The 70570-nt window shown below is 43.5% G+C and overlaps 5 protein-coding genes and 1 long non-coding RNA gene across 9 annotated transcripts in view; 5 read left to right on the forward strand and 1 right to left on the reverse strand.

Annotated features, from left to right (window-relative positions):
• The window catches only part of LOC309327532 (serine/threonine-protein kinase SBK2-like), a 15171-nt gene extending 13406 nt beyond the window's left edge, over positions 1-1765 (forward strand). Inside the window, exon 4 of the mRNA XM_081836831.1 lies at positions 1-1765. This exon is cut by the window's left edge and continues 1638 nt beyond it. The gene's annotated coding sequence lies outside the window, so the exon portion shown is untranslated.
• Positions 1766-4178: 2413 nt separating this feature from the next.
• LOC309327436 (uncharacterized protein) lies at positions 4179-36808 on the forward strand. 3 transcript variants are annotated; one of them, XM_081836698.1, is made up of 15 exons: positions 4179-4293; positions 18588-18656; positions 19909-20266; positions 21129-21359; positions 22916-22984; positions 23293-23520; positions 24205-24294; positions 24976-25065; positions 26140-26484; positions 27253-27363; positions 28808-29041; positions 29641-29685; positions 30464-30556; positions 32247-32900; positions 33650-36808. In XM_081836698.1, the coding sequence occupies exons 3-15, from the start codon at positions 19921-19923 to the stop codon at positions 35638-35640; spliced, it is 4527 nt and encodes a 1508-aa protein (XP_081692824.1). In that variant the 5' UTR covers positions 4179-4293; positions 18588-18656; positions 19909-19920; the 3' UTR covers positions 35641-36808. The 3 variants fall into 3 exon arrangements, with proteins under 3 accessions (XP_081692824.1, XP_081692826.1, XP_081692825.1); XM_081836700.1 differs by lacking the exons at positions 4179-4293; positions 18588-18656 and having other exon boundaries at positions 20136-20266; positions 21223-21359; XM_081836699.1 differs by lacking the exons at positions 4179-4293; positions 18588-18656; positions 19909-20266 and adding an exon at positions 20310-20674.
• Positions 12177-18596, reverse strand: LOC309327576. Its single transcript, XR_014150577.1, has 2 exons — positions 18342-18596; positions 12177-12611 (listed from the first exon to the last, which is right to left on the reverse strand). It is a non-coding gene; the product is annotated as an uncharacterized lncRNA (long non-coding RNA).
• Positions 36809-39996: 3188 nt separating the features above from the next.
• Positions 39997-49343, forward strand: LOC309327087 (vomeronasal type-2 receptor 26-like). Of its 2 annotated transcripts, none has more exons than XM_081836156.1 (5): positions 39997-40055; positions 43482-43768; positions 45926-46153; positions 47419-47545; positions 48036-49343. In XM_081836156.1, the coding sequence occupies exons 2-5, from the start codon at positions 43607-43609 to the stop codon at positions 48935-48937; spliced, it is 1419 nt and encodes a 472-aa protein (XP_081692282.1). In that variant the 5' UTR covers positions 39997-40055; positions 43482-43606; the 3' UTR covers positions 48938-49343. The 2 variants fall into 2 exon arrangements, with proteins under 2 accessions (XP_081692282.1, XP_081692283.1); XM_081836157.1 differs by lacking the exons at positions 39997-40055; positions 45926-46153 and adding exons at positions 40189-40311; positions 44429-45304 and having other exon boundaries at positions 43477-43768.
• A 2248-nt stretch (positions 49344-51591) lies between these two features.
• Positions 51592-59345, forward strand: LOC309327089 (olfactory receptor 14I1-like). Its single transcript, XM_081836159.1, has 2 exons — positions 51592-51689; positions 56727-59345. Exon 2 carries the CDS (start codon positions 56738-56740, stop codon positions 57677-57679), a length of 942 nt encoding a protein of 313 aa, XP_081692285.1. The 5' UTR covers positions 51592-51689; positions 56727-56737; the 3' UTR covers positions 57680-59345.
• A 2126-nt stretch (positions 59346-61471) lies between these two features.
• LOC309327088 (olfactory receptor 14C36-like) lies at positions 61472-62578 on the forward strand (the record flags this gene model as incomplete). Its single annotated transcript, XM_081836158.1, has 1 exon — positions 61472-62578. The coding sequence occupies one exon, from the start codon at positions 61472-61474 to the stop codon at positions 62420-62422; it is 951 nt and encodes a 316-aa protein (XP_081692284.1). The 3' UTR covers positions 62423-62578.
• Positions 62579-70570: the final 7992 nt, after the last annotated feature.

The following is a 70570-nucleotide window of genomic DNA, read 5'->3' on the forward strand; positions in this document are numbered from 1 at the left end:
ACTCAGTTGAACACACTTTTCTCAAGCTACTGGTTCTAATGTTCCTTGCCCTACTTCTTTTAAAGATTCCTTACAATTAGTGTTACAGAATGTTTTTTCCAGTAAATAGTCATAGTAAGCTATGCGGCCTGCATTTAAGGCAGTGGTGCCCTGTCTTGATTCGTGCTCTATATTTCACACTGCAGTTAGTACCTCATAAAAGAGGTACTAATTTTACCACAATGTCCCTTACTGCTGCGAATGACCTTTAGGGAAATGTTTCGCAACCCTTTTCGTCTTTCCGTTTATCACAGATAGCATTTTTAAAGTTTGAAAGCAGAAGGCATCCACAAATTGACCAGTTGCTCAGGTACAGTACCTCATTTCCATTGCCTCCATCACCATCCACTGTCTGCCAACCTTATCCAACATTAAGTAGACATCTTCCCTGACTATTTTATAATCCCAGATATATATGTTCCCCATTTTGTATAAAGAGATTTGGATCACCTACTGTAGTTAGTGATGTGGATTCCATTTGTGTGAACTTTTCTATTTCTTTCTTTTTTAAAAAAATAATATATAAAATACCCAGCTCATTTGCGAGGAAGAAAGTCACAATTATGCAACATATAGAGAAAGAAAGACATGGTGTAAAATTTTAAAATAGACTATTGGGATGGAATCAAAAGGTGATGAGCAGTGCTTTTTTTCTATTAAAAAAAGGTTTCAGTACTCACCATGAAGTTGTTACAGTAAGTACCACACTTTTTAACAACAAAAAAAGAGGTGTTGGTACTGTGTCCCCTTGAGTGCCCCCTGGGGGAAAAAAGCACTGGTGATGATGCCGATTATGTTCCAGCATTCAGCTATTTTCTCATCAATAATGCACATTGAATGCATTCCTAGAAATATCAGCAAAATTCTTTGTCCCATCAATTTCTGTGCTGTGATAAAGTTCTGTTGTTCTAATGGAATAATCGCCATATTGCAAATCTTCACTCACTACTGTCCTTCCGCCGTTCCCCCACGGGTACATTTAAAATATTTTGTGCGCTCCTCAAATTATCTAATTTCTAGAGGGCAAATACATTTGTAAACACATTTATGGTGCAAACAGCAACGATAACCAAATGTATTTATTAAGACCAACTAAAAACCCAAAATAAAAAGAGTCTTGCAGGATCAGACCAAACACCTTTCTCACAGCATCCCATTTCTCACAGTGGGCAACTGGATGCCAATGGTGATGGTCCTTTACATTAGCAAAGCTGGGGATTAATTTTAGATGGGTGCTGGGAATTTAAGTGCCCGTCTAAAATGAATATCCATTGTATTTATTTATACCTTATAAGGGACTCTGCTAGAAACAGTGCTAGAAATAGATTAGAATAATTGTTGGCTTTTATTAAAGTGTTTTAAGACCTCTTTCACCCCAGCATGCCCTTCTGCATCTGAGATCTTACTTCTTCGGGCCCGCAAGGCTCATAGTCTGAGTACAGAAGGCTAGCTAGTTTAGATGTACTCTGTTTGGCAATTCACAGAAGCTAGAATTCATATCAGGCACCATCTAACATAATCAAATCTGTATGATGTATGTCCCCTGTATGCCCCCAACTACAACAATTACAGCATTGGGCTTCTCATATTGCCTAAATACATCTTCCCTCCTCTTGTTTTAAATTATTTTGCTTAACATGTATGCACAAGAAGAATTATGATGAACACAAAAGTTTGTACACTTCTTTGTGACTTCTTAGCTAGTCCTAATAAAAGTATGATGATACTGCTGCTGTTTGAATTTTTTCTAGTGGACTGACATGGCTGCCCACAAGTTAATTTGTTATATAGGTACTCCTGTCATGGAGCCCTGGTTGCTCAGGTAACCACAGGGAGTGTACAGGCAGGTGGAAGTCTAGCTCACATCAAGTCTTCAGTATGAACATGCAGAAAGGCAAGTGATGGAACACAGAATCTGAGCCCCACCCACTTGTCAACTCAGCACTCAATGGATACACACTCCTTGGCCAATGGTTGACCAGTTTTAATCCAAAAGGGCTGTCTTACTCATTTGTGACATTTCCAACATGGAAGCAGGAACTTTGGGATGAGACTTTGAATGGTGGAAGCTCAAAGTATGAGCTACCTTTAAATAGGTTGGCCCTATTGGGAGTTGGTCCAGAACCACTTTGAGCTGGATGTGACTCAGAATGTGGTTCACACTTGGCCTCTCCCCTCCCTGTCACTCCCCCCCCCCCACAAATAGCACCATGAGGGGAGCAGCAGGATAAGAGTTGGGGAAGGTCCTTTTAACACTGGAAGCATATCCTCCAACATTTCTCCAGTGAAAATAGGAGGAGGTCACTTCCAATTCTACAATTCCATGATTAATAACAATAATGTTATTATTTATACCCCACCCATCTGACTGGGTTGCCCCAGCCACTTCCAACATATATACAAACATATTAAACATCAAACATTAAAAACTTCCCTATTCAGGGCTGCCTTCAGATGTCTTCTAAAAGTTGTATAGTTACTTATCACCTTGGCTTGAGGGGGTATGTGGTTCACATAACTTTGTAACCTTCAACATCTCTCCAGTGAAAATAAAAGGTAAAGGTAAAGGTAAAGGTAAAGGTACCCTTGCCCGTACGGGCCAGTCTTGACAGACTCTAGGGTTGTGCGCTCATCTCACTCTAGAGGCTGGGAGCCAGCGCTGTCCGCAGACACTTCTGGGTCACATGGCCAGCGTGATGAAGCTGCTCTGGCGAACCGGCACCAGAGCAGCACACGGAAACGCCGTTTACCTTCCCGCTATAAAGCGGTACCTATTTATCTACTTGCACTTTAAGGGTGCTTTCAACCTGCTAGGTGGGCAGGAGCTGGGACCGAATGACGGGAGCTCACCCAGACGCAGGGATTCGAATCGCTGACCATGCGATCGGCAAGTCCTAGGCGCTGAAGTTTTACCCAGTGGAAATAGGAATGTCCTAAAGAAAAGTGGGACATTCTGGCATCAAATCAGAAACCGGGGCAGCTTCTGTAAATCCAGGACTGTCTCTGGGAAATAGGGGCACTTGGAGGGTCTGTGGAAATTCAAAAGAAGACTTATTTTTCCCTTTGGGGAAGATGATGGATACTGAGTATTCAATTGGACTGTTTGAGCAAACTGAAAGCTTGAAAACCCCATCAAGGTTTATCAGGTACTTGACTTGAGGACTCAAAGGCAGAATTCAGGCATAGGTTGTGTACACATTATCATTTACCCTGGTTGTAGGGCACTCCCACTGCTGGTGTTTGAAGCCGTTAGCCACAATCCACGTACTGTATATGCTGTAGTTTCTTTGATGTACTTTCCCTCAAAACAGCATCAATCCAAAAGCAAAATTTAAGCCACATTAGCTTTTTTTTTTTTTAAAGCCTCCCTTCCCCATGTGACCAAAGTAACTCCTGCTTCTATTAAAACCAACATTGACATGGTTTGAAATTAATGAGTTTAGGGCAATAGCAAGTTTGGCCCTCATCCAATTCCAAATAGGGCCAGCCTATTTGAAGGGGGGGTCATTCTTGGGCATTATTAGCCAAAGGTCAAATTCACACCATACATTTAAAGCACTATGGCACCACTTTAAACATCCATGGCTTCCTCTGAAGAATCTTGGGATGTGTAGTTTGTTAAGGGTACTGAGAGTTGTTAGGAGACCACTGCTCCACTCCCAGAGCTACAATTCCCAGTGTTCCCTGGGAAGAGGAAGTGCTTGTTAAAACATTCTGGGAATCTCTGGATGATTGATGACTTCATGAACTGAAACAACATGATACATATATTCACAATTTTGGGGAGTTGAGAACTGAAATTTTGTTAAAAAATGATTTTGGGGGAGGGTGCTTAAAAAACACAACTAAATTAAAAGGTGAAAAACTCAAAGGTAATAACCGAAAACTCGACAACTTATAACTCTCCCCTCTCTCTACCTAAACACACTAAATTCATCAATATCCTAAAATGTAAATAGATACTTTTAAAACAATAATCTTAAAAAAAATGTTGGATTATAAATGTGCAATTTTGCAATTGAAAATTTGAATTAGGGAAATCAGCATGTTAATTTCCTTCCTCTTCAACTTCAGTAGCATGTAGAAACTCCTTGCTTAGAATTATTCCTTTCTTAAAGGGAAAGTCGAGGTTAAGGCACATGCCTCCCTGCACAGGTGTTCCCCTGATCAGTAACACATCCATCAGCTCTGCCTTGTCTCTGTGTTCCTTGGGGACTGCTCAGCACTGACAATTGGACTGCTGAAACCAACACGGTAAGACCTGCTGAAATCCATTCACCAAAGAAGGGGAGCGGAAAATGTTGGTGGTTTGGCAGTGAATGTCAGGGGTCTAGAAATGGATCTTTCCACCCTTGTCACCCTGGCATAGTAGCAGCTGCTGTGGCTGCAAAGCAGAGCAGAGAGGTGTTTGTAAATATACCGATCTGTTCGCAGCCTTGCCGCCTGCAGGGTGGGAGGCCACTGGCCTTGTGCCTGGATCCGTGAAAGGGCAACACTTCGGCTAATGCAGTGGGGCGGATTCAGTTATGTCCTGAAAGAGGCATCGAGTGGCTGTTAAGGGGGAGGGAAGGGTCAGGAATCTGTGCCTCTTGAGGACAGAATAAAGAGATAACAAGGAGGGCGAAGCAGAAAGCAGGTGGGAACTCAAGCCTGGGTGAGAAGAGCTTTCTCTTTTTAATTTATTATTTCCATCTGTATGCCATTTTCCCAGCTCTGTAGTTCTCAAAGGGGTGCACCCCGACATTAAAAAAAGAAGCAAATGATTCTGACTGCACAATCTCAGCATATTCCTTTAAGGGGAAGAAGTTAGAAACAGGAAGCAAGTACCCAAGGGAGGGTGAAGTTTCTTCATAGTTCCTTTTTTTCACTTCCTAGTTCCCTATTTCATTCTAGCCCCCATCTGCCTTTTTTTAATGCTGCCTTTTCAACTGCATAGTGGTTTTGAAAGGAGAAATAAGTGGGTATCCCAGAGTCCCCACATCTTGTAACTAGTAGTTGTAGCATCAAGGGTGATACTACATATCATCTGAAGGCAAGTCCTGTTTTGAGCATGCAAAACGAGGTGCCTGCTTTCTTCATTGGCCTGGTTCACACATAACCCAAAAACATGGTTTATTAAACCATGGCTTAGTGCCATGTATGAACCCATCTCAGCAGGTTAACAAAGGTTTCTGAAAGGTTGCTCATTAACCAAGCTTTTTACTTGGTTTATAAAGCTTACCTAGTGTTGTAGCTAAGGCTGTGTATTCATTAGTGGCTTGAAATGCAAGGTTGTCTGCTGTTTCAAGCCACTTATGATTCATTATATGCACACTGCTGAACACACCAGAAATTGGGCGGGGATGTATTCACCTAAAGTGCTTTAACTGTTTGGTTTTGCTGTGTTTACAACCCCTGTGAACTCCAGTGAAGCTGTCATCTGCATATGTGCAATGGTTACTGTCAGGGAACTGCCATCAGTGCCGGAGGGAGAAAGCAAAATCTGGAGGGATTCCAGAGAGCGTCCCGGGATTGGGAGAGGCAGCCCATCTTCTGGGGAAGAGAATCAGTGTAGCACCAGTGGAGAAGGGGGGCAGATGGGGGAAGCGGCAAGGCGGTCCCATGACTCCTTGCTAGGGACCAGCGGGGAGAGTAGGGGTCCTCCGCTGCCTATGCCCTCCTTGTGCAGAAGGCTTTCGCGCAGAGAGAGTAGGAGGAGACTAGGCGTCAAAGAGCTTCTTTGCTGGAAGAAGTTTAAGAAATGCCCACTGACAGATTCTGCCAGCGATTGAGACAGCCACGGGTGAGTGGCTGTCCAGACAGAAAAGGTTCACTCAGGTAACCCAGCCAGGTGTTTGCACTGGCTTACGCACGAGCAACCCCTAGAACCATTACAGTTACCTCCAATGTAAACACCACAGCTTATGTTTTCAAATCAGGCAGAAGCTGCTTTGAGGGAAAACACATTAAATACAACAAACGGCACCGTTTCTCAAGAAACTACAGGATACACATGAATTGTGGCTAACATCATGCATATGCAGCTTCAAACACCAGCGAAGCCTGAGTAAACAGTAATGTGACACAACCTTAGTGTTACATGTGAGCCCAGATCTCCTTAACCAAGGTGAAGGAACTGTCACTACCTTAAAATTCAAACCACTCTTTTTATGTTGGCTAGTTTGTAAAAACTGTTAGGCCAAATCAGGAGAGATGGGTGAGGTGCTAAACAGGCTTTTGGAGTCAGGGATGGGCTGGATGTGGAAGTGGAAATCGAATCCTGAAAGACAGAAGTGTTACATGTTCCAGGTTCTTGAGACCAGGAGGTGTGAAGACAGCCTGTTCTGAGTGAGGTTGTGCGCTCCTGGAAGGAGCAGGTTCATAGTTTGGGAGTAGTCCTGGAGCCAACATTGTCACTTGAGGCCCAGGTGGCCTTGGTGCCTATTTCCAGCTAGAGTTGGTGTGTCAATTATGCCATTTTTGGATGGACATGGTCACAGTACAGCTCTGATAAGACAAGATTACTGCAATGCACTCTAGGCGGAGCTGCCTTTGATGCTGCTGGTGTCTTCAGAGATGGTCTTTGCTTTGTAATGGATCCTATTTCTCCCCTTTCAAAGTGCGTGTTACTGAAAGGCAGAACAGGCTATGGGCGTGCCTACGCTTATATGTAAACCTGACATAATTTATACCCTGGTTCCCTTCCACCAAGTAATCCTGGGAAACGTCATTTTGAAAGGAAGCAGTGACATCTGTGGTAAAACCCGAGCCCTTTACAGAACTACAATTCTGGAGTTCCCTGGGGAAAGCTACTGATGTTAATCTTTATAGCCCAATCCTACGCACAATTACTCAGAGGTGAGAGTCAGTATTTTCAATGGGGGATACTCCTAATGTTTGTAATGTGGGCCCCTCTCCCCACAGATGTAAAGGATCCTTTGTGTTTATGCTATTATAGTATTAGGGAGCTGTTGCATAGATGTGTAGACTATGTGTCATCTATTTATCTGAAAAAGGGGCTGTGAGGAAAGGAAAGTGAAAAAGAGCAAAAGGAGCAAGAGCTCTGGTAACTGAGCCCAATCCAGCCCATGTACAAACAAAGCTCCTACAGATGTTTAGGGAAACTCTTAGTTCCTTGTCCCATCCCTTCACCCTGCCCTCAAAAACCTCTGCTATTTTATCCTCTCCAGACTGACAGAAGAGGGAACTATATAGTGTCCGTGTGGCAAGTGAGAGCCAGTGAGGTGTGGTGCTTAGAGTGTCAGACTCGGACCTGGGAGACCAGGTTTCGATCCTCACTTGGCCACGAAGCTCACTGGGTGATGGTGGGCCCGTCACTCACTCTCAGCCTAACCAACCTCACAAGGTTGTTGTGAGGAGTAAATGAGGAGAGGGGGAACATGCAAACCACCTTGAGCTATAGAGAAAAAAATTAGGGTTACCATATTTCAAAAAGTGAAAAAAGGAAGTTGTTGAGCTACACTGCTTTAGACTGCAATATTCTGGGTATGTAAGGGAAATTCTGGATGTATGACAATCCTAGAAAAGGGTGGGGTATAAATGCAATAAGTAAATGTAAGTTTTGTTCAGTGAGCTGGGAATTCCTCAGTTCATATATTATCTCCGCCATGTGAATGTCCTAGAGGCCTTAGGCAAGTTAATGTATTTCCATTTCTAACGTGCAGTATGGGGACAATGATACTGGCCTACCTTATAGGCAGCTGAAAGGATGACTGAGATAATAAATGAGAAGTGCATTGAACACTCAGTATTTATTGCATATTTTAATTGTCTCATAACCCAAGTTCTCTATGAAATGAAAACTAAGCAATTTAAAACAAAAATGGCATGCTATGAAGCAGATAACATTGTAACATTAAATCAACAAACAGAACAAAAAGTGAATTTAATACTAGCCACCATGATATATCGGTACATCAATCAGCAATCAGGCCAAGAACACAAAAGGCAAAACACACCAATAATTTATATTTTAATGCCAAGGATTGTCGGCTGTCAGGATGTTTTCCCACCACTAGGCGACACTGCCAGTTCTATACCAGGGCCTCTCTGCTTGAGAGAGCAAAGATTCCACCCAGATTCATTTAATTATTTTAAGATTACTTTTATACTTTGGCTTTTCCCCGAGGAGTTCAAAAGGTGGCAAACACCCTTTTATCCATTTTGCCTTCTCGACAACCCTGTTAGGCTAAGAAATAGTGACTGATGCAGAATTACCCTGTGGGCTTCATGGTTGAGCAGGGATTTGAACCCTAGTCTCTCAGGTCCTAGTCCAACACACTCACCACTACACCACACTGGCTCTCATCTGATTAAGAACAAAGCATTGCCAATGTGCCCAGAGCCCCTTGCACTCTTAATCAGCCCAAAAGGATGTTCCTGTATAGAAAGAACTCAACCCCAGGGGAAAGACTGCTTCTCTGGCATTGATGGACTTGCCGGGAGATGTGCTGGGTGCCAGAGTTTATTTGCATGTTCTCATTGCACATAGTTAGCATTATTTCCATAAATGCAACAGATTCCAGGGGCCGCTGACAACTCCTGTTTCACTTAACCGAGACTACTAGTCTGCTAGGATGATCAAGCCCCTCAGTCTCTTTTAGTCACAAACGCGCTTGAAGTCATGGGATTTTGTCAGGATTTCTAGACCTTAGGGGATTGCAAACAAACCATTTGATTTGTCAGTAAACCAAAATGCAAAATAGAAACCGATTGCTGGATGTTTTCTGGATGTTTACTCTTTGGCTTCTGAGTTTCGCAAACTAGCCTTTGTACATATTAACATAAGAAGAGACCTGCTGGATCATGTCAAAGGTCAGTCCAACATTCACTTCCCACAATGGCTATGAGAAGCCTGTAAGCAGGATTTGACTGCAGTATCTTTCCCCCACTTGTGTTCCACAGCAACTGCTAGAATTGTTGATTTCCTGCACACCCACAGAACAGAAAATAATCTAAGGGTGGGGAACATTTTCAGTCTGGCATGCTTGAGTCTCACCTCTCCACACCCCAGCGAAAGCTCATGACACAAATTTGTTTGTTTTTAAGGTGTCACAGGTCTCTGTGTCATTTTCACTACAAGAGGCTAACATGGCTACACCTTTGGAAATTCATAAGGAAGATGGAACAGATAATTTTAATTGGATTTTTGTACCTTCCTCTGTATGGTGCTCTCTCTCTCTCTCTTTTAAAATGATTGACTCAATTACTGGAGAGGGAGCAATTTGCTTTGCCCACCCCAACACTGTATCTACTTTAAAGTATGGTTACAAAAGTTGGGTGACACCTTCACTATCTGTTGGATGGTAGCAAGATTCCAGGGGGTTCCAGGCACTCACCCAGGGACTGTGCTCCTTTGGAGAATGGAAGACATGGCAGAGACTGTCATAGCTTTAAGAAATATGTTTTATTCACATATTTACACCTTCTGTCTGTGTGGAAGGAGTATAGATCTTACAACATGGTCACTTCAAGAGGGGCTAGTTCCCCACAGCAGTACAGAACTGGAGTCAAAGGCAGGGGCACCAACTATAGGGGGCGATCACCCTCTGTGTTCCCCATCCTGGGTGGGGGCAGGATGCATAATGTGTCACTGGGCCCTCTTAATGTGGGGGGGGGGGGAGTTGGCAACCCTGGTCAAAGGCATCTCTCTCAACCAGCCTGCAGCCAGCCAGCCCAAGATGGATATGTGTGTCCTCCCCGTCCCTTCTTCCCAGCACACTTTGCTTTCCAGATTCTCTTTTCCTGACCCCTCAAACACTCCCCCAACAGAATGGCAACCTTCTGCCTGCCCAGGCTCAAGATTCCTCTCAGGTGGGCCACCAACACCTTTTGCCATGTTAACACCTGTATCCCAGGTGAGGCCCTGGCTTGGAAATGAAGCTTTGCCTGTAATTTTCCACTAGCCTGCAATCTTCCCTTCATTATTCCAAATAATAAAAATCCCATTTATTAATTTCTATGGTTTAGCCACCTGCCACCCCCAAACTCACAGCACTGAGTCTTGGAGGCCAGAAAAATTTGACATCTTGAACGGGGGGTTAGCTTTTCCTGGAAGATAACTCCCTTTGCAACGGACACTCCACAAATGATGGCATGTGCAGCACTGTGTGCAGAAGTGCTAAGAATGTTTGGTGGCAGCAGAAAAAGCTGCTGGGTTGAGAGCAAGTGGCCAGGGTGATAATTGTAGACAGCTGTAATGTGGATTGCTAGGGCAGTGTGGTAATGGCCCAGGACTGACAACAGAGGCCTCAACAGTCTAGAAACCTACAGTCATTGTCTGTACACACATTAAACCTGTGCACATCCAGCTTTATGTGCTTGGCCAAAAAATTAGAAATAAGATAGGGGGTGGGTGTCGGGGGGGGGGAGGGGACTTTGGCAATCCCAGCCCCAGTGAACCCAGTATGCTTTGACTATCTGTGATTTTGGCTTTCGGCACGGTCCCCGGAACATAACCCCCATGTAAGTTGTGGGCTTACTGCATTTCGAATCAATGTATGAATCTTGGCTCCATCTCATATTCTTAGCTTTCTTGACATCCAAGTAAATGGAGAGCCCCCTCCCCCATTCCTTAAGCATGCCCACATTTCATAGGATGCCAGAACTGGACACCCTCGCCATCTGTTCTGAAAAGAGGAGAAATGCAAAGAAGTTCTCTTTGTGAGTGGGCGTTGTGGTGGCTGATGCAGGTGCCTTTTTCCTCATGGAAAGAACTGTGATTAGGCACCAACTCCCAGGGGCTAAGGTCCCTTGGCCTCCCCTAAAATATTTGAGGGGACTAGCCCCCTGCGAGTTGATGGACATTGCCATTCAAATGGTGTGCATGTGCCACATCTTGTGATTGATTATGCAGGGCGTTGTTTACCCCCCCCCATTTTATTCAATTTGGCACACTCCTCTATCACTGCTCTTTCAGATGTGGCAGCCATATTATGACTGGCTCCTACAAGTTCCTTAAAATTCAAAATTTGCCCACTGGCCCCCATCGGTTGGCAAACCCTGAGTTAGGGTTTGGGACTTGGGCGACCATGTTTCAAATCCTCATTGTGATGGACTTGCAACTTGTGTGTAGTTACTTTTGGGGGTTTTTTTTTATTCCACAGAAAGCTGCCATCAGCTAGTCGATCTGTCCTACCCAGGATGCCAGCACCATGCTTTCCTGACCAGGTTAAACTGAAACAAGGATTCAGCAAGTCCTATACGTCTCATGCTCTCTTTATTTCCACCCCAAAATTTCCAATGGCTATTTCTGGACACTGATACTTGAGTGGTTGGCCGAAGGATAAGGGTACAGGCACACATCTTGAGACTTGACCATACAAGGCCAATGACAAATGCACAGCGAAGGCTCACGGTGGAAAGGCCACATAAACAGCAACCAATGTCCGGACAACCAGCAACTGGAACAAAGACCAACTTTATAAAGAAGCAAGTGAGGCCTGAGGGTAATAGAGAGAGGAATGCGACACATTGGCAGCTTCCACTAAGGAGCACCAGAAAACCCAGAGCCCCTGTAGATCAGGCAGTCCATGGGTATGTTTGAAAGGTTTCAAAACACCACAATATATATTCAGTCGTACCTTGGTTCTCGAATGCCTTGCGACTCAAATGTTTTGGCTCCCAAATGCTGCAAACTCGGATGTGAGTGTTCTGGTTTGCGAACATTCTTTGGAACCCAAATGTCCAACACGGCTTCCGATTGAGTGCAGGAAGCTCCTGCAGCTAATCAGAAGCCGCACCTTGGTTTTCAAACGTTTTCAGAAGTGAAACTGACTTCCAGAACGGATTTCGTTTGGGAACCAAGGCACAACTGTATCTCTCTCTGCCACCATGGTGTGCTTTATGGTTCTGACAGTAGTGGCAAAGGAACTTCCAGGTGTCCACAGAGATTGTGGGAGCTATTCTTCTCGTTCTCATCGGTCTGTAGAACACCCAAGCTCTGAACACCCAAGAGAGAGAGAATTCGACTTTCTAGCTCTTAAGATTTTCCTGGCATTACCCCACCTCATGTGTAGGTTGCTATCTTGCAGGCAGAGACTGTGTTCAACACTCGTCATATTTCCAAGACAACTTGGCCATCTGTGTCAAGGGTTGGGGGGTACAAGCTTGGAGAAAGAGACCGACAGCCCCAAAAGTGGTGACAGAAGGTGCTTTAATAATTACCATGACATATCCCAGGATCCAAAATAGCCCTGCAGCCGTGTTACCCACCTGGGTAGTGCTAAGCCTTCCCGGGGACATTGCAAGTCCATATCCTGAGGAGAGCTCTGACACCCGAGATGAGAGGCCACAGCAGTCTCTTCTTTCTTACCTCATCTCTACCACAGTATATACATGCTGCTTTTCTCGCTGAGCTTGGCTCTGCCACTCTCTCTCCAATTGGCTTTTCAGACTTTTCCTCGACCGTGTATTAACATGCACAGTTCTCTTTCCCCTTGTGGCCTGTTTCTCATAGGGTTGCCAACTGATCGGGAAAACAGCCTAGCCTTCTCTTGTGCCTTTTAATAGCAGCTCGATCTGCAGAAATTGGAAAGTGAAGCTTTAGATGCCATGGAGAGAAGCACAATCACCTGCTATAAAGCATGAAATTAGGCAAAAAAGTGTGTAATTTGTGGTCTGTAACTGAAGTAAATAGGCTTGTTAAAGTGTTTTCCCTGGATGATCCTGAATAATGGCCTATTTAAAGAGCAAATCCCCAGCATAATAAGGTTTGTTTCATTATATATATATTTAAAAATTGAGACCATTTCCATAAACACAACTTTATTCTGTTTCCACCACCAAGGGTTTCACGCTTAAGTTGAAACCTTTTCTCTCTCTTATGCTTAGCTGTATTTTTATATTGTATTGAAATTGCAGGCTGCCCAGAGAATATTATTGGGCAAGAATATAAAAGTTATAAAAAATTAATAATCAGTGCCCCCCAACTTTTCTCAAGAAATGCTTGTGTTTGTTTTTGGTATTCTTCAAAGGCGTATATTTGTTTTAACAGCAGGTGTCAGAAATGATTTGCAGCCCTGTAAACACCTGCCTGTCATACCAAAGCCCCATATACAAGACCATATAACCCTAGTGCAATTAACACCACAGACTATGAACTCTGGTTGATTTTATTATTTATGCCCTTTATCCTTTCTTATAAATAAATGGCAAGGAACTTGTTGCAGGTCTTAAATGAACCCATTCAGCGCAAGCTACTGAATGGCAACTCACAACGATAAGGCACAATTGCTAAATGGAAGCTCTGCGTTCAGGGTAAGTGTATCTCTGAGTCTCAGATGCGGGGGACAAAGAAGGGAAGGACTGATGCCTTCGTGAACTACGCTTGGTGTTTTTGGAGACATCTGGCTGCAAAAACGCTAGACTAGATGCTCCTAATCTGATCTGGTAGGGTTTTTCATAGGTTCTTAACTCATTAGGATCAATCTAATGGTATTATGCACCTATCCCACATTCACTGCTAAAAATAAATAAATGAGGGGTTTTTTTGGCTTTGGTTTTATTTCAAAAACCATTTTTTAATCAGAAAGGATTGTAAGACAAAAGGAAATGCACACAGGAAGCAGTACCTCTCTTAAACCATGCTCTTAAAAAGCATCTGTCCACCTCCTGCCTCAGCCGTGCTTAAATCACTGTAAATGGCGGTTGTGCAGTTTGTCTGAATATGTCTTCATACTGCAAGGAGCTGTGACTGACCACGCCAGAGTGAATCTCTGAAGGCTTCATTTACTCTGACATGTTAAATGCCAGTTGTCATCATGTTACTGCGAGTTTCCCTTTCAGAAATCAGAATACAGTTACTAAATCTAGGTACTCAATATCCTATTAGTATGCACAGCACTGCTGATTAACGTGATGATTCTGCTTTTGCCCTGCTCAGGCATACCCAGTCTGCACTATGCACTCTCTTGTCACTCAGTTCATTAAAAGGAAGGCAATTCTAATGGGAGGGAGAGCCTTGACTCCTAGCTAGCTGACAAGCTACTCCTCTATACACTCACAGAGTGCATAATATTCAGTTCTAGGCTGTGAAGTTTTACCTGCTAACACCTGCTTATTAACCATAACAATATAGCTATATAGGGGCCAGTTGAAGAATTGGCAAGCCTACCTATCCATGGGCCTTCTTCAGCCATTCCACCTCCTTTTTTGGCCAGAAGACGCAGCTCCTCCTGCCCTTAGGAAGGCTTCCTTGTTCTTTCCCTTTCTCAATATGATGCCCACTTTATTCTCTTGTCAAGCTTCCCCACAACAGCAGCTCCTGCAGTCCCTGTGCTCCTATAAGCCTCACCCCCACCTCCCCTGTCACTTGCTTCCTTGCACAGCAGCTGCACTTTGGGTCAAATATTCTGTGACCGGCTCTTTCCCCCCGAGCAGTAAAAGATAAGCATTCTATGACATCACAGCAATTCAGCCAATGTCTGGATACTGTGGCTTACAGATGAAATATAACAGCCCCTGCATGCTTATATATACTTCTACATACAAATGCATATGTCCAGGAGCCAGAGAGCTACATCAGGCATGCCTATTGGCTTTTTGTACGCCTGCTGGAATTTATGACCCTTACTTCATTTTTATTGCAGACCATGATGCACACCTGCTTTTAGAAATACTGTAACTCTTTCCTTCAGAATTGGTTAGGTGTATTGCATGGTGACAGATGGTGGGCACTGGATGCTATGTGCTGAATAACCAGATATAATGCTATCTTATAAGGGAATGCATAAAAGGTGCTTGCTTACACCCAAATGGAAACTAGCTGTTTAAGAAACAATTGGACTGAGGCAAGGAGCCTATAGTCCTCCAGATGCTGCTTACAACCCCTATTATCTCTGACCATTGGCCATGGTGGCTGGGTCTGATGGGAGCTGGAGTCCAGCAACATCTGTGGTGCCATGGGTCAGTGCATCTGGCTGTTAACCAGAAGGCTGGTGGTTCGAGCCCACCCAGGGATGGCTGTGAGCAGGATTCCTGCACTGCAGGAGGTTGGGCTAGATAACCCTTGGGGTCCCTTCCAACTCTGCAATCTGGAGGACCACAGGTTTACCACTATGTCAAAACAGAGGGTTATAAAATTTTCAGCTGTCTTCTAACAGTGGTTTGAGTTGCATCAATTGGCAGGTGATTACGGTCATTATTCCTCCATATCAAGTTGCTGTTAAGGGAAGGCTATAGAAGAAGCTGGATGAAAAGTTGGCAATCCTATCGAAGTCCTCTTGGACATGCAGAGTTTGGTGTGTGCTGCTTTTGATCTTTATAAATTCAAGAACAATTAAATTTATATGCCCAACTGTTGTTCATTAACTTAGCAATGCCAGGTTGATGGTGTTATAAATAGTCACTGTGCTTATTTCGCATACACTTAAACTTAAACTGAGATTTTCAGTGTGCACTTTCGGTGTTTCATTGTCATTATTTTTAGGACACAGTGGTATATAAATATTTCTATAAATAAATCAATAAAATAAACACTAGCCAAGGGAGGCTAAATAAAATTGTTAAGTCTTTATGGTACCCCAAGACTCTTTATTTATATAACCTTGTTTCTGATTTTCTATTTCAAAAGGCCCTCATACCTTAGGAGTAACTACTTCTAAACATTTTAAAATCAGTTTCAACAGATGTCATCATACACTATAAACCTCCTCTATGCAAAAGCAGGTTTTATTTCCATATAACTCTCTCTGCTGCCAGCCAGTGGACAACTGATGAAAAAGCAGTTATTTCAGTCTCATTTATTCACAGTAGCAATTTCTTCCCAAACCACCATTTTCTTAAGAAGTAAATGTGGGCTACCAGGGGTGGGGTTGCTTTTGCACTCTTAGCAGCCATCTCATATCAAGGAAATTGGATGGTGAAGCTTTTCTCATCACTTACCTCCATGCCAAATAAAAAGTTACTTGCTAAGAGAATGTGTTTCAGCTGGCTGCTCTTACAAGCCACAGAAGCAGAAACAATTAATTCCACCCTGATTTCAAATGGCCTCCTAAAATTCTCTACACTTTCTGTGCACAGCAACTTGGGAGCGTATTTTGCCAAATATTATAGGTGGTGTTTTTAAACAGACTTTTGGAACCAACTGGCTAAGAGAGGAAGACTGGAAGAAGTAGGAATAAAGTCCATTACTTCCTTCAAAAATATTAATTTTATAATTAAACAGTAATCATTATCATCATTTATTTATACCCTGTCCATCTGGCTGGGTATCCCCAGCTACTCTGGGTGGCTGCCAACAGATTAAAAACAGAATAAAACATCACACATTAAAAACTTCCCTGAACAGGACTGCCTTCAGATGTCTTCTAAAAGTCAGATAGTTGTTTATTTCCTTGACATCTGATGGAAGGGCATTCCACAGGGCAGGTGCCACCACCAAGAAGGCCCTCTGCCTGGTTCCTTGTAACCTCACATCTCACAGTGAGAGAACCGCCAGAAGGCCCTCAGAGCTGGACCTCAGTGTCCGGGCTGAACAACAGGGGTAGAGATGTTCCTTCAGATATACTGGGCCGAGGCCATTTAGGGCTTTAAAGGTCAGCACCAATGCTTTGAATTGTGTTCAGAAACGTACTGGGAGCCAATGTAGGTCGTTCAGGACCGGTATTAAAACTGGATCCATAAGTGTATCCAAAATTCAAATAACTGGTGATATTGTTTTGCTAAACATTCTTTGAAATTATTTGTGAGTTTTTGAAGATCTCAAAAAAGAAACTGAAAAATTTGTCAGGAAATTGTGTTTTATAGAATTTTCAGCTCAGGTCTAAATAAAATGGTGGCACCCCAAAGAGACTTGGGAGTTTTGATTCTCCTGATCTACCTGCTCCAGCTTAAAGGGAAGGGTAGAGTGAGTAGGTTAGATTAGCCAAGAAGCACTCAGTCAGTCAAATTCCCTTTCCTTGATCATCACTGATCTGGATAAGTTTCATTATTGGGATCTGAAGAATGGAAACCAAAACCCAAAGTTCAGCGTATCTCCCTATGCCATTCTCCAACCAGAAGAAGAAATCCTGATATGCAGGGCAAATTCCAACAAGTCAGTTGCCTTTGTGGCACCTCTGGTCTGAGCAGATAAGGAACTACTGTCCTCTGTGTGCCCTGGCGTGGTGGAAATAGAACTGCCATTTCTTGCACTATGAAATACTTGTCACGGAGGAGCCCTCAGTCATTTTAAAGAGGTGAGCATCCTGAATCTGAAGCCAGAGCTAGGCTTAGAATTTGTGGTGCTTGGATGCAAAAAGAAGTGGTGGTGGGGAAACCTGGGAATTATGAAACAACTGTCAGATCCTTTTGTCTACAGCAGATTTCTTCAAACCCGACCCTCCAGATGTTTTGAGACCACAATTCCCATCATCCCTGACCACTTGCCCTGCTAGCTAGGGATCATGGGAGTTGTAGGCCAAAAACACCTGGAGGGCCGAGTTTGAGGAAGCCTGGTCTACAGCAGTGTTTCCCAAACTTAGGTCTCCAGCTGGTGTGTTGTTGGTTTTCTTTTTTTGGGGGGGGGACTACAACTCCCACCATCCCTAACTAGCAGGACCAGTGGTCAGGAATGAACATGCAAAGCCTACCCACCACACATTTAAAGCACACGACTTTCCCCAGAGAATCCTGGGAATTGTAGCTCTGTGAGGGGTAAACTACAGTTCCCAGAATCCTTTGGAGGAAGTCATATGCTTTTTAAATGAATGTGCAGCCAAAGGGAGGCTTCTAAGCTTACTCAAGATCTGAAGAGCAGTCATATGCGAGGGGATGTTTGATGGCATTTGCATGCTTAAAGGTAAAGGTAAAGGGACCCCTGACCAGTCATGACTGACTCTGGGGTTGCGGCGCTCATCTCGCTTTATTGGCCGAGGGAGCCGGCGTGCAGCTTCCAGGTCATGTGGCCAGCATGACCAAGCCGCTTCTGGCAAACCAGAGCAGCGCATGGAAACGCTGTTTACCTTCCCGCTTGAGCGGTAACTATTTATCTACTTGCACTTGACGTGCTTTCGAACTGCTAGGTTGGCAGGAGCAGGGACCGAGCAACAGGTGCTCACCCCGTTGCGGGGATTCGAACCGCCAACCTTCTGATCGGCAAGTCCTAGGCTCTGTGGTTTAACCCAGAGCGCCACCCGTGTACCATTGCATGCTTAACCCTCCCCTTTTAAGTCCTCACCTCGAGCTACAATAAGGTTGTCATGCGAGCTGAAAGTTCAACCCACATCCGCAGGCATTCAGTTCCCACATCACAGCATGTGCTCAAATCACTTGCATCCCCCACATTTCCTCCCCCCCCCAAAGCAACTGGGGCTGAAACTTACTTTACCCGGGAGTAAAGCCCAGTGGTTTTGACTTCTGAGTAGACAATGTCTAGGCTTCTACTGTACTATAAAAACGAAATGAGACCTTGGGTCATAGAAAAGGGAGACGCCGGTCTCCCAAGGCATCTTTCTTACCCTCCCAAACTAGGGAGGATGCTGTGACTCAAATCCCATGCGGCAAGAGGCGCGATCATGTGACGAAGAGAAATAGAAACTAAAGCAGCCGCCTCTTATTGTTTCCTGCAGAGTTGCTGAACGCTTCCTGTTTCTGCCTCATTTCCCCAATTCAGCTGCAGGAGGAAGAACCCGATCTAGGTGAGGACTTAAACTCTGAATAAATGTCCTGTTCCTGGCGGGTGGGAGAGGGCTGTTGTCGCATTTTAACTCACGTGGGCTTTTGTCCCCCTCCCCCGCAGCCCCTCTCCACGCCCCCTCTTAATCAGCAGTTTGCTGCAGGGTTGCGATCAGCGCATTAGAGGTGCTCGGCTCTTCCCCTTACCGTGTAATTAAAACTAAAATATAAAAATGAAATCCGAAGCGATCTGTGGTAGTGCGTGCTCAGAATCGAATCCCCGTCGGCTCGATGGGTACACGAATTCCGTCTCAGCCCCAAGAAACATCGCATAGGACTGTTCACAGTGTTTACTAAGAAGTTACCACGACCGACTTGGGAGAGGCTTATCTTGAGTAAACGAAGGGTAGGCTGGGTGGTTAATCTGTGCCGGAACTGATAAGTTTAGCCCCAGATTCTGGCAGAAGCAGCTTACACTGCTCTGAGATCCCTCCTGCCCTGAGCAACAAAGTAAACTATGTTATTCCTACTCCATTCAGTAACCAAAGTTGGCTGGATCTAGGCTAAAGCTGCAATCCTAACCTCACTTGGAGGAAGGCCTTATTTAATTAAATGGGATTTAGACAGGGTTAGGGCTGCGATTTAAGGCTGCAGTACTGTATACTTGCCTGAGGGTAAGCCCCATTCACTTCCCCCTTGAAGCTCAAAGTAAGTAACAGCCAGTAGGGCTGTTGCATGTGAAAAGAGCTCCAACGTGCAACTGGAGTCCCTCCCCACACAGAGTTGGAAAGGACCATGATGATCATCTAGAGTCCAACTTCCGGAAATGGAGGACTCTTTCACCCAATGTGGGGCGTGAACCCACAACCCAGAGATTAAGAATCTCATGCTCTACCAACTGAGCTATCCCTCAGGTAATGGAGGAGCTGTAATCCTTTTCCATGCTGTCTGAACATGCACTGCAGGCAGGAAGAATGGCTGTGGTGTTTATTGTGGGGGGCAGGGATAGCCCAGGTCTCCTCCTCCCCCATTTTACTACAAAGAGTGTGCGAACCTCTCTTATATCAAAATAATGCCACCAAAAGCCAGTCTGGCCTAAAGCTCTTCAGGAAATGCCCAAGCTACAGTGTCTCTGAGTTTTTCCATCATGCAGATGAAGCACACCAATGGTGTCGTACCTCTTTCAGAGCCACAGAAAACAAATGATGTAAGGCAGGGAGGATCTCCAGGGAAGTGAATCACCTGGTACTATTTTTTCTTTGATGTTTCCACCAGACTTCAGGGCTCATGGCCTTGGAAGAGAGGGACCCCGATGCCCTGAAGCACAATGTGCTGCACCTACTGCTCAGAAACCCCCTGGGGCTCAGTTTTGGGGACTTCGCCGGGGCCTTTCACCGGCTGCATGGCTACCAGCTTCAAATCACTCGTCATGGGTACAGCTCGCTCAAGCAGTTTCTGGCTGAAATGAAGGACTTTGTGGTTGTGGAAGATGGTGACTCACAGGTCCCAGTCATAAAGCTAGCAAATGGATTCCATCTTGGTCACTGGGCTGAAGGAAGAGAGAATGGGGTGGACATCTCTGAAGGGCCAGCTTCGAGGTCAACAGATGAAGAAGACCCTGGAGGAGAAACAGGTAAATGTATACCTTACGTATTAAAGCCATTATTTATTAAGCTTATTAGTCACTTCTTTAACAACACAAAAGTAACTCAAAGCGGCTTACAGCAATAAATAGCATGCACATTAAAACCAGCTCCAAACAAAACAGAAAATCCAAGTCTGTGTTGTTGGAGACTGGCAGCCAAATTTAATTCTCCAATACAAATATTAGCTGTCTTTCTGAGTTAATAAGTAAATACAATTCTGGTTGGCCCTAGGACTCACATCTGCACTAAAACCCATCCATGGAGGAACATGGGAAGATCAGTATCATCCAAACTTGGGCTGTCCTGCAAAATATTCCATGAAAGATAGATTCAGACAACCAAATTCAGTACAACGTTGCTGGATGAGAATTGGCAATGTCCAGGAGGCTTTCAAGGTGGTGCTGAGGAGCCTTAATGCTGAGACTCATATAAGGATGTGGACAATCTGTTCTTAGCTTTCGGGATAGGGTTCCTGAGCCCAGGTACTGCCATAGCAGCATTCCAAGCATCAGGGAGGTGGCATAGAGGGGGAAGAGGGGGCTGGGGAGAAGCTTTCTGTCTAGCCTTTTTGCCAGTGGCAACAGTTACCACTTTCGTGAGGTAATGGAGTTTGGGGGATTATATGTGAATGGGTATGGAAGGGTGTAGCAGACAGGTAAGTGAATGGGAGGGGGGGTATGGAATAGTCTGGAGCCAGAGGGGGGAATGGTTATAGTGCTTAGCTCATTTTAAGGTTGAGCATTCTGGGTTCTTAAAGATGTCTTTCTAAAAATGAGTTGAGATCTGGATTGCTCTGTATCATATCACTGTCTCAAGGAATTTTGATTTGCAATCTGCATTGTTTGGCAGCTCTGGCAGGAGTCTTGGGGTTGCTCTTCAGTCTTCTAAAGAGGTATCACTCGGGTTTGAGGATTAAGAAACTACAGAAATTGTTTCTTGCTAGTTCTGGAATTGACCTAGAGAAGCTTAGCGTTCGTCGAGGCTATGTGGACACACTGGAATTTTTGGAACAGCGAATGCCGAATTTAAACATCACATACCAACAGAACAGACTCAGCTGCGTGGTTCAGCTTATTGAAGGTACAAGGCAAAGAAGCTGTATTTGAATTTTTTTTGGTGGGGAGAGATGGGGTTGTTTCTGATCTTCTCGATCATAATTATGTTAAAAAAGCAACTTGGGGGGTCGTAGTTGAAAGTTTTGACTGCCCACTTCATGTAAGATCCAGCCAGGTTCGACATTAGCAGCGCACCAGGCACATTTTGAGCCTAAATATTCTCTGTTTGCAAACAGCTCCAAAAGTCTGGGTAACATTTTTTGTGCTTGGCTGACACTCAAGGATTATTAAAATGTATGTGCTTTAAAGCCTTGGAAGTATTATGTTTAAAAAGACAATATGTTAACAATAAAGACTAGAGTGTTTTGAAAACTAAAGTATGGCACCAATATTGTAAACAGCAAATTAAACATGTACAGTATTAACAATTTATGCTAAAAATGTGATATTAACAATGTGCCACTTATGTGAATTGCGTATTAATTCATGCTTATCAAATTAATAAATAAAAAGTGTAGCCGACCCCCCCCCCCCCCGGTGGTGACTAGACATTCTGTTTCGGTCGCCCACAATCCAGGCCCCAGAAGCCATTTGGCTCCTAGCTTTTCTATCCCATTTTCTAACACTGGATCTAGCATAAGCTCAGTAAGCCAGGTTAAGGAAGCTGTGGCCCTCTAGATATGGTTGGACTTACAGCTCTCAGCAACCCAGCCAGCAGGACTGATAGCCATAAAATAATGAGAATTGTAGTCCAGCGACACCTGGAAGGCCACAGATTTTTCTACCCTCAATTTAGTATAATGTCCTGTTTCACATCTTGGCCTACCAGGTGTTTTTAGGAAGCCCATGAACAGGTTATGAAGGCAGTAGCCCTTTTCAGATGTTGACAGTTCCCCTCCCTCACCCACAACTGGTATTTAGAGGTATAGCACTTCTAAACCTTTAGGTTCGGTTTAGTTTTCATGGTTAATAGCTGTCGACTTGAATTTGTATTACCCTTTCCTTTGACTATCACCATCCTGCTTCCTTGAGAGCTTGTGTGTTAACCACAACACAGACAAACAATTTAAAATCTGAGGGGGCGGTTCCGGCTGTTGCTGTGTTGGATTTCCCCATCCATGTTGATGCAGAATTCATCCCCACTCCTAAGATTTATTAAGTGGAGTGAGGCCATATTATGAAGATTTGTTGCTGTTATTTGTAGACCAGTCAATGTACACTTTACAGAGATTCTTAAGCAATAATTACAGTTCCCTGTCCCAGAGAGTTCACAGGTTACATTTTTGTTAAGGACAAGAGACAAAGAGGGGTGGAGAGGGAAGAGGCCAGACTAACAGAGTGAAATGTGAAGGAAACGCAAAAGTAGAACTAAGGAGTCTTAGAACTGAGACGCTGAATACTAGGCCTTGACCGTTCAGCATGATTAAAAGAGTGCTCTGAGCATTATATTGAGTACTCTTTTCTCTACTGAGAACAAACTCCTGTGGCTCAAAATTTGCTTCCCCATATCCAGTTATTACGCAGATGCTGAGAAACTGATTCTGAAACTGCTTCCTGACTGATTTGATTTTTCTCCTATAGATCCCTCTGCACCTTTTTCTTCTGTCAGTACCGAGAACCTTGTGGAAGAACCAGCAAGCCAGACACCAGGTAAAACAGTGAGCTGCTTTGAGTAATGTTGCTGTGTGTGTAAGCGACAAATGACTTACACTTGGCAGGAGACTGGATCGTATGTCCTGTGCTTCCTAGGCCATGGCTTCAATCTCTGATTCTGCAGTAGTTCCGTCAAACTCCTTGCTAAAAGCAAGTTCCTGAACTCATTGTTGTTCATGGGGTATCCATTATCGGTTTCTTTCTAGCCATGCCTTTCTGCTTACCACACCTGCAGAATCCTGAGAGTGTCGTCATAGTGCAGGGTACAATAGACATGAGAAGTGAATCCACTGCTTTCATTTCAGATCTGTCAGCTGCCTTGGTGCCAATCCGGGCCGTCCTTGAATGCCATCCTAAGGGTCTGAAGGTGAAGAACCTGAAAAAGGCCCTGCTAGAGAATTGTGGATTTGACCTGGAGATGTTCCGCCGTGACCTGGGCTACAATGACACGGTGTCCTGCCTGCAGGATATTCCTGGTCTGATTCTCAGAAACAGCAATAGGAACCGGAATTGCGTCATCCAGCTCGAATCACGTAAGGCAAAGATCGAAATGTTATCACTTGTGAGTTCAACACCCCCCCCCCATTCTGTGACTGTTTTAGAGTGCCAGCCTCATTGTTGGCCTGGGCAAGGGTGTATGAATTGGCTTCAGGGAGAGTACGAGGGCAAGGCTGGGCTCGGTAAGATAGTCTTCAGAAGTAACAGCAATGAGGTAGGTTTTGTCACATGAGGCTCTCCAGTCTCCAGGTGTAGTGGTTAAGAGCGATAGACCTGTAATCTGGGGAACTGGGTTCGCGTCTCCGCTCCTCCACATGCAGCTGCTGGGTGACCTTGGGCTAGTCACACTTCTTTGAAGTCTCTCAGCCCCACTCACCTCACAGATTGTTTGTTGTGGGGGAGGAAGGGAAAGGAGAATGTTAGCCGCTTTGAGACTCCTTTGGGTAGTGATAAAGTGGGATATCAAATCCAAACTCTTCTTCTCTTCTTCAGTCTGCCTGGTATTTTGGCTGTCTCATATGCCTTCTTTTTCTTTCTGCAATTCCCATCTTTTAACCTGGCTCGCTGGTGATGTGCAAGCTGGATTTGTCTCTTGATAAGCAAAGAACTAGTAAAGCCTGCAAATAGTGTGCAGGCCATGACACGTGATTGGCTTATGTCATGTTACTCTGAGCACAGAAGGTATGTTTCATAACCTGTCTTTTTATATCACGTCCCAGGTCCTTCTAGCCCAGCTCCTTCCTTGGACTCGGATTTTTCTGTATGCAGCTCACATACCACAACTGATGGGCTAATGAGAAATAACTCCGGTAAGGCTGCCTAGGAATTCTGGATGCAGAGCTTTATCTACACTTGATCCATTAATTGCTCTGTGGGTACTAAAGCCCCATATGGGGCCAAAGATAGACTCTGGTGCCCTTCAAAAGCAGTTAGTTTGAAAGGACTGGGTTTGAATGGGGGAGGGGGGAGTCATGCAGCTGACCTATGCAGGGAGGATTCTCTCTTCTCCTCCCCCCTCATACACAAACACTCCTGATCTTTGCCTGAAGATTTTCCAAAAGCGGGATGCTAGATAGTTTGCCATAGATCGCATTAGTATATGGCAGCCTCAAGAAAATGTAACAGAAAAATGCCTGACCTGCAAAGTAGCCTAGTTCACCCCTGGGAGGTGGTTGGGGAACAATACTCAATGCTGCAGCACCCTGGCCTGACAGGAGTATCCCACCTTTTCAATGGCAAGAGTTGTTGTTGATGTGGCCCTTTCTGCCAAATGTGATCAGAGACTTCCTTTTCAGTCTGTCAGTTCAGTTAAGGTTTGCACAGTGGCTTACTGCTCATGGTTTATCAAGGGGAGCTAAACTGTAGGCCTACGTGTGACCACTTTTATCCTCACTCTGTCCCATGGCCTTCTGCTGTGTTTAAATCTGTTGGGTCCCTATTCTTTTCTTCAAGACCCACCTCAGCAATACCTTTGTTTTCTCCTCTGCTAGGTTCCCCTAGCCCTGTTCCCTCACTTGATGCTGGTTTCTCTGCCTGCAGCTTAAACTCTGTGCCCCAGACGCTGATGGGAAAGAAGTCTGGTAAGTTTTTGTTTTGAACCCTGAGGTTTTTTTGGTGCTGCAGGTAGCATCTGGAATGTGGTACATGGGTGGCTTGTCCTCTTCATTTTGAATTGTGACTCCACTCAACCCCAACCACCACCCCACCTATGCTTAATCTTATCCCCACTACTTCAATCCCAAGTCTGTTTAATGTAGATCTTAAGCACTCTAAGTGTGGATAGGTACTTTGCTTCTCTTCATGCAACTCCTAGTTTACAGAGGGAATTCCAGAAATTGCAGCAACCTGAAACATGGCGTCTCAAAATGGCCACCCTGTTGGGGGAAGACTTGGCACCAATAGTCAAGCACTTGGGAGTTTTTCTTATCAGAGGAGACATACAGATATACCCGCCTGGGGGTAAACACCTCCATGTTAGAGATGTAACAAGTCTCCCATTTCAGGTATGTCTCTAGGGCTCTGCCTTTTCTAGCCCATTGCAGCTTTCAGTCAAATTACCTCTCAGAGATGTGACTCTTAGCACATGACTCTGGGCCATTTTTGAAAACCCGAGGCAACAGATGAAGCACTTTCAGCAGTGGGGAACTCCACACTCTGATGGGTCTACAGTGCCTTTCCCACCCAGGCTACCTAACTAGGCTTCAGTTAGGGAGACAAAGTTGCCCGATCCATTCCACCTCCACCCCTGAAAAGCCCAAGTATCAGCCAGAGCTCCTCAAAAGCACTGACACTGCAGAGCAGGTAGCATAGAATAGGAAGTCTGTTATTTTTCCAGTTGCCAGAGGTGAAGATTATGAGGCTAGTCTGTATACGATGTCTGTTGGGACAACTGGGAGGAGTCTTCCACATCTGTCCACTTGATGAGAAGGGGGACTGCATTCTCCATTCTCTATACCGAGTACAGCTACGTAGTAGCTATAGAGAACTAGTATAGGATGACAATTGGCAGCCTAAGCAAATCTCACCCTGGTCATGTGTTAACTAAGTGTCCTGCAGCCTAAGTTTCTTGCAGCCTGAGCCCCAATTCTCCAGTGTGGAGATAAGTAGTATCAACATGATTCACTAGGTTGAAATAGTACATCCTTCCTTTTCAGACCTGGCTGCTGCCTTGGTGCCAATCCTTGATGTTCTTGGAAACCATCCCGCTGGTCTGAATATAAAGACACTGAAGGAAAACCTAGAGAAGAAGCATGGGTTTGACCTAGAGACTTTCAGCCAAGATTTGGGGTATAAAGACGTAATGTATTGCCTCCTGGATGTGCCGGGCCTTCGCTACTCTTTCACAAATGGCAAGTGGCCCGACAACTGTGTGGTTCAACTTCTCTCCACTAGTCTTGGGCTCCCCCCTGTCACATTCGGTGCCGGTCCCTCTTTGGATAAATCTCCATCTTGCAAAGGATCAAACACCCTGTCTCAAGACTTAAAGGAAACAAAGCCAGGTGAGATGTCTCTGACGGTGAGGCCTAATAACATGTTCCTTTAAAAACCCCTCAAACCATAGACATTTTAAAGTTTGTGGTATGGTTGCCATACGTCCGGGAAATCCTGGGCATGTCCTCTTTTGGGGGACCAACATGCCTATCTGGGGGGATTTTTACATTTCAAAAGAAATGTATAGTTTTTTTTGATGGGGGTATTTTTATTTTATTTTTGGGCTTGTGTTGCTTGGGCAGGGGCTGCTCCGCATGCAACAGCTGCTGCCAGCCTGAGGAGGGAAAGAGTACGCACCTATTTCTCTGGCTTGGGCTGGCCTCTTTTTTGCTCTTCAAGATATGGCAACCATAGTTCTTTGGAGCTTAAGTACTGAAGTATATTGTAGTCATGCTCATAACTTTCTGTAAATTGCCGTTATACTGATCCCAAGGGTTTCTTTGCTTTTTTTCTTTTTGGCCAAACTGTGACTAACTTACTTATATGCCACTATATATTTTACTAACTTTATATCGCACCTTTCCTCCAGGGAGCTTAAGGTGTCATGGTTCTCTTCCTTCCCACTTGTATCATCACAACAACCCTGTGAGGTAGGTTAGGCTGAGAGATTGTGGCTGAGAGGGATTTGAACCCAGGTCTCCCAGGTCCAACACCCTGGGTCCAGGTGCAGAAGGAGACAGGACCAAACTGGCATATTTCTATCAAATGGTGTAGGGTTTTTTTGAAATTTGAAAAAAAGCAGAAAAATTGGATTTCCATCTTCCTTTCTCTTCCAGCTTCCTGCCTTTCCACTGTGCCCCAGTCCTGTGCTTCTGTCCCCTTAAATGTGCAACGGCCTGCTGGGAAATCAAAACCCGTGAACCAAAATGTGCTTAAAAAAAAGCCTGGTAAGGCTGCATTTAACTCTGGAGGATTCTGGGTCTGGGTGCAGAAAGAGCACAGAGGTCTGACAGAGGGAGTGAGAGTGTAAAGGCCAGCTAGAGTATTTGTATCACATCCACCATTGATTTGTATGCCTTGGCATTGGGTGAAGTATATCTCTGCAGTCGTGGGACTTGCTTCTGTGTTCTGTGCATATTGGTGTTTGTGCAGGATCACAATTGTGAGTACAGTCCCAGGTATGTTTATTCAGAAATAGACCCTTTCTGCTTACTCTTGCAACCGTAAAGACTAGAAACCTTTGACGTTTTTAGTTGTAAGATTCCTCATGCTTTATAGAATCATAGAATCCGTGGTACACACTGTTCTGGCTTGATTTACTGGTGAAGTAGAGTACGGTCAAACCTTGGTTTCCGAATGGCTTAGTTGCCAAACAAATTGGCTCCTCAATGCCTCAAACCTGGTAGTAGGTTTTCCAGTTTGCGAACATTTTTTGGAAACCGAACATCCGACGTGGCTTCCATTTGAGTGCAGGAAGCTTCTGCAGCCAATTGGAAGCTTCACTTTGGTTTTTGAACAGTTTCAGGAGTTGAACAGACTCCCAAAATGGATTAAGTTCGAGAACCGAAGTACCATTGTAGTCAGAATGGCAGAGTAGGATTGGGGAGTCCCAGGTTCATTTCCCCACCCAGTCATGAAACTCACTGTGTGACTTTGGTCAATTTCTCAGCCTTACAGTAATAACACTGACCTCACAAGGTTCCTGTAAGGTTGAAAATGGTGAGAGATCCTTGGGAGATTTAGTTATTCTTGGAGTTGTTGGCATCCGTCTGTCTCTAGAGACAACGGAGTGCACCTCAAGCCTGGGCAGTGTGTATGGAGGTCCTGGGATACCCAGATAACAAGACCCCCACCCCCTTGGCCTTGCTGATATGGTCCATAGGAAAGCAGAGCAAAACATTTGACACCAGCTTGGTTGCAGGAGTTGCCAGAATGAAGCATAAAAGACGCCATCCAACCATCTTAGCAACTCCAGATTTGTGTAGGGTTTACCCCTTAGCCTTTTCTTCTCCCTGAAATCAATGGCACAGGTCTGGTGATGGCTTAGTCCTTCAATTGTAGAAGAATATTGGCCTCTTCCTGATCGGTAACACTCCCAAAGTGTATTGACATTTTAAAGAAAACATTGTGTTAATATTTGACTCGGTGCACAGATTTTTTCTGAGGTTTATTTAACAGGATTAGATTTCTCAAAGTAGTTTGTGACATTTTATAAAATAGAACCAATATGCCAGGAATCCTAAGAACTAAAGTGAAACAAAACAGCAAGCTTGGCTGGAGCAGGAGCAGCACCATATCTTTCTTCCCAGTTGCTTTTCCTTTGCCCCATCTTTGCTTGCTGCTGCTACCTCACCCTAGTCTTCATGCTAATATGTTTTTCCCCTCCTCTAGCTTCGCTGACAGATGTCTTGGCATTACTCACCAACCTCATAGGCACATACAGCGAAGGTCTGAGGGTTGAGAAAGTGCAGGAGCTCCTGCTGGCCAAAAACAAAATTGACCTGGAGAAGTTCAGCATCGCCCAAGGACACAAGGACACACTGGAGTTTTTGGAGCGTCAAATGCCTAACTTAAACATCAGATACCGAGAGGACAGATTTAAATGTGTTGTTTCGATTGGATCAGGTGAATTTTGGAGGGGGAAAGATTGACTGCAACATTCCACTCCCGTGTTGCCTGGGATAGACAGCAAAGCTAGATTGCATTTTGGTTCCTGGTCTCGTAACTACCACATCTTAATTCTTTCCTGAGCCAGAACCAAACAGGAGATGAGACTCAATGCTCCTTTGCTCTAAAGTTGCATTCTTTCCTGGGACTTACTGAATATAGTGGGACTTCACAATGCAATTCAAATGACTCAGAAGTAAGTCACAAGAATTATATACCATTGCAGCCATGGGGTTTATTTTTAAAAAACCAACAAATTGCCAAATGATATATTATTCCATAAGCAGATATATTATTCCAATATCCGATTCAGTCATTATCACCACCAGCAATTTACTTTTGCTCATCTATTCATAGAGTTGATTTAATTTGTCAGCTTTGGTCATCTGGTGAAATAACTTCCTTCAAATCGAACCAATAATCGTTAGCTCTCAGTTGGTCTCTCAGTTGCATTGGGAAAGTCCAGTTTGTCTGAAATCAGGCATAAGTAAGCCTAACCTCAGGTTGTTAGGAAGGCTCCTGAATCAACACTGCCCCCTTCCCTTACTCCAACTTAGGAAAAAGCAAAACGAAAAGGAAGCAGAAAAAGAAAACGGCAAAATGTAAGTCGAAGTCAGAAAAGTCTGCAATGCTACTGTCAAATTCAGCATAATTTCTGCATGCCTCCCAGTAATGGCTAGTTCATGGAACAACCATCTGTTCTGTTCTGTTTTTCGCCTCAAACCTGGATGTTTTTTCTTTTTGGGATGTTTTTGGGTGACTTCTGGGTTTGGTCCAATGCATGGGTGTGCGGTTGCACACTCATTGGACAGGCGTAAAACAGTTGTGGCCTGTACCTGACTTTAGATGCACAACTCTACCTTCACTGGTCATGGAATCTTTTGGGTTGGAAGGAAATCAACTGCTTGTCAGTGCAGGAAATCAACTACAGTATTCCTGATAATGTGGCCATCCAGCCTCTGCTTCATTAGAGAAAGAGAAATATAATAATAATAATAATTTATTATTTGTACCCTGCCCATCTGGCTGGGTTTCCCCAGCCACTCTGGGCGGCTTCCATAGAAACCAGAAATACACTAAAATATCACACATTAAAAACTTCCCTGAACAGGGCTACCTTAAGATGTCTTCTGAATGTCAGGTAGTTATTTATCACTTTGACATCTGATGGGAGGGCGTTCCACAGGGCGGGCGCCACTACTGAGAAGGCCCTCTGCCTGGTTCCTTGTAGCTTTGCTTCTCGCAATGAGGGAACCGCCAGAAGGCCCTCAGCACTGGACCTCAGCGTCCGGGCAGAACGATGGGGGTGGAGACTGCTTGGACTATGTAAACATCCCTCCTGGTTAATATGACTATTTCTGTTCCTCTCTTCTCGTTTAGGTCCTGGTGTTAAGACTGCCCCTCCTCTGCTGGTTGCCCCTGTGCCTCTCTTGCATCCAGCAAAAGTGGTCCAGCAAGCAAACTGTGCACCAGGTAAATCTCCAAGGTGACTCCTTTCTGTTCTCACCCATGCAGGGATGGTGATGCAGGAGAACAATAGTTTAAGTCACAGAGAGCACAGTTTGTACTGACAGACAAATTGAGCTAACTTCCTAAGATGGTTTACAGAGATGATTTATTTTCTGTAGATGGTAAGTAATCTGGAAATCCATCTTGCTTGCTAGGGCATGTGTTGACTGTTATGAGGTCTTCAAAAGATGAAACAAGTTGCTGCTTCTTAATAAGTCTTAGTCATCCTTAGACATAGCACTAGCATCATTCTATAATGCTTAAAGAATGGTTCTTTAAAGACCAAAGGTCACCATAATTCACATTATTATGGTGGTCATTAATGTGGTCATTAATTTGACCACACATAGTAAGAAAATCTAGGCAGGATACAACATAACTTATAATTGGATCCAGTCAATGCAAGGAGATCAATGGGATACTATCTCGGAGTGGTATTCAGGCAAGTTTTATTCAGGGTAGAGCCATGGAAATTAATGATCACGACGTAAGTTACATCCATTAATTTCAGCGGGTCAGTTTTGAGTAAAACCACCGTCTCTATGCAGCTGTCTCTGTGCCATTTAAACTTACAGTGGACATTCTTTTAAGGATGGTTGCAGCTGCCATTTGGGTATTGAAAGGGTTTTGTAATATATTGGCATTAATCGGGGCACAGGGCAGGATTCTGTTGTAGCTGGTAACTCATTAAAAGGTTGCCAGAACAAACAATTTGTCTGGCTAGAACAAATACAATGTTTTTGCTCGTGGATTCCTTTGTAGTCAAACTGTCCTTCTCAGAGTCTTAGCTGACCTTGGAACATGGAGATTCCATAGGCAAATAACAGAGAGATGACAGAAGACCAAGGGGAAAACTAGGAAATAGATAGTTAACACAGGAGGACTAAGATGCGCACAGTTCAGTGGTTTGTTCAAATTTCTTCACGTCAATGAATTTTTTGGCAAGGTTACATAGAAACATTGGAAGCTGTCCTCTACCAAGACCGATCATTTGGACCATCTCGTTCAGTATTGTCTACTGATCCATCAGTTCTCCAGGATTTCAGGCAGGAGTATTTTTCCAGGCTTCCTGAAGATGCTGGGGATTATTATTATTATACTGCCCTTCATCCAAGGATCACAGGGTGGGTTACAATATAAAAACACAAATTCAGGAGTACCCAATGTGGTGCCTTGCATATGTTTTGAGCTACAGCTCCCATCATACCTGGCCAGCAGCAAAACTGGCTGGATCTGATGGAAATTGTAATCCACAACATCTGGAAAGCACTGAATCCCTTCAGGGCTGCCAACTCTCCTGTAAACCTACCCGTGAAGGCTCTTTGTGTGCTCCCATCCTATGAAGCATCGTTGGTACCAACAAGCTTCTTTGGATCGGCATCAAAGCTGTGGAATTTTCTCCCCTTCAGAAGTTCACCTTTCTCTTTATTGACTTTTTGATCCCAAGTCACAGCAGCTGTCTGCTCTTGTGCCTTGTGTTCTGATTGGTGGTGTTGCTGTTACCAGCAGGGTGTCTTTAAAACCATATAGATAGATATATGTAGTACTACGTTGGGGGATTTCGGCAGAGACATTAGTTACAAATATTTTTCAACAAATAAACATCCTCTGTCGACTGACTCAGCAGTAATGGCCTCCTTCTCTTTTTTCTTAGACTTTGGTGGCATCTTTAAGCCTTCGTTCAACGTCTGCACTCCCTCTGGAAATAAATCACAGAATTGGAGCCCGCCTGTTCCAGCTGCTTTTGTGTCCCCAGGAGTGCAGAACTGGCTCAACAACAGCAGCATGCATGTCCCATCTGCCACTTTCCCATTTTTTCCACCCTCCCAGGAGCCTCGTAGTGCTTTGTCAAGCAAGGCCAACAGTTCCTTCCAGGCTCCCTTCAGCATTCTTCCACATCAGCCACCTCCCTCCGGCATTCTTCCACATCAGCCACCTCCCTCCGGCATTCTTCTCCATCAGCCAAGTGCATGGCAGTCTGGTGGGCCATCACCACCAGCCAAAGAGGTACACTCACGGGATAACCAGCTGCCCAGAGAATCCAACTTGAGGAACTCACAGCCTTCTAAGGACCTGGAAGAACTGAAACAGCGGGTGGCCCACATCCTGGCCATGCACCCCGAGGGCATGTCGCTCTTCCAGTTCCGTGCTGCCTACAGCACTGCCTATCAGCAGCACCTGCCACTTGGCAATGCTTCCTCTGCCAAACAGTGCCTGCTGGAGATGCCTGATATTGTTCGACTGGAGGGCTGTGGAGTCCAAACATTGCTACTACCTGTGTCTGCTAAAGCGTCACCTGTCAAATCCAGTAAGTGCTTTTCATTTGCAGCTTCTTTTGCTCTCTTTATTATGATTTCCATATTGTTTGCAATATAGATCTAATTTTTGCCAACCACCATGAGATTTTTGGAGGGAAGGGGGGTGGGTTTGGGATGGGTTTTCGGAAGACTTATGTGTGTGAATTTGTTTGGTGTGTGGAGATCAGTTCCCGCTGATCTTCGCTAAGGCTCTATTCCGATGGCATGAGTATCATGACGGCTGGCAGATTCTTCTTATCTGCTGCAGCCTTCATCCGCCTTCACAGCCATTGTAACATACTGCTTGTTATCTTCTGCCTGTTCTGCCTCCGAAGACTTCTTGGATCATTCTTTGTCTAGCTTCTCCCCTTTGACCACGTTGGGTGACCCAACTGGGAGTGTGACTCCCAATGGCATTGCTCACAAGGATCATGGGAGCATGCAAGCCCACTCACCATGACAAGGTGATGATTCTGTGAGTGAATTGGCCTCCACAGTCATTTACTGACACTCCATTAAGACCACATTCATGGAAGACACTCTTGCTTGGCTAGGAGTGATCATCAAAGAGAAAGAAATATCAAGTTTAAAAATGAACAAACGGTTCCCCTGCTAACAGAATCTAGATTCCCAAGCTTACTCCAGTTTTTCCATATGAGGTTTCAAGAAAGAACCACTTGACCTTTCTGTTTTCCCCCTCCTCTTTCTAACTGCAGCTGTGACCCTTCTCTCTTAACAGTAAATATTGTTGTTGTTTCAGATCAGCCTGTCCCATCTGAAGTGGAAAGTGCTGCAGTGGCTCCTTGTCAGTCGCTGCCCCAAACGATGGCATCAGCTGAACCTGTAGTAAGTCGCAAGCCTACCCCTCTTCCCAAGGCTCCAGGGGTACCAGAGCCCCACTCCACTTTCCTCCGGGCTTCAAACCCCCTCAAAAAGCAAGGTGATAAGGAGTCCTGCATTCTACCCAAGGGCCATCTCAAGGAGATACCAAAAACAGTATCTCCTTTGCAAGAGCACGAGAGGGCCACAGCCAGTTCGAGAGACCTTTCAGGCCATCCTGATTTGTCCAAAGTGCAAGACTCTTCAGTGACTCCTGACCACTCCCCACCTAAAAACAAGCCTTTGGTTGTTCCCAAGTTTTCTCCAAAGACTGCACTTCACAAGCCTCAGCCCCATCTCTCTCTCCTCCAGCCTTCTGAATGTCTTGGACCACCAGCTAACAAGGAAATTAGTACTTTACCTGGGACTCCCAAACCAGTAGCTCCTGTGGGAGAGATGACATTCAAGCTAATAGACACTCCCAACTCTCCTGTAGTTTACCCAGTGGATTTCCAAGCCACCAGAAGGGATGAAAATTTGAAATCTGACAGCATTGGCTCCAGGCCTGCACATCTGGGTAACCATTGGTTTTTTAACAATACTACACCACCTCCCTCCATCTTTCAGCCTGTCTCTACGGGTCCTGGAGCATGGGCTCAGCCAGTTGTATACCCGCCCGTCACATTTAGTCCAGAGATGCCTCCTCTCTACCCAGCACCATTCCTACCAGTTTCTGTAAAACCCTCTGGGATCCAGTTTCAGAAGACTCCACCACATACTCTGCCAGCCCAACCTGTGCCTCCAGCCTGCCAGACTCAGCCTCCCACCCAAATTCAGCAGCAGAGGTCCTATGCTTCTGCAGTTTTGGGACAAGATTCCATTTTTCAGGAGCAGGTACCACCCAGAACCGCAGGACTCCCCCATAGTTTGACTCCAGCAGGGACGGTTCCTACTTCCTTACCTTCTCAAAACGCATCTAGCCTCCACTCACCCAAATCTCGGACTGTCCACCAATCAGAATGCCACCACCGTACATGGCTAGATGGTCTGCAGCACAGTTCTGTCCCTGTGGCAGATCAAAATCTTGTGGCTGCACCCTCAGACAAAGTACCTTCTAAGTCTCCAACATGCACACATTGGGGGAAGTACGATGGTGTGGACTCTCCTGTAACCTCAAGCATGCAGCCGCTCAGTTCGCAGTCTGCTTCTACCAGCTCAACCCAGCAGTCCTCTGGATCTTATGCTGCTGTTAGTCCTAGCACTAATTCTGACGCTTTGCCTTCTGACTCTTGGCCCTTGGTGCATCAGCAAAAAATTGTTAGCAAGAACTATGCCATAAGCTCCTCAAGCACAGGACCTGCAAGCTCACCACCTTCCCCTCTAGAAACCACCACCACGCCACCTCTGCAGCCGCCGGGCACCTCTTCTTGGATCAGTGGTAATTCTGATGCTCTGTGCTCCGAGTCTTGGGCCCTCATCAGCCAGCAACGGTATGTTAGTGTGACCTCAAGCACAAGAACAGCACACCCATCCCCTTCACCTGTGGAAACCATGACCACCCTATCCTGGCAGCCCTCATCATATACTTCACCTGGAACGAACAGAAATTTGGATGCTTCCAAGCCTCAGGCCCTAATGCACCAGCACCAGCATGCTAGTTTGAGCTCCTCCGTGACCACTGCAAGCTCACAATCGACGAAATCACCACCTTCCCCTCGAGAAACCAGCACCCCAGCCCTACAGCCCTCCTATGCTTTTCATGCCAGCATGGATTATGGTTCTCCTAGCCAAAATCTGCCCACGGTTTCCAAAGAAGCTGAGCAGAAGCAGGGCAGTCCTCGTGCCTCTTTGCTAGGAAAACCAACAACTTATTCATTTACTCCCCCAAGCAGTCCTCCTCCCAAAAACTTTGATAAATGCATTCTCCTGTAATAGCAAGCATTAAGGAAGTGTTTTGTGGAATCATTCACACCCAGAGGTGTTTTTCTCCCCCTCCTTCCCCAGGGTGGAGGGTAGGAATGACATACCAGGTGGGCTGAGTGCATTCAGACCCTGTAAGCAAAAACCTCTTGTGCCCTGTTTGCCTACCTAGTAAATGCCAGGTGTAGGGAATCTTGGCTTGTGCCTGGATGTTGGCAATCTGTTCCCAGGGAATTGCAATTTCAGTTCCTGAAATTCCATCCTGTGGCACAGCTTTTTCTATCTGCATCCTGTGCTCAAGCATAAAATGGGAGTGCAAGAAGAGCCTATGGGGACAGAGTGACCTTGAAGCCCAAAATGATGAAAGGATGACACAGGCTTCTTTTACAAACAATGTCTTATAGATAGGCCAGTGTGTATTCCTTTCTTGACCAACGTAATGCAATGTTCAAAGTTTCAGACTAGGTTCAAATTGCCACTAAACTACAAAGACCGAGGTTCAAGTTGCCATTCAGCTATGTAGGTTGTTACAATCTCTTGGGCCAGTCATTCCTCCTAACAGTATGGTTGTGAGGATTTTTTAAAAATGGGAATATCTGTGCTGCCCTGAGCTTGGAGGAAAGGTAAGGTAAAAATTAAATAAGAAAAGTTTTTTAATAATGTTCTCTGAATTTCAATTCCATGACTATACATTATGCAGATGAAGCAAACAGCACAGAGTTGCTTATATTGCATAATTTCTCAGTTGATGGGGAAGGACAAGAAACAGATTACTGATCCCTTGAAACCCTTGTCAGCCCCTTTTAGGCTTCTGAGATTTTATCTGGCATTGCCTGCACGTCTCCAATATTATTTTTACAGCAATATGGACTACAAACTTCTCTTTTTAAAAAAACAACAACACCGCCACTTTAGATTTTTAGGGTATGAAATGCTGTCTTCAATATACAGCCTGGCTGAAAGGCGTGTCTACTAAGTCGTCTTCAAACCCTATTACTGGAAACAAAGAGATTGCAGCATCAATTAACTGTTCTAATCACTGGAAGAAGTGGTGGTAGTGGTGTATCATTGATGCATATTTTAATAACTGAAGTAATTTGAAATACTTGTATCAACCATAAATAAAGAATATCTTGGAATGTAGATGGGAAAGAATAAAAGAGTGAAATATTGCTGAGAATTAAGTGGTACTTTAAATAAACAACTTTGAAAGCAATGTCTTCATTAGGTATAAGAGATACTGCTATTTATTTGTTAACTGCAACAAGGGCTGTTCTGGTTATTAAGTGATCCTCTTCTGAGTCAAGATTTACTACTTAGTAAACCTTGAGAAACTGCCTCATAAAAGATTGGTGGGTTAAGATGTGCTTATATAGGAAATATTTAGAAAGACTTGAACTCATTCCAGATAAACAACTTTTATGCATGAAATTATGAGTATCAGTTTAGCTTATTACCCCCTCCCCCTTCTTGTGAGCACAAATTTAATGCAGTATTAATACTAGCACACTCCCATCATTAGGGCCAACAATTTCATCTACTCTCTGATAATAGGCTGTAGCTTTTAGGTCTATGAAACTTACTCTATTGAGCTAATGCTAACCAGAAAGAACTAGGAACAGACCTGGAGTAAAATAAATTGGAAAGCTTAATTACAATCACTAAAGAAATGATGGAAGTATGCAGACTCGGCAATAGCTAAGAACAAAATAAAATATATAAATGAAACAGAGTAGTCTATAAAAAAAGCACCATAACTGACACAAAGAAACCAAGTAGGTAGTTTACCAATTGTTTGCCACTGTCTTGTTTCAAGGGACTATGGAGTGTGCTGCTGGGGATGAAGTCAAACTGCTGGAGAATCACAGCTCTTGCTGTGGCTATAGAGACCAGTAGCTTGTAACTGCTGCTTACATTATGTTTTTGCTGCTCTGTATGGAGGTCCTGGGATGCCCAGACTACAAGACTTCACTGATTTGGTCCAAAGGAAAGCAGAGCAATGCATTTGGCACCAGCGTGGCTGCAGGAGTTGCCTGAAGGAGGCATGCAAGGCCCCATCCAATCATTTTAGGGACTCCACTCCAGATTTGTGCAGGGTTTACTCCTTAGCCTTTTCCTCAGCCAAAGATGTCCTGCAAGGTAGTAGGTACAGATTTTTCCTCAGGATTTACTCGGGAAGTCTTTCTCATGAATGGGTATAGCTGCAAGGCAGGCAGAGGTTTAGGATCAGTTTTCCTTCTGAATGAGCTACCTTCCCAGGTTGGTGAGCCCCATTTGCCAATCATTTCCTTCTGCATGTGGAGTAACCACCTTCTTGATCATTGGACCCACTATTGGTCTCCTCTACTCAATCCATTGGAGCCTGTCTTCGCATGCAAGGGAAGCTCCTAACTCACTGAGGGTTTCTTCTTTGGCGATCGCTTGTAGCCGAGTAAGAACATGAACATGGTTTTAACAGTGAGTCCGTAAGTGACTGTAGAGGCCAATCCTGGATCCACACGTCCTTCCACAGTGGGGGCATAGGTTTCTGGGTGGGAGTTGATCATGGTGTTTGGAAAGTGTGTCTTCCTCTTAGAACGTTTCTCCCTTTCGTCCTGAGTTTGAGCATCTTCAAAGCCCATGACACCTTTGGTAAAGGTTGTACTCCAATTGGAGCGCTTGCAGGCCAGTGTTTCCCAGTTGTCGGTGTTGTCGGCTACATTTTTAAAAGATTTGCCTTGAGAGTTTTTAAACCTCTTTTGTTGACCACCAGCATTATGCTTTCCACTTTTAAGTTCGGAGTAGAGTAGTTGCTTTGGAAGATGATAATTGGGCATCCGCACAGCATGACCAGTCTAACGAATTTGATGTTGAAGAATCATTGCTTGGACATGGGTGATCTTTGCTGCTTCCAGTACACTGGCATTAGTTCGCCTGTCTTCCCAGGTGATGTGTGAAATTTTTTGCAGACACTATTGGTGGAATCTTTCGAGGAGTTGGAGAAAGTGGTCAACGTTTCACAAACATACAGTAAGGTTGGTAGTATTGTACAATAGCTTTGTAAACAAGCATTTTGGTTTCCCTGAGAATGTCCCGGTCCTCAAACACTCCACTTCAATCAGGAGAAAGCTGCTGAGGGTTGGAGACCCATTGGCTACCCTCACCTGGTTTAGCTGACCAGTCGAAGCTTTTTTCCCAGGGTGTAGATGCTGTCACATGCTGACAGCTTCTCGGAGCTGCAGGTGAGAGCCAAGTGCAGGATGAGGAATAAAGGTGGACAAACTACCTCAGAAGGAGCATGGTGTGTCCCCCACTAGAGATACTTTTGTTGTTTAGTCGTGTCTGACTCTTCGTGCCCCCATGGACTAGAGCATGCCAGGCACTCCTGTCATCCACTGCCTCCCACAGTGGTCAAATTCATGTTAGTATCTTTGAGAACACACACTAAGCATCTCGTCCTCTGGTGTATTCTTCTTGTGCCCTCAATCCTTCCCAGCATCAGGGTCTTCTCATGAGGTGGCCAAAGTATTGGCGCCTCAGCTCCCTCTCCAAGGGAGACAAGATACTGCCCCTCCCCTAACACCCCATACACCCCCAAGAAACGTGGAAGCAGGAGATGTCACAGGTTACCTTAGTGACTGAGGCAATAATTAATGTATATTACTAACCCCTGATTTCAACCCTCCTAGAAACCTTTTCCAGCTCATACTGGTTTAAAATCATTCAGAGTAATTGAATTGAGACCCATTTGTATCCAAATGCACACAGGATTGCAGCTTTAAGTTTCTCAGCAGAGCTTAGAATCATAGAGTTGGAAGAGACCACAAGGGCCATCGAGTCCAACCCCCTGCCAAGGAGGAAACACCATCAGAGCACTCCTGACATGTGGTTGTCAAGCCTCTGCTTAAAGACCATCCAATTTTGCACCCCGAGCATGTTTCCTACAACTCTCTTTTGCCTTAGCTTCTCTTGAATTTAATGTGAATAGAGTAGCATTTAGTAAAAGAGGAATTCATAGCTCCCAATCCAAAGGAGAGCTGAAGAAAACAAGCTCTTGTGGTCTCAGGTAATGTGGTGGAAATAAAGCCTTTGATTAAAAACTAGCTTTTTAAAAAACAGATTCTAAGGAAGTGGAATAAAACATTGCCCCTTCAGTGGGGGGATAATGTTGGGAAAGTGAAGGGTAGGCAAGCTTTGCAAAGCCGAAAAGCTGGGGCACTGGTGGGCCAACTTCCATGTAGAAGTAAAGTGATTCCAGCCCCTACTCACCAAGTTGCTAAGCAATGTTTTGAATCAGTGGTCAACTTGGCTAGGAAGAGAGACTCATTGTGAGGTCACAATGCCCAGCCTCTCTTAAGGCAGGAATCTGCAGTACCTTGACCACTTTATCATTGAAGAAGGCAGCAGTGATGTCTCCCATCCCACCCCAAACGGTGCGGAAGGCAAAGGTAAGAAGTGTGTGAACCCAACTTTTTTCTCATAGAGTTGAGCAAATGCTGGAGCTTGAGGACAGACCCACTTCCTGTTATTATGCTGGGCAGTAAACAGTGTGCGGCCACCGGTGTCTTATTGAAATGGGAAGCAGCAGGGGGTGTCACATCCTGTTTTGGCACAGGAATGTGCTGCCACCCCTCTGCTGATGGCACTGTGTCTCTCTTACCTGTGTTGTTTTTCTTGGCACTGGTGGTGGCACCTGCAAAGCAGGTGAGATCTCATAAGATTGAGGTGAGAGCTTGCTGACACTTCCAGCACAGGGAAGGCAGAAGAGGCAAGGTGGGTGCTGCCTCTTCTACTTCTGCCACCCGAGGCAGGCTCCTCACCCTGCCTCATCAATGGGCCAGGTCTGGGCAGCAGAGCATGGGCACAGAAGCTTCAGGCAAGGAAAGAAGGGGAGCGAGTAAGTAGGCACACTAACTGTTATACAGCTTCTGTTTAGGAAAAGTGCCTCTAGGTCACTAAAGGGACCCCTGACCATTAGGTCCAGTCGTGGCCGACTCTGGGGTTGTGGCGCTCATCTCGCTTTATTGACCGAGGGAGCTGGCGTACAGCTTCCAGGTCATGTGGCCAGCATGACTAAGCCGCTTCTGGCGAACCAGAGCAGCGCACGGAAACTCCATTTACCTTCCCGCCGGAGCGGTACCTATTTATCTACTTGCACTTTGATGTGCTTTCGAATTGCTAGGTTGGCAGGAGCAGGGACCGAGCAACGGGAGCTCACCCCGTCGTGGGGATTCAAACCGCCGACCTGATCAGCAAGCCCTAGGCTCTGTGGTTTAACCCACAGCGCCACCCACGTCCCTCAAAAAAAGTGCCTCTGGATGGCCCCTAATAGAAGATGTGATAGAAGAATTTTAGTAAGAACATAAGAGGCTGCTGGATCAGGCCAATGGGCCACCTAGTCTAGCATCGTGTTCTCACAGAGGCCAACCAGATGCTTGTGGGAAACCCACAAATCAGGATTTGAGCAAATGTACGAATACTTTATCATAGTAGTTTCAACAATGAGGATCCACTTTCTCAACTCTGTTGTCTCCTTTCATACTTTCTGTCTTGGATGGAGCCTTGAAACTCCATACTTAGCACTCTTTCCCACTGGCTTGCAGTAAAGACCAGTCCTTTTTTTAAAAAGTGTGTTAATTATGCCAATATGCTTTTGACCCCAAAGTACGCAGGGAAAATGTTTTAAAATTTGTTCCACTTTAAGTGCCGAAAGCAGGTGTGGGGTACCTTTGGCCCTCCAGATGTTGCTGGTAAACTTCCATCAGGCCCAACAAGCATGACCAATGGCCAGGTATGATGGGAGTTACAATTCAGCAACATCTGGAGGGGCAAAGGTCTCCACATCTGGCCTAAAGTGATGGCTGGAGCAGATGAAATTTTGGTGGTATGGCAGTACGTGCTTTTACACAGAAGTAAATCCTATTAAGTTCAATAATGCTTACTTCCAGGTTTGCAGCCTAAGTGCGTTGACTACTATGCATCATCACAAGATTCAGCAGAATTTGTCTGCTGCAGAGTTATATAACTATGGAGTTATACCCCACAAAAACCAAATACTTATTGTAAAGCATGCCTATACAGAATACTTCATGTGACTGCAGCCATATCACTCTACATAGAATATGTGATAGGAGTCCAGGGCATTAGCATTTCAATACAAAACATTTCCACTACTACTACTTCCTTGCTTCTACTCTACTGTTGCCTAGATTCTATTTCCTCCCCTTGGTGTTGCATTAATCTATATCATTGAGCCTGCATATGATAACTATACCCTCTTCCACTAAGGAGCAGCAAAGAGTCGTGGTCAGATCAGGCAAACAGGTTGTTTCTGACTCTCTTGCACATGGTGCCACAATGAGTAGTCCTGTGGGGAGGAAGAAATAATAGAATTGTAGAGTGATTGTGTACCCTGTAATTATTTCAAATCACTGTGAGCAATGTGGATTTCCAGGGGCCTTTCGCACAATTAGTAAACAAGTGATTCAAAGCTTACATAAAAGACCATAGTATTATTCAGTGCAGTGGAGAAGTAGGGGTAGGCAGAGCTACAATGGTCCAGTCTAGGAAATTCTCCCTTGAGGAGAATGCAGGGCAGGGTCGATGTATCTAAACAATGAATGTTCTTTGAAGGGAGGGTGCTGGATCACAAAGAAGATGGAAACGGGGGCTTCTGTTTCATGGCAATAGGATTTGCCTTCAAAATGGAAATGGATGGTTTTTCTTTGCTCTTATTGTTGCTGCTGCTTCAAATTGAATGCAAGGCACATATTATGTGCAGCATGAGAGAACCTCTCTATGTCCCACATGAGTATAATCAGGGAGGTGATTTCATCATTGGAGAGATTACTTCTCAGTTCTTCTTATTGTTTGAACCCATTTTCTTCATGGAGCACCCAAGCACAAAGCTTATCGATCAAATCCTGTAAGGAAATACTTTCTTTCCTATGGCATAAAATTAGGCAATGTAGTAACAAGTTTGTCCTTGTGATCTCTATATACTGGTTTCAGGTCAAAGCCAGCTCTTGACCATGCTGCAGTTGTGGAGAACGTATGAGGTATTAAAATTATAGCACAGAAAATACAGGATGGCAGAGAACTGTGGTTTGTTTTATATAACTCCTGGTCAAAGTCGAGCCAAATTAAAACAAAATATGAAAGCATCCACAACTGCTGTCTTTTGAAACCTCTGTACTGTTGACCACAGGAGCTCTTGCTTCATTTGAATGGCATCACATGTTCCTAGTCATTAGTTTGTTCCTGATGTGGAATATTTATTAACCTAATTTTCTAAATGTTGACAAAGAACCTGGTCAACACAAAAAGGCTAGCATAACTGAGGATGCAGCAATAAAGGGTAAAGGAACACTGTCGAACAGTTGGTCAGTTGTGTATTTTTGAAAGTATTATGTGGATGGCATGTATGCAAAGTTTTACTTAATGTGTGCGAGTTATGAAAACATGTGCATATTTGTGAATGGACACAGAAAGGTATTCAAATGAACAACAATCCATATACATCCAGAATTGTATATGGTTCCTGTGTGTTTCAACTTAAAAGTAATAATGCTAGTGATGTGTGAATGTGATAGATGATAGGTGTGGGTGTAGCACCAGGTAGCTCTGCTACATAAATATCTTAACTGTGATGATGCTATACAGTGTCATACCATGAAACTGGTTTTCAAAAAGTAGTCATAAAGACTTGGAAATTGTTTGGGAAGTTCATAACAGGTATTTAATGCTTCATATAAATTCTTCTTCTTCTTCTTCCTCCTCCTCCTCCTCCTCCTCCTCCTCTTCTTCTTCTTCTTCTTCTTCTTCTTCTTCTTCTTCTTCTTCTTCTTCTTCTCCACTTGCTTATTTTAGAGCAGTGCCAAAAAACTATCAACATGTCTTGGCTTTCCTATTTGCCGTGAAGGAGGTAAATGATGACCCCAAAGTTTTACCAAATATCAGCCTGGGATTCCATATTTATGACAGCTACTTCAATGCAAAAATGACTTATCAGAACACCTTGAATCTTCTCTTTAATTTGAAAAAGACCATACCTAACTACAGCTGTGACACTGAGAAGAATTTGATAGCTGTTATTGGGGGACTTGATTCCGAAACCTCTCTCCATATAGCCAACTTCTTAAGCATCTACAAGATTCCACAGGTAGGATACACTTGTTAGTGTCATAGCGGGAAGAATAACTGTGTCACAAAATTAGCACACATGTCATCATTTCCATGTGCAAATTATTGTTTTGGGGTAGAGAGAGATAGCTACAAATTTGATTGGCAAAAAATATACAAGCCTTGTTTGTTTCCCCAGAAAAATACATATTTAAAAAGGACATCTATACATACCCTCCATAGCATGCAGAAACTCCTCAATTTCAGTATACGGATCAGTTCTAACACTTTATAGAAAATGCTGCCTGCAAATGAATAATATTTGCTAACCTTTTAAAAGTACAGGAGGAGTTGGCCCTGTGATATTCTGTGTGGAAAAAAAGTTCCCCATTGTGCTCTGGAGACAGGGTTTAAAGAATTAAAGGCTTTAGGTTCCTTCAGCTAAGTAGGGTTCCTATGATTTAGTGTTTTAAAATGTAAAACTAGCACTGCATCCATCTCTCTCTCTCTCTCCCCCCCCCCCACAGAAGACAGCTGCTTAAACTCCAGACATTCTATTCAATTTCTATGCCCCTTCCCCAACAATCAGCATCCCACAGTCAATGAACACATTGTGTCCTAACTGGGCTGATTTAGGAGGGATACATTCTGGGGAATGTAACTATCCCATTTAATTTATAATTTTATTCATTTTGCTTAGGTCACCTACTGCTTTTTTGCTCCACTGATGAATGATAAAACCGAGTTCCCTTTTGTCTATCAGATGGTTCCCAATGAAGCACAGCAATACAATGGAATTGTCCATCTATTTCTGCATTTCCAGTGGAAATGGATTGGGATCATTGCACTGGATGATGAAAAAGGAGACAGATTTCTGCAGAACCTACTGCCACTGCTTTCACAGAATGGCATGTGTCCTGCTTTCATTGATAGACTTCCATTCATCACCTCCACGGATAACATGATAGAAATTTTTTATTTGTCGAGACCTAGAGAGAGCATGGCCCTTTTCCTAACCAACACCAAAGTCAATGTATTTGTCTTAAATGCTGATACTTTTACCATATTAATGCTGAAATGGTTTCTATACCTGGCACAAACAGAAGACTTGACAGAGGCAGTAATGGGTAAGGTATGGGTTATGACAGCCCAGTGGGAATTCTCATCACATATATATTACAGGAATTTGGATATCAACTTTTTCCATGGAGCTTTGTCATTTACATTGAACTCCAAGGAAGTGTTTGGCTTCCAAAATTTCCTTCAAGTTCTAAATTTTCATTGGCCGAAAGGAGATGGCTTCATTAGGGTCTTCTGGGAGCAGGCATTTGGCTGTTTGTGGCCAGGTACCAAACTGGGTAAGGAGCTCATTGACATATGCACTGGGGAGGAGAAACTGGAGAGCCTTCCTGGGATATTTTTTGAAATGAGTATGACTGCCCAAAGCTACAGTATCTACAATGCTGTCCATGCCATAGCACAAGCTCTACATGCCAGGTACTCACCCATAGAGAATCATAGGACAGTGACAGGGGATGGAGGCAGTCTGGAGCCTCCCCACCAGCATCCTTGGCAGGTAACAGCTTGCATATCATGAGCCGGTGAATGTTATAAAGCTCAAGGGTCTGAGGGTTCGCCTAGGGAGGGTTATCCCCAGAACATTGCTTCTTCCTTGAACCTTTGTAATGTTTATGACCTTGGTTTGATCTTCTCACCTTTTAAGGTAGACTAGAATTAACCTAGGGGATGCGGGTGGCGCTGTGGTCTAAACCACAGAGCCTAGGGCTTGCCGATCAGAAGGTTGGCAGTTTGAATCCCCACGACGGGGTGAGCTCCCGTTGCTCGGTCCCAGCTCCTGCCCAACTAGCAGTTTGAAGGCATGTCAAAGTGCAAGTAGATAAATAGATACCGCTCTGGCAGGAAGGTAAACAGTGTTTCTGTGCGCTACTCTGGTTCACCAGAAGAGGCTTAGTCATGCTGGCCACATGATCTAGAAGCTATCTGCGGACAAATGCCAGCTCCCTTGGCCTATAGAATGAGATGAGCACTGCAACCCCAGAGTCGTTCGGGACTGGACTTAACTGTCAGGGGTCCCTTTACCTTTACTAGAATTAACCTCATCTTGCACACAGGAGACTATTATTTATTTATTATATTTATTAGTCTCGTTTTCTGAGATTTGCCTCTTTCAATCTAGCTTCAACCTTTTCTGAGGAGCATCTCATTCAACAACAGTGCTGGGGACACCATTTATTTTAATGAGAAAAACGAACTAGCTTCTGGATTTGATATTACCAACTGGATTACTTTCCCAAACAAATCCTTCATAAGAGTGAAATTGGGAAGGATGGATCCACATGCTTCACCAGGCACCGAGTTCACCATTAATGAAAGCATCATCACATGGCACAAGAATTTTAATCAGGTGGGATCTGGTTGCATGTAACAGAATAAAAAAACACTGAGGAGAGCCCCTCCAACCCCAGTTTCTCCCCTTCAGTTTCTCCCTTCTTCTTTGTTGGGGCCTGCCAAGCTAGCTGGTCCTGAAAGCACCGTGGTGTGCTTCTCTCATCATTTCCCTTCCCACCTTCCAAACCACCTCACACAAACACACACAAGTAACGCTGGGTGTGACAGAAGCAGAGGTGATCTAGTCAGTGAACCCTTCAATGAGCTCCTCATCAAACCATTCAGACCATCTTGGACCCAATGATTAGCAGGGGAAGCTCTATTGGTGGTTGAACCACTGGGTGTTGACCCGTGAAAGGGCTTTCTTGCTAGTGGTTTCCCATTTGTGGAATATTCTTCCTGCTGTGTTGTATCTGACTCCCTCATTAGTGGCATCCAGGAAGAATTGAAACAACAACAACAACAATTTATTATTTATACCCCACCCATCTGGCTGGGCTTAACCAACCAACCAACCAACCAACCAACCAACCAACCAACCAACTGTCCAGTTCACCCAGCCATTTGCTGGTTTTCAGCAAGCTTGAAATTGTCAGCTGTGGGGGTATATGACTATTTCTTAGATGTTTCTAAATGGTTGGGAGTATTGTAGTTGGGGAATTTGTGCCTCCACAGCATGCGTCCCCTGCCCCTAATCTCTCTTCTGATTCTAGGATGTGTTACCAACCCTGCAGTGAATTTTCCTTTTGTTTTCTTTATCTTACACCCAATTATGATAGGCTGTGCACATGTTGCCACCTTAAGGCACAGCTAGGTCAATCTTCTTAATTTAGCTAGAAGCTGGTTTGGAGGAAAACATATCAAAATGCAGTATTTTGTAAGAAATGACATGATAAATATGGATTGTAGCTAACATGTGTACACTGCTTTCCAAACCAGCTTTGGGAGTACCCTGGATGCAGAGTAAAAGGGAGTATGCACACAGCAAAAGTAATTACTTACATTCTTCCTGGAGGGCAGTGCTAAGTGCAAATTTCGAAGAATAGCTGTGTATCTGTTCACATATTCTTTCAGAAAGTGCAAAGTTGATAAATTTGGCTTTAATGCATATTGAATCTAATTCCCCCCCATTCATATTTATGAGCCACGTAACTGCTTTCTGCCTACAAAATTCTCTTCCTCGGTTAGGCAGCCATTTGAAGTCAGCATCCTCTTACTCAAAGATGAATAGAGGCAGTTAGAAGAAAGCTGAGTCATATTACTTTCATTTTATATGGCTAGGCCCTGCCACTTGCCGTGTGTAACGACAACTGCTATCCAGGCTACAGCAGAAAAAGGAAGGAGGACAAGCCGTTTTGCTGCTATGATTGTGCTCCATGTCCAGAAGGGAAGATTTCAGACCAGAGTGGTAGGAGACAAAATGGGACATATGAGAAAGTGGAGTGGGGCTTGGGAAAGACCAAGAGAAAACATAATTGAAAAGGTTCCTCTTAATCTCTGCTGCCACTATTCTCTCATGCAAGGGAGATATTTCTTCTATTAACCCCTTTTTGTGAATATTTTGCCTTGATTTGACATTACAAATTTTGGTATATTTGTACTATGAAATACTTAAAAATTCTGCTTCATTGTAATCACTTCAGAACTTAATTGGGCTAAGAGGGCACTTGACAGTGAAAGTAATTTTTCAGCCAGGAAGGACTAGCACTACTGAAACATGTCCCTTTTACATAAGCACCAAGTGTAGGTCTATACATTGCATTATACACAGGAAAATATGCAGCAGGAATAATTACAGTGGATTGTATTCACCGTGTGAGAGGAACTCTGCCCATGCAACTCTGACTACCATCCAGTATGTTTAAAAGAGTGAAAAATGATTTCCCCCCTTCTTGCAGATATGAATGACTGTGTCACATGTCCAGAACATCTGTATCCAAAGAGGGACAGGACTCAATGCCTTCCTAAGATTCTAAACTTTCTGTCTTATGATGAACCTTTGGGGATCATTTTAGCTTTCTTGGCACTGTTTTTGTCTCTGATCACGTCTGTAGTGCTTGGAATCTTCATTAGGTTCCAGAACACCCCTATTGTCAAAGCCAACAATAGGAATCTCACCTACTCTCTGCTCATTTCTCTCCTGCTCTGTTTTCTCTGCTCCTTACTGTTCATAGGCCAACCTCAGACACTGACCTGCCTCCTACGGCAAACAGCTTTTGGACTCATTTTCTCTGTGGCAATTTCTTCTGTGTTGGCCAAAACCATCACTGTGGTTCTCGCATTCATGGCTAGTAAGCCAGGAGGCAGAACGAGGAAATGGCTAGGGAAAAAACTGGCAAACTCAGTTGTTCTTTCTTGTTCTATTTTTCAAGCGGGGATTTGTATGCTGTGGTTAGTCACTGCTCCTCCGTCTACATATTTGGACATGCACTCTCTAGTTGAAGAAATTGTAGTGGAATGCAATGAAGGGTCTGTGACTATGTTTTACTGTGTTCTGGGCTACTTGGGATTAATGGCACTAGTAACCTTTGTTGTGGCTTTCTTTGCAAGGAAGTTGCCTAACACATTCAACGAAGCCAAATTCATCACTTTTAGCATGCTGTTATTTTGCAGTGTTTGGGTGACCTTTGTGCCAACCTACCTGAGCACCAAGGGAAAATATATGGTGTCTGTGGAGATCTTTTCTATCTTGGCTTCCAGTGCAGGATTACTGGGTTGTATTTTCTTTCCAAAATGCTATATAATTATTCTGAGGCCCAAGCTGAATAGCAAGGATCAAATGTTAGTAAGAAATAAGTAAGCCTGTCTATAATGGTCTAAGCAGAAGTCCTGTTGTTGATTGTTTTAAGCCCCAATAGTGGAGCAGAATGATGCTGCATTTATAAGCGAAATTTAAATGTGACAGAGGTAGCAACTGCAGAAAACTGAAAACAATGTGCAAGTTGAAAACGTATTATTTGGTGTGCAGTTCTATGATTGTCTACTCAAATATAAATTCTAGGGAGCACAATGATGCTTATATCTAGGTAAATGGGTTTGACAACCCTATAATTTGACGTATTTCTATCATGACAATGTCACTGAGGAAAGGTTTTTAGAAAATTGTTTCAGTGGCATGCTCATTTTTAAAAGCTGTATATGTATGCTTATTTCTGGTTTTAAAAAACATCATAATGCAAAAACGTCGATAATAAAATTTCATAACTTTTTTTTGCAGGGAAACTGTTCAATAGACCATTGTTATCTTTGGCCAGCAAAAGAGTTGAGCTAGATGCTTCAACTCTAAAATGCATTTGTAATATAGGATTCGTTGCTATTTATTTATGTAAATAATTTATCTGCTGTCTTTCGGAATAAAATAAAATTTCTGTTGTCAGCTTTGTTGTGGCTTTGTTTGCTGGGAAATTTGCCAGCACATTTAAATTATCAATCACTTTAAGCATGTTGGTATTTTGGATATGTGGGTCTCTTTGCTTGCAACTTAAATGAGTGCAATGAGTGTCGGACAATTCTGGGTTTCTGGGGGTTTTCCTGTTGTTATTCTGTCTCTCACAGCTACAATAAACCTACCATTAAAATTATGGACTGGTCATTTTTTCGTCAGAGTGCAAAAGGGCAAATTTAGCAGGGGATCAAATACTTTTTCCCCTCACTGTATAGTGGTAAAGCAAAATAATATTATGGAAGGGGGCCAACTTATAGAAATTTATTAAAACAAGAGGGAGGAGAGAATAATTTAAAAGAATTTACGGAATTATCAGAAAAATTAACAACATGGATACAGTATCATTATTTGAATGAAATATTTAAGAAGGATACGAGGGTTTGGGGAACAAATATCACAACTGAGAGAGACCTGTTGGAATGTACTGTAATGTAAAAGTGCTGTCTAAAATGTATAAAATATTACTGGAATGGGAGACAAAGGATGAGCAAGTAAAATCCTCAATGATACATTGGGCAATAGATGTTGGTCATAATACAGACATGGAAGCATGGGAACAATTGTGGAAAATGGATATAAAATTTACAGCATGTTACGGTCTAAGAGAAAATTATAAGAAAATGATATATCGATTGTATCTAACACTGAGTAAATTGGCAAAAATGAATAAATCTAAATCAAATAAGTGTTGGAAATGTAAAAAGAAAGAAGGTTCTTTTTATCATATGTGGTGGTCTTATAGTAAGGTTAAAGCTTACTAGGAAATGATATATAATGAATTGAAAAGGATGTTTAAAATAATGTTTGTACAAAAACCAGAAGTTTCCTTATGAAAAGTATAGGGACAGAACAAACCAAACTGTACAGAAACTGATTCATGTATGCTACTACAACGGCAATAATTTTACTTGCCGAAAAATGGAAAGAGGTAGAAGTCCCAGCAAAGGAAGAATGGATACAAAAATTTATGGAATATGGAGAAATAGTGAAACTTACCAGAAAAATAAGAAATAAATTCTTTTATAAAAGAATGGAATGATTTATTGAATATTTACAGAAAAATTGTAAACAGATAAGAACATTGGCAGGATTATTGTAATAACCTAGAGTTTCATAAGAGTAAATATTTGTAGCAGATGAATAAATGAACAAATTAAGTTAATATGGATATGCAGAAGATATTTTTAAAAAATTAAGGAACTGCAGAAAGAGGGGGAAGGAAGTCAAGTTTTGAAATGTTAATGAATTTTGTTAAACATCCAGACACCTTTTTGTTAGGTATCTCAAATCAAGAGCTACCAAAAGAAAAATGGACATTATTTATGTATGCTACAACAGTGGCAAGAATCTTGATTGCACAATATAGGAAGGTGGAAGAAATACCATCAAAGGAACAATGGCAAGAAAAACTGATGAACTATGCAAAATTGGCTAAACTAACAGACAAATTACGAGAGAAAGACAAAAAGGACTTCCAAAAACTCTGGGAACCACTCACAGTTTATTTGCAGAAACAACAGAATGGATTAGATTCACTGGCAGGATTTGAATAAAGGTTCACAATTTCATTTGAGTAACAGATATTTAGAGAAATGATAAGGGATTTTATTTTTGTGCAGGAAAAGCAGAATACAATAAATAAAATTAAATAACTCAGCAGAGGGGAAGCTGAGGGAAGCCCAGAGGAGGGGAGGGAGAATAATTGTATATAACATGATGAATGAGATTTGTATCATTATTTGTTATAACATTCAATAAATATTCATTAAAAAAATGAAATGTTAAAATGATTGTAAAATTATTGAAATGTATAAACCTGAAAATCATAAATGATTCTTTTTTTTTTTTTAAAAAAGAACCATGTATGATAAAAAATGCTTTGAAAGGGGCATGTAAGAGTGACGCTGTTTTGTCTCTGGGGCTTTGCTGCAGAGATGCACAGAACTTTCAGTTGATTAATCCCTAGGAACCATTCTTACACTTTATATCCCCTTGCTCACATCCCCTTAGCACTTCTAGTTCTGCTTGTACCCAGCAGGGCACACAGCTTATGCTTGAAGAATGACAGGTCGCTTCCTTCAAACCTCAAAGAAACAGGAAGCTAAATGTAAGTACATGAAGTAAATATGGACATTCTGGTTGCTTCCCTGAATGATGAATGGTAGATGAAAGGACAATTGAATGAGTGGGTGGGTGGAAAAAGTGATAAATATCATGTTATATGGCAATTTAAGATTCAGGGGAGAATTTTCAGCATCCAGCTGGAAAATATTTGTAAGGAAAAACATTTTAAACTTATCAAATCTCTCTCTCTCTCCCCCTCTCTCTCCCTCTCCCCCTCCCTCCTCATTCTTTGGTTTCCTTTGCTCCAGTATTTCATTTTATTTTTGTATTTCTGTATGGGTCTGTTTCTGATTCCCCCTCCCCAAAAGAAACTCCCTCACTTCTAAATCAAACCAGATCCACACTATACAAAAAGGTACGGTGTGGATCTAATCCCTTTGTTATCCCCCCATCATGCACTTTGATCTTCTTCTGACCTAAGTGCACTAAGCCGACATTGTATTTTTACTCTTTTTCCCCTAGTGAGTGCCTGTTCTCAGAAGGCATGTTATTTTTTTTTTAAATAATTTTTATTAATTTTCATAAACAAAAAACACACAAATAAAAACATTCATAAACAACACATGACTTCCCCATGCCTCCCCTTCACTGCACCCTTGTTTCAAAAATTTTTAGCAATCCTTCATTCCATTTCTAAATGTCAAGGGGTAAGAAACAGAGAATTATAGCTGTAAATATTTAAGTCAAGAGAATCTTGAGGGATACAGAAGGCATGTTATTTGTGGGGTTTGCAAACTACAACCAAGGAGACAGCATGCTCCATGTGACATCTACCATGCAATTTCCTTTCATGCCTCAGCATGGCCTCATGTATTGTGTAAATATTGTGGGGATAGTAATGGTTAGCAAGACATACCTCTGCTAAGCATGTTTTCCTTTCTTAGGCATCCTAAGCTGTTTCTGTCCAGCTCTCCATGGTGCGATATTTGCCAAACGACTATTGGTGAGATTTCTGATCCAGCAGAAACAAGTCATTTAAATCTATTGAAATCACAAGGTTTAAAATAGTCACAGCTAAATGGGACTGTGGTTACAGTGAGACTTGAATGCAACTATTTTGTGAAATTTTCGTTCATCTTAGTTATTGCCGTAATATGGATTTTTCTCATGGGTCACTAAGGCTACCTTTGCTTACTGTATAACCTTAGTTGGATCCTGGCTTTGGTGTCTTACATGCCCATCCAGGGTAATCTTACACTTTAAAATGTATGGCATTTGGGTTTTTTTGTGCTCAGGCAGCTATGGTTCCAGCTGGGGCTCTGGTGCAGGCAATCCGGGCTTTGGCTCTGGTGTGGGTGACACTGGCTTTGGTGGCGGCGGATGGGCTATCAGGTGTTCGGATTTTTACCTCTGGAAATATGGCAAGCCTAAATTAGTCCTGCTCTAAGATGGCCTGTTGAAATGAGTGGGATGACTAAATTAGGTCAATTGAGTTCAATAATAATAATAATAATAATAATAATAATAATAATAATAATAATTTATTATTTATACCGCGCCCATCTGGCTGGGCCTCCCCAGCCACTCTGGGCGGCTTCCATAAAAACCAAAAATACAGTAAAATCACACGTTAAAAACTTCCCTGAACAGGGCTGCCTTAAGATGTCTTCTGAATGTCAGGTAGTTGTTTATCGCTTTGACATCTGCTGGAAGGGCGTTCCACAGGACGGGCGCCACTACCGAGAAGGCCCTCTGCCTGGTTCCCTGTAGCTTTGCTTCTCGCAATGAGGGAACCGCCAGAAGGCCCTCGGCGCTGGACCTCAGCATCCGGGCAGAATGATGGGGGTGGAGACGCTCCTTCAGGTATACTGGACCGAGGCCGTTTAGGGCTTTAAAGGTCAGCACCAACACTTTGAATTGTGCTCGGAAACATACTGGGAGCCAATGTAGGTCTTTCAAGACCGGTGTTATATGGTCTCGGCGGCCGCTCCCAGTTACCAGTCTAGCTGCCGCATTCTGGATTAGTTGTAGTTTCCGAGTCACCTTCAAAGGTAGCCCCACGTAGAGTGCATTGCAGTAGTCCAAGCAGGAGATAACCAGAGCATGCACCGCTCTGGCGAGACAGTCCGCAGGCAGATAGGGTCTCAGCCTACGTACCAGATGGAGCTGGTAAACAGCTGCCCTGGACACAGATTTGACCTGGACAGCTGTGAGTCCAAAATGACTCCCAGGCTGCGCACCTGGTCCTTCAGGGGCACAGTTACCCCATTCAGGACCAGGGAATCCTCCACACCTGCCCGCCTCCTGTCCCCCAAAACCAGTACTTCTGTCTTGTCAGGATTCAACCTCAATCTGTTAGCCGCCATCCATCCTCCAACCGCCTCCAGACACTCACACAGGACCTTTACCGCCCTCACTGGTTCTGATTTAAAAGAGAGGTAGAGCTGGGTATCATCCGCATACTGATGAACACCCAGCCCAAACCTCCTGATGATCTCTCCCAGCGGCTGCATGTAAATGTTGAAAAGCATGGGGGAGAGGACAGAACCCTGAGGCACCCCACAAGTGAGAGCCCAGGGGTCTGAACACTCATCCCCCACCACCACTTTCTGAACACGGCCCAGGAGGAAGGAGCGGAACCACTGTATGACAGTGCCCCCAGCTCCCAGCCCCTCAAGATGGTCCAGAAGGATGTTATGGTCGATGGTATCAAACGCCGCTGAGAGATCCAGCAGAACTAGGAAACAGCTCTCACCTTTGTCCCTAGCCCGCCGGAGATCATCAACCAGTGCGACCAAGGCAGTTTCAGTCCCATGATGAGGCCTGAATCCCGACTGGAAGGGATCCAAATGGTCCGCTTCTTCCAGGCGTGCCTGGAGTTGTTCAGCAACCGCTCGCTCAATCACCTTGCCCAAGAATGGAAGATTTGAGACTGGGCGATAGTTGGCCATCGTGGCCGCATCTAAAGATGGTTTTTTAAGAAGCGGTTTAATAACCGCCTCTTTCAGCGGGTCTGGGAAGGCTCCCTCACGGAGGGAAGCATTCACCACCCCACAAAGCCCATCGCCCAGTCCTTCCCGGCTAGCTTTTATAAGCCAGGATGGGCAAGGATCCAGGAGACAGGTGGTTGGTTTCACTCGTCCAAGCAGCCTGTCCACATCCTCGGAGGTAACAGATTGGAATTGATCCCACTCAACTTGACTAGACAGAACTCTAGCACTCTCCCGCCCCGGTCCTGCTCCCACGGTGGAGTCTACTTCTTCCCGAATCTGAGCGATTTTATCTGCAAAAAACTTTGCAAAATCATTGCAGGAGAACATGTGGCCCGTACTGGGCCCCGATGTTGCAGGTGGTTCCACTAAATTGTGAACCACCTGAAAAAGTCTCCTGCTGCTGTTTTCTGCAGATGCAATAGAGGCGGTGAAGAAATTCTTCTTCGCCGTCGCTATCGCCACTTGGTAGGCTCGACGTTGAGCTCTAACCTGTGTCCGGTCAGATTCGGAATGAGTTATCCGCCACCGGCGCTCTAGCTGTCTCAACGATTGTTTCATTGCCCTCAGATCCGTGGAAAACCACGGGGCTGTCCGGGCTCCATGCAATCGGAGAGGGCGCTTCGGAGCCAAACAGTCAATAGCCCTGGTTAACTCCACATTCCAGCGGGCCACCAGGGAATCAGCTGAAAGGCCATCAACATGGGATAAAGCATCCCCTACCACTCTCTGGAAACCATTTGGATCCATTAAGTGGTGGGGGCGGACCATCCGAATTGGTCCCACCTCCCTGCAGAGGGGATGGGTCGCAGAGAAGTCCAGTGAGTCTGCTTTGAGTAAACCTTAGTAGAATATATCGCATGTGGAGTCCAACTAATGTTGATATGCAGCCTGTCATTGATCACATTGATTTAACAACATATTAGATAGAACCAGTGTTTAATAGAAAATATAGATATATCATCCTTAAGATAAGAGGCAGATAGTTGGAAAGAGAGACAGAGAGTGGGTGCATATGAACAGTGATGGTGGGTCAGAGCAGTGATGGCTGCAGCTCAGCATAGTGTCTCTCCTCTGCCTCAAACAAGCTTGATGCAGATGAGAAATGCACACAGACACTATGAAAGGCATGGCTATTCCCTCTTGTTTCATTCTGGCAGTCAGATCTATACTGCTTCTGAATATAAAGCAAATCATTCCTAGTTTTAAGGAAAATACTCATTTGAGGGATAAATGGAGCAACTTACCAGGGAATAAGCCCTATTGACATACTTCTGAGTAGATGTGGTAAGGGTTTTCAGGCTGCTCTACACAAAGTGGAGATTTCAGAAGGAAGGGATATGTGAAAATTGAGGGTCAAACTGTTTGTTATGTAGCTGTGATGTTAAGTGTAGGGATTTTTATTTTTATTTTACACAAATGGTCAGCATGCTGCACTCTCTACATTACAGTTGTCCCTAAAAATATCATTAAGATGGAATATGTCTCCAGACCTTCCAAGTGTCCCTATTTTCCAGGGACAGTCCTGGATTTACAGAAGCTGCCCCAGTTTCTGGGACAGTTTGATCCTGGAATGTCCCAATTTCCCTTAAGACGTCCCTATTTTTATTGGAGAAATGTTGGAGGGCTTGGAGTTATGTGACCACCAGTCAAGGAGATAAGGAACTATACAACCTTTAGGAGACATCTGAAGGAAGCCCTGTATAGGGAAGTTTTAAAAAAATGTTTACTGTTCTATTATATTTTTATATATGTTTTTATATATGAGGGAAGCAGTCCAGAGTGGCTGGGGCAACCCAGTCAGATGGGCGTAGTATAAATATTATTACTATTATTAAATAGGATGTCACTATTTTCATCAGAGAAATGATGGAACATATGTGTCTCTGAATACCAGTTGCTGAAGAACATGAGTGGTACAATGGTATTGTGCTTGTGACCTGCATGTGGACTTCCAATAGGTATTGGGTTGGTCATTGCTAGATATGCCTTTGTTCTGCTCCAATAAGCCTGTTTGTTTAAGTATTGGATGGAAACATTTTCTTGCAATAGTAAAATTTTTATAATAGTCTCTCTTATTCCCCCAACAGACTGAGAAGACATGTCTAATGTAACCATCGTAAGAGATTTCCTGCTTCTGGGATTTTCAGAGCAAAGGGAACACCAGATCTTACGCCTTGCAGTCTTCACAGCAATGTACATGGCAATTCTCATTGGAAACTTTCTCATCATCATTCTGGTAGCTAGAACTACCCACCTTCAGACCCCGATGTATTTCTTCCTTGTCAACTTATCAATTGTTGACCTTGGATCCACAACCGTCACCATTCCCAGATCAATAGCTAATGCCCTGATGAACACAACACGTATTTCTTATTCTGAATGTGTTGCACAAATGCTATTGTTCCTCTTCTTCATGTCATCAGATATTTTCCTCCTCGCTGTCATGGCCTATGACCGGTATGTGGCCATCTGTCACCCACTGCACTATACCTCTGTGATGAAGTGGGGAAGGTGTGTTCAGCTGGCAGGTGGGGCATGGGCAGCAGGCTTCCTTAATGCTGCTCTGCACACAGGTACCATTTTTTTACTGCCCTTCTGCTCCAACATCATCACTCAGTTCTTCTGTGAAATCCCACACCTGATGAAGATCTCATGTGCTAATTCGTACTTGAATGAAATGTGGCCCCTTTTCTTTAGTTCAGCCTTAGGTCTTGGCTGCTTTGTGCTCATTGTCACATCCTATGTTCAGATCTTTACTGCAGTGCTGAGAATGTCCTCGAAAGCAAGTAGACAGAAAGCGTTCTCTACCTGCATTCCCCACCTCACTGTTGTCTCTCTCTTACTTAGTACAAGTCTCTTTGCCTATGTCATGCCAACCACCACCCCTTCATTTAATCTGGATGAAGTGCTTGTTGTGATATACTCAGTGCTTCCTCCAATGATGAACCCATTAATTTACAGCATGAGGAATAAGGATGTCAAAACTGCCCTGCGGAAGCTGTTTTACCAGAAACTTCCAAACAATAAATCAGTTTCATAGTTTAAAAACCACCACCAGCACTGCCACATGTGATTTGAGGTGTTTGCCATTTCTACCCCTGCTTAAAATATCAAGGAAATGGAAATTTAAGGTACCTTAATGTTCACACCATTTAAGCAGGGAATACTTTGTCAAGGGTTGTCTGTTATGCTTGCTTGCAAACTTGGTTCCATGCATCCATACTTTGCCCTGGCTTTTGGGATGGGGGAGGAGGCATTCAACAGGTGCAGCAGCTTCCTCAGTCACATGCTTCATGTAGGCATGATGAATTTTTGCCTGAACACATCTGTTTAAGGCACTCTGCTTCCCTGCCACAATCACAATTTGTAGAGAATCTCCAGGCAAGAATTCTACAGGTTAGCCAGTTTCCCAATCCCTTGCTACAGATGTAGATGATGAATTTCTGTCTGAGACATCCGTACAAGGCACATTTCTTCCATCAAATACCACCTACTATAGTAAGTGTCTGGGCAGACAGTCAATAGGTTTATCCTGAAAATGTCCATACTGCAAGCAAGCAAGCAAGTAAGCAAGCAAGCAAAAACAAACAAACAGGAACAGTTGAAGCCATCTGGGAAGGAGGTGAAGAAAGTCTGCATGGATGAACTGGGGATTTTAAACCTTCGGACTAATGCAAATGACACTAATCAGGAGACTATTTTTCACATAGCTAATATTAGTATAGGGGCAGCACACACAACTGTCTCTTGTGAATAAAGAAAACATCAGGCTGGACACAAGTTGGTTGCCATTCAGGGCAGTATGCCAGACAGAGTCTTGTAGCAAAATGAAGTATTGAGCTAGATGCAAAGCTATGGTGCCCCAGAGGGGACAGTCTCCTGTTTGACAGAAGTGAAAAAGACTGTGCCGTTGAAACAGATTTTTTCCCCAACTGGTGTTCTGCTTTCAGATTTATATTTCTATTCTCTAACATTACTTGCTTGGGGGTTTCAGAGCTGCCTTTGGCTGTATCTGCAACAGGATTGTAGGGCACCTCTTTTTATCTTTATTGGTGTAGTTTATGCTATATATATTGAGTACAATGTAATACCTTCATATAATCAAAATATAGTTTTTAAACCAGCTGTATACTCTTCTATCTTCTGGTGTGCTAGAAATCTGGCTGCATGACATACATATATCAGACCTGCTCTGCACACAATTTGTGGCCTATGAAACTGAACTCTGCTCACCAGCCAGGGATGTGAGGAACCTCCATTTTATTCTGGGTCTTAGACAATGGTGGGGAATGACATAGCATGACATGACATATGGCTAGTTGGCTGGATTTGTCTGGGGGGTTTCAGAGCTGCCTTTGGCTGCATCTGTAACAGGATTGTAGTGCACCTGTGTGAGGTCATGATGTGCCCCCATAGCTTAAAAAAAGATCACAGTGCTCTGCTTGAAGAAAGAACATTGGTAGACACGTGCAGTGCCTAAAGTTGAACCAAAACAGAGTTAGTGTGAGTTTTTCATTGTCTTTTTAAAGAGGTTCATCTATCATTTACATAATAAACACAAGAAAGGGAAAAAAAGAGCCTTCCACTGAGAACAGTCCCAGTGCTTTTCAGATATGAATATTTCTCTTTCAAATACAAATACCTTCCAAAATGTTTTCATGACTGGTGGGCTATAGCCATGTTCTTTTGAAGTTGAATAGCAAATAAAGCAGAAACATGTTTTAAAAAACTTTTCTGATTTGTGTTATTTCTTTGGTTTTCAAACTTGTGAGTGAATCTTTTCCATTAATATCAAGTCCCGCACCGGTATAATGGTGTATAATTTTCATGGTCAAGGAGCATCTTGTCTGCCCACACACCCACAAAAACCTCTTGGCACTTTTAACATTCAGAAATTTATTGTGGCATAAGCTTGCATGAAGTGTCAGCCTCCGTGGGGAGATATATAGGATGAGTGGGAACTGCTTTTAAGTAGGACTCTTCCATATGCTGGACATGTAGTGTATGCATGCTGCAATTATATGGTTATCCACAATTTGAGGGATCCTGTCTACTAACGGTGGTGTTTTGCCTATCAATGCTTCCCTAATGGTGAACGGATTTCCCCAGTGCCTAGCAAGGATTCTTAGGAGCTGCCATTGCATCAGCCTCTGCAAAAATGTCACTGTTGAATTAATTCCCTTAATTACTTAAACACTGCAGTTCCCCTGCCCCCATTCCATGTGGGTATGATAAGAAACAGAAGTGGAATCCTTGCCTGGGTCTCACTGTGCATGCAGCATGAGAAAGACAGTATGAGAAAAGTAGGCAGTATCAGCAATTCATGATGAGAGAGAGCCTTAGACTGTAAACTTTGGTCTTTTGCTTCTGTTTTTTTGGCAGTGGCTGTGGGCTGTTAGTGCCATGCTATTAAGAGAAAGAGGGAGCTAATCTTTAGCAACGAATATACTTCCACTATCACATTCATCTGCCTCTCTCAGTGCTTCTTTAAATAACCTTTTCTTCTAACATGCACCTGTGAAGCAAAAGGAGCTGTGAATCCAACAGAGAAGAGACTGCGATGGATCTCTCATACTGGCATGAAATGTGAGGAGACAGCTTCTAGGAGCCACAGGTGAGAGCTGAGTGCATGGTGGGGACCAAAGGTGGAGAAACTACCCCAGAAAAGAGCATGATGTGTCCCTCACCAGATATACTCCCCCTCTCCGAACAACTTCTTCTACTGTTCTTTTAAACCCTGTACACAGCATGGGATTTATGCTATTTCTTTCCGAAGCTGATACATTGCATATTAGACTGATGAGGCAAGAATGGGAACAGAGATAATAGCTAGTGAGTCAGGAGTTTGAGGAATCACTTGCAGCTTAGGACAATATGGTAAAGTAAACTCACAAGAATTGTATTGACTTGGATCCTCAAGAAATAAAATGAATAGGTTTCCAGAAGAAATGTTTCAACTCCTTCCATTCTCCTTTTCTGTGACCCTTGAGAAGCCACTTTGTGGAAGGGGCTCCTCACAACATGGGTCCCATGCCTTTGCTATTTTATTTATTTATTAACCTTTTGCCTTTGAAAAGATCTCTGGGTGGCCAACATATGGTTCAGTGACACTCTGCCTTCCAGGTAGTGTTCATAGTGAAACCAGTTTAGCTTCAGGGTATTTTCTGAGCACCAAAACACAACAGGCATTCTATCAACCTAATGTCTGAATATTGTTTTAAAGACTAAAGTCTGAAACCAGGGAAGTGTGAGGAGATCTGTGCCTGTACAGTAGGACTTTCCTAGGTTGCTTTCCTCACTGCAAACCACTGAACTCTCTGTACTGAAGGACCCTTAGAAATGCAATGTGAAGAAACTCAAGTTGGCTTCAGGTGGTTGGGGACTTATTAGTGGAAGTGCCTTTCTGTTGACGCAAAATGTGTTTGGATCCAGTAAAAAGCTACATTGGGAAAACTGAAATTGTGATATCATTCATTTAACAATAAAGTAATAAAAAATATCATACATGGCAGTAAATATAATTCTAACATTAATGAAAAAATAAGACTTTAGAATGAACATTAATAATTTTCTACTACTGGAAATTTTGAGGGACCAAGAATGGCAAATTTTGCACTTTGTGATCTTCTTGGGAGTATACCTGACTATTCTGATGTTGCTATTTTGTAGTGAGAACACACTTTAAAGAAATGCTGTATTGAATGTTCAGACAATATAAGTTAATATCTATGAAGATTAATGGTACCCCCCCCCCATTCTATAGGTTTCAATTCCTGGCTTCTGATGACTGGTAATCTGTGCTACTGTACCTCTTGAGCATGAGGGAGAAGTAATGTCTAATATAACAATAATCAATGATTTCCTGCTTCTGGGATTTTCTAACCAACGAGAGTTTCAACTTTTACAGTTTGCAATCTTCTCAGCAATGTATCTGGTTATACTTACAGGAAATCTGATTCTCATAATTCTAGTAGCCCTCAACACCAACCTTCAGACCCCAATGTATTTCTTCCTTGTCAATTTATCGATAGGAGAACTTGGCTCCACCTCTGTCATTATTCCCAAATCAATGGCCAATGCGCTCATGAACTCAACACTGATTTCATATTCTGAATGCGTGACACAAATGCTTTCCTTTGTTTTTTTCCTGTCATCGGATGTGTTCCTCCTCACGGTCATGGCCTATGACCGATATGTGGCCATCTGCCACCCACTGCATTATGCGTCTGTGATGAAGTGGGGAAGATGCATCCAACTGGCAGGCGGATCGTGGATGGCAGGTTTGCTTAATGCTGCTGTGCATACTGGCACTATTTTTTCACTGCCCTTCTGTTCCAACGTTATCAATCAGTTCTTTTGTGAAATCCCACACCTAATGAAGATCTCATGTGCTGATTCATACCTCAATGAAATTTGGACACTGCTCTTCAGTTGCGCATTAGGTATTGGCTGCTTTGTGTTCATCGTCTTGACCTATGTGCAGATCTTCAGCACAGTGTTGAGCATGCAGTCCATGGCAAACAGGCAAAAAGCCTTCTCCACTTGCATTCCCCACCTCATTGTTCTCTCTGTCTTAGTTGGCACCATTCTTTTTACTTATCTCATGCCAGCCTCCATCTCGTCATACAAGCTGGACCAGATGCTTGCTGTGATATATTCTGTGGTTCCTCCAATGATGAACCCAGTAATCTACAGCATGAGGAATAAGGATGTCAAAGCTGCCCTGGGGAAGCTGTTTTACTGGAAGATTTCAAGCAAGAACACCATGCTTCCTTTTCACTGATAACCCTGCTGCTTACTCGTGTTAAATTATGGAATAATTTAACATAAAACTTATTTCATTTCCCGCTTTATTTTCACTGTATTGCATTTTAGCATTGTATAATATATCGAATTCAAATTGTGAGTTATTATTAATATCACTGGGAATGTAAAATGTTTGTGTTGTATGCATGGTAAGTCCTACTTAGAAGTGACACCTTAAAAGTAATAAACATAAATTGGGGTGATTGATTTTAATGTGTTACTCCAAATAAAACTGAACTGAACACAACCCTAACTCTGCTTCAGTGTAGTTCCCCCCCTTAATCACTTAAAGTGGAAGAAATATTTCCATATTGGACAAGCATTTGTTCCTGGGACAACACTTTCATGCAAAAGCCACTTGTTATTGTTTTCTGATTTTTGTGTGTGTGTGTGAATTTCAATATTATTTTAAAAAATGGAAATATAATACATAACCTTTGAGTCTATGCTGCCCCTGGGGTAGGTATCCTTGTTGCTCTACCTAGTTATATAGTTTTCAAATTGTTTTCAGAAAGTTCACAGAAGAACAAATTTATGGTGACATCATCATTATCAACAACAATAACAATAACAACAACAACAAAAGGATGGGCTTCACAAGGACTGTAGCTGCTGTAGAGGACTGTAGCTCAGCAGAGAGGGCTCCTCCTTTAAATTTATTTTTATCTGTGGCATTTTAAATTATGGGGTTTTTGTGTGTGTGTTTTTCTTTGTTGGGGGGTGGGATGGACATTTGGGTGGGACTGGGAATAGGTTTAGTTTTAATGTAATTGTAAATTGTTTTTCTTATTATTAGTTTCTATTTCTTCTTCTTCTTCTTCTTCTTCTTCTTCTTCTTCTTCTTCTTCTTCTCTTCTTCTTCTTCTTCTTCTTCTTCTTCTTCTTCTTCTTCTTCAGTATAGTTCGTGTTTTGCTTTTAAGGGGAGAGGGTCAGGGCTGCCTGGGAGTGGGCCCCAGCCAACAGAATGGCTGGGGCAGGTTCCATGGGGGGATGCACTGGGACACCCGATCTCAGTGATCATGGTTAGGAGGAGGAGCTATGCTAAGAGCAGACCATGTCATTACCAAGGAGGCGGGTTTAGTCATTGTTTGAAGACTATCCCTGCCTCCAGGTCTGGGCTTGACCGGAAAGATACCAGAATCAATGACTTGATTGGGGATGGAGGACTTGACCTGGCATGTGTAACAGAGACTTGGTCGAATGAAGCAGATGGGCCTGTTCTTGCCACTGCTTGTCAACCAAGTTTCTATTACACACAGAAACTCAGATCATATGGACGGGGTTGGGGTGGGGTTGCTGTGATTTTTAGGAAGTCATTAGTTTGCACCAGGCATCCTATTGGAAAGACCCAGTTTTCTGAGTGAATGTTCTGGAAGTTGGGCAATAGGGGCAGTACAGGATTCCTTTTGATGTACCAACCTCTCCACTGCACCAAGGATTCCTTGCCCGAGCTGCTTCAGGTTGTGGCGGATGTTCTCCTGGAAACACCTAGTTTGGTTGTCCTAGGGGATTTCAACATCCATGCCAACATGACCTTACAAGGGGTACCTCGGGACTATGTGGAAAGCATGGCCTCCAAGGGGCTGTCCCTGGATATGTTTGGCCCAACTCAGTCACAGACATGCCTTAGACCTGGTGTTCACCTCTATGGATGTGGGTGATCTGACACTAAATAAAAGCAAAACAAAAGAAGTGTCATGGTTGGATCACTTCCTGGTGCACCTGGACTTCTCCATGACCCTTCCCCTCTGCAGGGAGGTGGGCCCGATTCAGATGGTCTGCCTCTGCCACTTAATGGATCCAAATGCTTTCCAGAGAGTGGTAGGAGATGTTAATAGCCTTTCAGCTGATTCCCTGGTGGCACGCTAGAATGTGGACTTAACCAGGGCTATTGACTGTCTGGCTCTGAAGCGCCCTCTCTGACTGCATGGAGCCCAGACAGTTCCATGGTTTTCCCCAGAGCTGAGGGCAATGAAACAATTGCTGAGATGGCTAGAGCGCCGGTGGCAGAAAACTCATTCTGAATCTGACCGGACACAGGTTAGAGCTCAACATTAAGCCTACCAAGCCTATTGTATCTGCAGAAAACAGCAGCAGGAGACTCTTTCAGGAGGTTCACAACCATCTTTGCCACCGGGGCCTGGTAAGGACCCCAAGATCTCCTGGAATGATTTTGCAATGATTTTTGCAAATAAAGTCACTTAGATTGGAAAGAGGTACACCCCACCATGGGAACAGGGCCAGGGCGGAAGAGTCCTAGAGTTTTGTCTAGTCAAGTTGCATGGGATCAGTTCCAGTCTGTTGCCTCCAAGAATGTGGACAGGCTGCTTGGATGAGTGAAGCCGACCACCTGTCTCCTTGATCCTTGCCCATCCTGGCTCTTAAAAGTGAGCCAGGAAGGGCTGGGTGATAGGCTCCATGGGGTGGGGAATGCTTGCCTCTCCTCTGTGAGGGAGACTTCCCAGACCCGCTGAAAGAGGCGGTCATTAAACCACTTCTTTAAAAAACATCTTTGGACCTGGCCAATATGGCCAACTATCGCCCAGTCTCATATCTTCCATTCTTGGGCAAGGTGTTTGAACAGATGGTTGCTGAACAACTCCAGGCATGCCTGGAGGATGCAGACCATTTGGATCTCTTCCAATCGGGATTCAGGCCTCATTAGTGGACTGAAACTGCCTTGGTCGCACTGGTTGATAATCTCTGGCAGCCTAGGGACAAAGGCGAAAGCTGTTTCCTAATTCTGCATGTCTCTCTCAGCAGCCTTTGATACCATTAATGATAACATCCTTCTGGACCATCTAGGGGAGCTGGGAGCTGGGGGCACTGTTATACAGTGGTTCTGCTCCTTCAGCACAATGCAAGAATAAGGGCCTTGTATGATGAAAAATGCTTCAAAGGAGTGCATGTAAGAGTGACACTGTTTTGTCTCTAGGGCTTTGCTGCAGAGTTGCACAAAACCTTCAGATAGTTAATCCCTAGGAACTATTCTTACACTTCTTATCCCTTTGCTCACACTCCTTAGCACTACTAGTTCTGCTTGTACCTAGCAAGGCACACAGCTTATGCTTGAAGAACGACAGGTTGCTTCCTTGAAACCTCAGAGAAACAGGAATCTAAATGTAAGTACATGAAGTAAATATGGACATTCTGTTTGCTGCCCTGAATGATGAATGGTAGATGAAAGGACAATTGAAGGAGTGGGTGGATGGAAAAAGTGATAAATATCATGTTATATGGCAAGTTAAGATTCAGGGAGAATTTCTAGCATCCAGCTGGAAAATATTTGTAGGGAAAGACAGATTTAAAACTGTTATCAAACCTCTCTCTTTCTCTATGGTTTCCTTTGCCTCAGTATTTAATTTTACTTTTGCATTTCTGTACATGTCTATTTCTGATCCCCCGCAAACCCCCCTCACTTCTAATCAATCCAGATCCACTCTATACATCAATGTATTGTGTGAATCTAATCCCTTAGTGATCCCCTGTCATGCACTTTGATCTTCTTCTGACATAAGTGCATTTAGCTGACATTGTATTTTCACTCCTTTGTGAGTGCCTGTTCTCAGACGGCATGTTATTTGTGGGGTTTGCAAACTGCAGCCAAGCAGACATCATGCTCCATGTGACATCTACCATGCATTTTCCTTTCATGCCTCAGCATGGCCTCATGTATTGTGTAAATATTGTGGGGATAGTAATGGATAGCAATACATACTTCTGCTAAGCATGTTTTCCTTTCTTAGGCATCCTGAGCTATTTCTGTCCAGCTCTCCATGGTGCAATATTTGCCAATTGACTATAGGCGAGAGTTCTGATACAGCAAGAACCAGTCATTTACGTCTATTGAAATCACAAGGTTTAAAACTGTCACAGTTGAACAGGACTGTTGATTACAGTGAAACTTGAGTGCAACTATTTTGTGAAATTTTGGTTCATCTAAGGCAGCGGTTCTCAACCTGTGGGTCCCCAGATGTTGTTGGACTACAGCTCCCATCATCCCTGAGCTCTGGCCTTGCTAGCTAGGGGTGATGGGAGTTGTAGTTCAACAACATCTGGGGACCCAGAAGTTGAAAAAGGCTGATCTAAGGTATTACCCTGGTGGTTTCCTCACTGCGAGTAGCAAAGTTACAGGAAACCTAGGACCCTTGTACCTATGGGACCGCCTCTCCTGGTATGCCCTGCGGAGGACCTTAAGGTTCATAAATAGCAACACTTTGGTAGTCCCGAGCCACAAGGAGGTTAGATTGGCCTCAACCAGGGCTAGGGCCTTTTCAGCTCTGGCCCCAGACTGGTGGAACGCCCTACTGCAGGAGATCAGGGCCCTGCGGGATTTGACATCTTTCTGCAGGGCCTGCAAGACGGAGCTGTTCTGCCTGGCCTTTGCGCTGAATTCAGTCTAACCCCTCTCCTCATTTATTTATTTTTGATGGAACCCCTTATATGGGATTTGTATATAAATTTTCCCTCGCTCTTTTTGCTGGCCCATGTAGGACCAGCATGGATAGTTTGGCCCCGGTGAATAGTTGATTTTTTCTCCTCTTATGGCAGTGATCTATAGGCTAGCACTAAAATGAGGCTGCATTTTAAACTATATTCTAACTTATATTTTAATCAACTTTGTTTTTGTTTTTTAAAATGTTTTTACTGTATTTTATTCAGTGTTAGCTGCCCTGAGCCAAGTCTAGGCCGGGGAGGGCGGGGTATAAATAAAATATTATTATTATTATTATTATTATTATTATTAACCAGGCAGAGGGCCTTCTCGGTAGTGGTGCCCGTCCTGTGGAACACCCTCCCATCAGATGTCAAAGAAATAAACATCTGACTTTTAGAAGACATCTGAAGGCAGCCCTGTTTAGGGAAGCTTTTAATGTTTAACAAACCATTGTATTTTAATATTTTGCTCAAAGCCACCCGGAGTGGCTGGGGAGACCCAGTCAGATGGGTGGGGTATAATTAATAATTATTATTATTATTTTAATTATTATTACCCTAGTATGGATTTTTCTCATGGTTAACTATGGCTACCTTTGCTTATTGTATAACTTTAGTTGGATCCTGGCTATAGTCCCTTTCATCCCAAACTGCACCTGAGTGAAGCAGAAACAATGGGTATTATTCAATGTTTGTTAGGCTGACCATATATCTGGGAATGCCTGGACATGTTCTCTTTTGGGGGTCCTACATGCCCCCCCAAGGTAATTTTATATTTTAAAGCAAATGTCCCAGTTGTTTTTTTTTTGGGGGGGGGTTGTGTGTGCTGGGGCAGCTCTGGTTCAGGCAGGGACTCTGGTGCAGGCAATCCGGGCTCTGGCTCTGGTTCTGGCAGAGGGGATATGGGGTATCCGGATTTTTACCTCTGGAAATATGGCAAGCCTAAATTAGTTCTCCTCAGATTAGACCTGTTGAGATGCGTGGGATGACTAAATTAGGTGAATTAATTTCAGTGAGTCTGCTTTGAGTAATCCTTAGTTGAGTATTTCCAATGTGAATTTAAACAAATGCTGATATGCAGCCTTCATAGATTTCCCTGATTTAACGACATATTAGATTGAATCAGTTTAATAGAATATATATATATATATATATATATATGCTTTCGTAGATTTTCACGGGTACAGGAATGCAGGTTTTGGTGTCCTCGGGTGTCTTCCCGTGTAAAAGTTGGGGTGTCTAGGCGACGTTTCGACGAGGTCTCACTCGTCATCTTCAGGCTGGTGCTTTCGGCTTCTTGTTACTGGAACAGAGCCTGAACAGGCTCTGTTCCAGTAACAAGAAGCCGAAAGCACCAGCCTGAAGATGACGAGTGAGACCTCGTCGAAACGTCGCCTAGACACCCCAACTTTTACACGGGAAGACACCCGAGGACACCAAAACCTGCATATATATATATATATATATATATATATATATATATATATATATATGCTTTCGTAGATTTTCACGGGTACAGGAATGCAGGTTTTGGTGTCCTCGGGTGTCTTCCCGTGTAAAAGTTGGGGTGTCTAGGCGACGTTTCGACGAGGTCTCACTCGTCATCTTCAGGCTGGTGCTTTCGGCTTCTTGTTACTGGAACAGAGCAGGATCTCAGTGTTTGAGTTCCTATAAATACTGTAGAGGGGGTGTGGTGTATAGCCTCCAATGTTCTGGGCAGAGAGGAAGTTCCCAGGCTAGTGTGCCTTTTCTTCTTTTGTTCCTTAATTACTTGAGAGATATCTTGAGTGATTTCTTGAGTGATATCCTGAGTACCTATGTCATGCCAACCTCCAGCCCTTCATATAATCTGGATGAAGTGCTTGCTGTGATATACTCAGTGGTTCCTCCAATGATGAATCCGTTGATTTACAGCATGAGGAATAAAGATGTCAAAACTGCCCTGTGGAAGCTGTTTTACCAGACACTTCCAAACAATAAATCAGTTCCATAGTTTAAAAACTACTGCTGCCACCACCACATGTGATTTGAGGTGTATGTCATTTCTACACCTGCCTAAAATATCAAGGAAATGGGTGGTTAGGGCACTTTATTGTTCACACCCCTTAAACAGGGAACACTTTCTCAAGGGTTGCCTATTATGCTTGCTTACAAACTTGGTACCATGCATCCATGCTTTGTCCTGGCTTTTGGGATGGGGGAGGAGACATGTATCCAGAAAAAAACAACAACCACAGGTGCAGCAGCTTCCTCAGTCACATGCTTCGTATAGCCATGATGAATCCCTGACTGAACATATCTGTTTAAGGCACTTTGCTTCCCTGCCGCAATCACAATTGTATAAAATCTCCAGGCAAGAATTCTACAGGTTAGCCACTTTCCCAATCCCTTGCTACAGATGTAGATGATGAATTTCTGCCTTTAACATCCATACAAGGCACCCTGATTCCGGCACATTCCACATTCCATTATAGTACGTGTGGCAACCCTACGTGACAACATTTAAGTGTAATGGTAGTGACCATCCCCTGCTTGCATCCACATTTCACCTGCATGCTGTCCAAAGCATATTTTTCTAATGTACCACCTCAGTGCCTCATTCATTCATTCATTCATTCATACATACATATAGTGGTTCTTATTGGCATGCAGTCTCCTGTTTGACAGAATTGAAAAAGACTGTGCCATTGAAACATATTTTTTTCAACTGGTGTTCAACCTTCAGGTTTATATTTCTATTTTCTAACATTGTTTACTTGGGCCTCATTTTATCTTTATTAGTGTGGTTTATGCTCTATATATTTACAATATAGTACCTTTATATAGTCAAAATGTAGTTTTTAAACCAGCTATATCCTCTTCTGTCTTCTGCTGTGCTAGAAATCTAACTGCATGACTTTCTTATATCAGAGCTGCTCTGCACACAATTTGTGGCCTATGAAACTGAACTCTGCCCACCAGCCAGGGATGTGAGGAACCTCCATTTTATCCTGGGTCTTAGACAATGGTGGGGAATGACATAGCATGACATGACATATGGATAGTTGGCTGGATTTGTCTTGGGGGTTTCAGGGCTGCCTTTGGCTGCATCTGTAACAGGATTGCACTTCTGTAGAAGTGTGCATGCACATGAAAGCTCATACCAAGAACAAACTTAGTTGGTCTCTAAGGTGCTACTGGACAATTTTTAATTTTTAAAAAAATAGATATTTCTACTGTGTCAGACCAACACGGCTACCTACCTGAATCTAGAACCAAGGATTACAGTGTACCTGTGTGAGATCAAGATGTGCCCCTATATCTTAAAAAAAATCACAATGCTCTGCTGAAGGAAAGAACATTGACAGACATGTGCAGTGCCTAAAGCTGAACCAAAACAGAGTTAGTGTGAGTTTTTTATTGTCTTTTTAAAGAGGTTCATCTATCATTTACATAATAAACACAAGAAAGGGAAAAAAGAGCCTTCCACTGAGCACAGTCCCAGTGCTTTTTAAATAACACTAATGTCTCAACAAATGAAACTGATCTGTAGAAAATGTAACTTGAAAAAGAGACATTGCACATACCTTTGCAAACCAAGAAATCTCTAATTAAAAATATATATGAATATTTCTCTTTCAAATACAAATACCTTTCAAAATGTTATCATGACTGGTTGGCTATAGCCATGTTCTTTTGAAGTTGAAT

The sequence above is a fragment of the Podarcis erhardii genome, assembly GCF_964252035.2.
Source record: "Podarcis erhardii genome assembly, chromosome: 13".
NCBI classification, from domain to species: domain Eukaryota; kingdom Metazoa; phylum Chordata; class Lepidosauria; order Squamata; family Lacertidae; genus Podarcis; species Podarcis erhardii.

Bases quoted from the DNA above. Each gene is read 5' to 3' on its own strand.
- LOC309327087 (XM_081836157.1), top strand. From the start codon at position 40,247: ATGGCACTGTGTCTCTCTTACCTGTGTTGTTTTTCTTGGCACTGGTGG. The intron at 40,312-43,476 runs GTGAGATCTCAT...TGCTTATTTTAG, and splicing joins TGGTGGCACCTGCAAAGCAG to AGCAGTGCCAAAAAACTATC. The intron at 43,769-44,428 runs GTAGGATACACT...CATTTTGCTTAG, and splicing joins GCATCTACAAGATTCCACAG to GTCACCTACTGCTTTTTTGC.
- LOC309327089 (XM_081836159.1), top strand. From the start codon at position 56,738: ATGTCTAATGTAACCATCGTAAGAGATTTCCTGCTTCTGGGATTTTCA.
- LOC309327436 (XM_081836698.1), top strand. From the start codon at position 19,921: ATGGCCTTGGAAGAGAGGGACCCCGATGCCCTGAAGCACAATGTGCTG. The intron at 20,267-21,128 runs GTAAATGTATAC...ATTGTTTGGCAG, and splicing joins AGACCCTGGAGGAGAAACAG to CTCTGGCAGGAGTCTTGGGG. The intron at 24,295-24,975 runs GTAAGGCTGCCT...CTCCTCTGCTAG, and splicing joins GCTAATGAGAAATAACTCCG to GTTCCCCTAGCCCTGTTCCC.